This window comes from Cervus elaphus, chromosome 28 (assembly GCF_910594005.1).
Source record: "Cervus elaphus chromosome 28, mCerEla1.1, whole genome shotgun sequence".
NCBI classification, from domain to species: domain Eukaryota; kingdom Metazoa; phylum Chordata; class Mammalia; order Artiodactyla; family Cervidae; genus Cervus; species Cervus elaphus.
In genome coordinates this window covers 62,174,172-62,246,260 of record NC_057842.1, presented here as the reverse complement: position 1 = coordinate 62,246,260, position 72,089 = coordinate 62,174,172, and the positions used below count along the sequence as shown (strand labels likewise).

The window sequence follows — 72,089 nt, the reverse complement described above, 5'->3', positions numbered from 1 at the left end:
TCTACCATGCTGCCTGACAGTCCCTGAGTAGTGTACAGTTGTTTGATTATGGAAGTTGTCATGACTGTTCATGCCATTTAATCTGAGCAAATAGAAACATCCTGAATATGCTTCTTATATAACATCTAAGATAATTCTCTAACATCCAGCTCTCTAGGCATCCCACACGATACTGTTTCTGAAGTTTTCCAACTAAAGAAACAGATCCTGGTGAGGAAAGTTTCAGTGGCCAGAGATGACTGGGAGAAAAGGAGCAGGCCAAGAAAAATTTCAAACTAACGAAAATACAGTCGGTTTTCAATTACCTGGGCAGATGGCAATTTGCCATAATGCAGATAACCAAGAATTCACTTAGTGGCACAGTCCAGTCTATGCCAAATGAAGTTTAAATTATAATTTAGCCAAACCCACACTTGGAGCACTTTTCATGTAACTGAAGTGACTGTCACAACTACTCAAACAAAGAATGATTTGTATTGAAAATAGCTTGCATTTTAAAGGCTGACTCTTATTTTACAGGTCAATAAACTACATGCAATTTCAATCAAGTCCACAATGGGGGAATAATATAGGACTGATGGCTAGAAGCCATATGTAGTGGGACTTGATTTTTATTTCTACATTTAGAGCTATTGAAAATTAAAGCAACTTGATCAATTACTTCACAATGCTCACTTGATAATGTTTTATATAACATATTATTTAACATCTGAAATAATGAATGTTGTCTCTGAAGTTGGTAGCTTCCAAAGTGAATCCCTGAATTTATTCCTGTAATATGCATGACTGGGGAACACTGAATTAAATCGTTTTGACAGACAGGTTGTGTTTACTGCCAAGTCTCTGTAAGAACAGATACTTAGTACTGCACTATGTCAGCAGGAACTACAAAAATGGAGCAGCAAACCAGAAGAGGATAAGGGCATCCCGTATCTCACTCTGCTTCATGCAGCCACAGAGTTTTACCGTTAGAGGAAGACTCAAAGATTGTGAAATGCAACTTCCATCTTTCTGACCCACGGGAAGCCAGCCAGGCTCAGCAACGGTGAAATGACTTGCTCAGGGTCACACGGCTGGAAGCCGGGCTGTAGCTGGAACCTGGACCTCTTCTCCAGCTCCTCAGAAGCACATTCATTGCTGGGGTAACATGAGGAGCTTTGTGCAACAGCACTTGAAGATAATGGGCCCTTTTGGAATAAATGTCTACATCTTGGCATAATAAGCACTGCCTGTGTAGGTATAGCTTTGTTACAAAGAGAGCAGACACATAACTGGCTTTTTTTTTTTTAATCTTCTAGCTCTTGATTCTAAACCATCTGAATGTTTCTAAACATGCTGTAATATAAAGAATTGAAACTCATTTCTCCCACTTTGTGCAGGGGGTGTGTGTACTTAGGTGGCATTTATGTGGACAGATTGGCAATGGTGATGGGAAGCTGAAGGTAAAGAGGACAATGGAAAAGAAAGACATTTAATTGTCTTTTAGGTGAACTCTAAAATATAATAGGCAGATATCAAAGTGTGCATTTTTGGGGACAGTTGGGATCCCCTGGTGCATTTGGCACTGCATTTTTCTAGATCAGCAGAGCCACAGCTTCTGAACTTGACTTTGTTGTGGTTTTTTTTTTTTTTTTTAGCACCTGGCATAGTCCTCTGTTTGGAAAACATTCACATGACACCCTGTTGGTTGACTGACATTCTTCACACCACAGAACTGACCAGTCATGAGGAGTGGCTCAAATCTTTATTCTGCAGTTGAGCAGATAAACAAGAGTGAGAGTATAGCTTTAGACTCACAAATTGCATAGCATATCTGAGATACTTTCTGCAGTTCTCATATTGATCTAGGAGGAATGTTTTTAAAACATTACTATGGCAACAATTCCTATTCGGTAGGGGAAAGCAATGCATTATCTATGCAAAGGAAGAAGTGAGAAGGGTATTTCAGACGTCCCCCCTTTCCACCCTACCGAGGGCCCCTGACCTCTCAGCATTATTTTTGCTGAGAACAGTGTCTGGAAAATACAATTTGTTGAGAGTTACTCATGGACTCTGGAAGATATTATCAATTCAAGCACTGTGTCATAGAAAACAGCATCTCACTGATATAACATTTTCCACAAAATGAATATGTTCATCCTAGTTGAAAACAATCAGGTTATCATGTGAGAACATAATGAAAAAAAAGAAAAGAGAGATAATGTTTTTGGCCAGAATCTGAAACCTGCTGCATGGGATGCCTCACCAAGACGCAGCTGTACGTGTTCATGCACTTGTTCATGCGGCTTCACTGGAAAACTATTTACTGAGCATAGTTTACGAGAAAGAAGAGTGTTAGATGTCAATTTCATTAGCAAGAGTTACAAGAGTCTACTGATGCTTTTTGAATATTTACAACCAGATTTTGCTTTTATCACCAAACAAGTCAAGCCTCTGCCAAGAATGATCTAACTCTATAACATTTCTTTCTTTTTTCCACAGAATCTAGAAGCAGTAGGTATCCCACTGTTTATTATCTTTCTTTCAGAAGTGAGAAAACTAAGGCTACTAGGCAGTCTATAGAGTATAAATTACAGTATAAATTGAGTGTTTCTAAAATTTGCTTGATAGTGATGGCCAAACCTGACTGAACACTGAATATGTGTAGGTATGTATGCATATGTGCACATTTATGTGCATATCTACCAATAGGTATGCATATGCATCCATAGGCATGCATATGTGCATATTTATATGTGTATGCATCCTGGGCTTCCAGGTGGCACAGCGTAAAGAATCTGCCTGTCAATTCAGTAGATGCAAGAGATTCTAGTTTGATCCCTAGGTTGGGAAGATCCCCTGGAGGAGGAAATGGCAACCCACTCTATCCAATATTCTTGCCTGGAAAATTCCGTGGACAGAGGAGCTTGGTGGGCCCTACTCCATGGGGTCACAAAGAGACTTGACAGGGCAGCTGGGTACACACACACACACACACACACACACACATATAAGTACATAAATTACTGGGATTCACTAAATAAGCAAATTACTCAAGTGCTATATGGTTTGTTACTGAAGTATGGTCCTTGGACCAGCAGCACAGGCATCACCTGGGAGCTAGAAATGAAGACCCTCAGGCCCCGCCCTGTATCTACCAAATCAAAGTCTGCCTTGTAACAACATCCCCGGGTGATTGATATGCAATTAAATTTTGAGAAGCACTGCTGTAACAGACTGTAACCAGCAAAGTGAGTTATGAGTTGACACAGTTGTATCAAAGGAAAAAAAATGTTTCGATTTTCTGTGATTTTTAAAAAAGTGATTATCTAGGGGATGAAATGGGGTGGGCTAGAGAAGGGCAAGTTCAGACTGTTAAATTATCTGGATAAGTACCTAAATTCTCAAATTTTTCTGCCAGTGTAGAGACTGCCATGATGACTATTCAAGAGTGATCATTCAGGTCTCTTATTTAAATTCCTACTGAATTAAAAGAAGCAGAGCACTGCTCATCATTGAAGGATATTTATTATATAAACAATGGTAGGAATTGAAAAATTTAAAAAGGAAATGCTAAATCTTACCATGTGTCTTTTTAATTTCAGTGCCTTGCCAGAATCTGTATATTCGCATGTGATGTTTACATAATTGTATTTGTACACTGATTCCTTTATTCCAAGTCTGTCCAAGGAGCAAGCATGGAGAAACTTGTGGTGGTTAAAAGGAAAGAATGTAATATTTGAGGCTTTTGAATTCATTTTTTTTAGTGTTATGTTGAGCTAATTGTAATCATGGTTATTAACAGCAATTTAAACAATAATGAAACTTCCTAATCATGATTTGTAATGGCTGCATCATATCCCATTGAGCTGATGAACAAAGATTATTCAATCATTCTCCTATTATATGGATATTCAGATAGTTTTTGGTTTTCATGTTTTGTTATTATAAATAACAATAATAAAGATCTTTGTACAATAATTTAATTCATTAAATTCATTTCCATAGCATAAATTACCAATAATAAATTATTGGATTCAAGTATATGTAATATTATAGGGTTTTGAAAACTTACAGCTATGCTGTTTTGGGAGAGGTCTATATCAATTTATTTTGAAACCTGCATTGTTAGAGCATTCCAATTTCACCACATCATGGCAGCAATAGAAATAATTATTTCCAACTTGCTAATTAATCAGTATACAGCTCATGATTTTTCACAAAGAATATAATTAAAACTACCATTAAAATTCACTTTTTCTCTCTTGATTTCTTACAGCAAAATTTCCCAACAGGTGTTCTGTAGCCTAAGCCATAAATGGGCTGCAGATGTGTTGATTCATTGTGTTCTGTGATGTGAGTAGGGCTGCTGCTGCTGCTAAGTCACTTCAGTCGTGTCCGACTCTGTGTGACCCCAGGGACAGTAGCCCACCAGGATCCCCCGTCCCTGGGATTTTCCAGGCAAGAACACTGGAGTGGGTTGCCATTGCCTTCTCCAGCGCATGAAAGTGAAAAGTGAAAGCGAAGTCGCTTAGTCGTGTCCGATCTCAGGGACCCCATGGACTGCAGCCTACCAGGCTCCTCCGTCCATGGGATTTTCCAGGCAAGAGTCCTGGAGTGGGCTGCCATTGCCTTCTCCAGTGAGTAGGGCTGGAGGTAGCTAAAGCCTAGATAGTTACTCCCCACCATGAATAGGTTGAAAAAAGCTTGGGCAGTATAGCCTTATGCTCACCATTTTCCCTGCTTCAGCTCTCTTTCTTGCTCCTTTTTTAAATTAAAACAATTAATATGTTTTATTTTTTGAGCTGTTTTAGGTTTACAGAAAAACCGAGCAGAAAGGAGAGGGTTCCTGTACAGTAAATGGAAACCTCCGCTCTTGCTCTTTCCCCTGCCCCAGTTTCCCCATTACTAACAACTTGCATTAGTGTGGTACATTTGTTAACACAATTGATGAGCCAGTGTTGAAACATTATTATGAGCCAAAGTCCATAGTTTACACTAGGATTCACTCTTTGTATTGTATATTCTGTGGGTTTTGACAAATAATGACAACATCTACTATTACAATACCATATAGAACACATTCCCTGCCCTAAAAATCATCTGTCCTCCACCTATTCATCTTTCCCTACCCTTAACCTCCAGCACCGTTCACTTTTTAACTATCTACATAGTTTTTCCTTTTCCAGAATGCTATGTAGTTGGAATCATACAGTATGTAGCCTTTTCAGATTGGCTTCTTTCACTGAGCCATATGCATTTAAGGATGCTCAATGTCTTTTCATGATTTGATAGCTCATTTCTTTAAAATTGCTGAATAACATTTTGTTGTATAGACATACCACAGTTTACCCATTCATCTCTTTGTTGCGTCTACGTATCAGCAGTTATGAATAAAGCTGCTATAGACATGTGTGCATGTTTTTCTGTAGTCTTAGGTTTGCAACTCATTCTAAGTAAACATCAAGGAGCTCAAGTGTTCCTTGTTTCATAAGCTGGTAAAACTATTTTTAGTTTTAGAAATACTTCCAAACCATCTTCTTTGCAATTCCCCTAGCAATGAGTGAGAGCTCATGTCATGAGAGTTATCAAATCCTCACCAGCATTTGATGTTCTGAATTTTAGGTATGTAGTGATGTATCATTGTTTATTTTAATTCACAATTCTCTAATGATATTTGGTGTTGAGCAGCTTTTCATATGCTTACTTGCGACCTATTCAAATCGTTTGCCCACTTTAAAAAAGGCTGTCTTATTGTTGAGTTATAAGAATTCTTTGTATGTTTTGGATACCAGTCCTTTAACAGATACGTGTTTGCAAATATTTTCTCCCAGATTGTGGCTAGGCTTTTCATTCTCTTAATGTCTTTCACAAAGCATATGTTTTTAATGAAGTCAACTTATCTATTTTTTCTTTCATGAATGAAGCTTTCGAATGGTGTGGTATTTAAGAAATGACTGCCAACCCCAAGGTCCCCTAGATTTTCTATGTTATCTTCTAGTAGTTTTATAGTTTGATTTTACATTTAAATCTAAGTCCAATTTGAATTGATTTTTTGCATGTGATCATCTGTTACTATGAAAGTGAAAGTCATGTCTGACTCTTTGTGACCACATGGACTATACAATCCATGGAATTCTCCAGGCCAGGATACTGGAGTTGGTAGCCTTTCCCTTTTCCAGGGGATCTTCCCAACACAGTTCAGTTCAGTTGCTTAGTCGTGTCCGACTCTTTGCGACCCCACGAATCGCAGCACGCCAGGCCTCCCTATCCGTCACCAACTCCCGGAGTTTACTCAAATTCATGCCCATCGAGTCTGTGATGCCATCCAGGCATCTCATCTTCTGTTATCCCCTTCTCTTCCTGCCCCCAATCCCTCTCAGCATCAGGGTCTTTTCCAATGAGTCAGCTCTTCACATCAGGTGGCCAAAGTATTGGAGTTTCAGCTTCAGAATCAGTCCTTCCAGTGAACACCCAGGACTAATCTCCTTTAGGATGGACTGGTTGGATCTCCTTGCAGTCCAAAGGACTCTCAAGAGTATTCTCCAATACCACAGTTCAAAAGCATCAATTCTTCATGCTCAGCCTTCTTTATAGTCCAACTCTCACATCCATACATGACTACTGGAAAAACCATAGCCTTGACTAGATGGACCTTTGTTGGCAAAGTAATGTTTCTGCTTTTTAATATGATCTCTAGGTTGGTCATAACTTTCCTTCCAAGGAGTAAGCGTCTTTTAATTTCATGGCTGCAGTCACCATCTGCAGTGATTTTGGAGCCCAGAAAAATAAAGTCTCTCACTGTCTCCCCATCTATTTCCCATGAAGTGATGGGACCAGATGCCATGATCTTAGTTTTCTGAATGTTGAGCTTTAAGACAACTTTTTCACTCTCCTCTTTAACTTTCATCAAGAGGCTCTTTAGTTCTTCTTCACTTTCTGCCATAAGGGTGGTGTCATCTGCGTATCTGAGGTTATGGATATTTCTCCCAGTAATCTTGATTCCAGCTTGTGCTTCATCCAGTCCAGCATTTCTCATGATATACTCTAAATATAAATTAAATAAGCACAGTGACAATATACAGTCTTGATGTACTCCTTTCCTGATTTGGAACCAGTCTGCTGTTCCATGTCCAGTTCTAACTGTTGCTTCCTGACCTGCATACAGGTTTCTCAGGAGGCAGGTCAGGTGGTCTGGTATTCCCATCTCTTTAAGAATCTTCCATAGTTTGTTGTGATCCACACAGTCATAATCTTTGGCATAGCCAATAAAGCAGAAGTAGATGTTTTTCTGGAATTCTCTTGCTTTTTCGATGATCCAGCAGATGTTGGCAATTTGATCTCTGGATCCTCTGCCTTTTCTAAATTCAGCTTGAATATCTGGAAGTGCATGGTTCACGTACTGTTGAAGCCTAGCTTATAGAATTTTGAGCATTACTTTGCTAGTGTGTGAGAGGAGCGCAATTGTGTGGTAGTTTGGGCATTCTTTGGCATTGCATTTCTTTGGAATTGGAATGAAAACTGACCTCTTCCAGTCCTGTGGCCATTGCTGAGTTTTCCAAATTTGCTGGCATATTGAGTGCAGCACTTTCACAGCATGATCTTTCAGGATTTGAAATAGCTCAACTGGAATTCCATCACCTCCACTAGCTTTGTTCATGTGATGCTTCATAAGGCCCACTTGACTTTGCATTCCAGGATGTCTGGCTCTAGGTTAGTGATCACACCATCATGATTATCTGGGTCATGAAGATCTTTTTTGTGTAGTTCTTCTGTGAATTCTTGCCACCTCTTTTTAATATCTTGTGCTTCTATTAGGTCCATACCATTTCTGTCCCTTAATAAAGATTATTACCAAGTGTTAATGGTACATACCAAAATAAACCATATCCTGGGCCACAGAACAAACCTCAAGAAATTTAAAAGAAGTGAAATCATACACAGTGTGTTCTCTGACCACAATGGAATCAAATTAGGACTCAATAACAGGGAGATTACAGGAAAATGTTCAAACACAAGGAAACTGAGCATTATGCTATTAAATAACCCATGAGTCAAAGAGAAAAATCTTAAGGGAAGTAAAAAATAATTTAAATTAAATAAAAATACAATATATCAAAATTTCTGGGACACACCTAAAGCTGAGATGAATATTTATAGCACTAAATGCTTACAACAGATAAGATGGAAATTCTCAAATAAATAACCTAAGCTTGAACCTCAAGAACCTAGAAAAAGAAGTCTTATCAAGACCTGGTTTGAGTTTCCTAGAGTAGTGGGCTGGGGAGGGAGGGGGGGACATTCAAGTGGGAGGGGACATAGGTAAACCTATGACAGACTGGTTCCAAATAGGAAAAGGAGTAGGTCAAGGCTGTATATTGTCACTGTGCTTATTTAACTTATATGCAGAGTACATCATGAGAAATGCTGGACTGGATGAAGCACAAGCTGGAATCAAGATTTCTGGGAGAAATATCAGTAACCTCAGATATGCAAATGACACCACCCTTATGGCAGAAAGTGAAGAAGAACTAAAGACCCTCTTGATGAAAGTGAAAGAGGAGAGTGAAAAAGTTGGCTTAAAGCTCAACATTCAGAAAACTAAGATCATGGCATCCAGTCCCATCACTTTATGGCAAATAGATGGGGAAACAGTGGAAACAGTGGCTGACTTTATTTTTGGGGGCTCCAAAATCACTGCAGATGGTGACTGCAGCCATGAAATTAAAAGATGCTTACTCCTTGTTATGACCAACCTAGACAGCATACTAAAAAACAGAGACATTACTTTGCCAACAAAGGTCCGTCTACTCAAGGCTATGGTTTTTCCAGTGGTCATGAATAGATGTGAGAGTTGGACGGTGAAGAAAGCTGAGTGCCAAAAAATTGATGCTTTTGAACTGTGGTGTTGGAGAAGACTCTTGAGAGTCCCTTGGACTGCAAGGAGATCCAACCAGTCCATCCTAAAGGAGATCAGTCCTGGGTGTTCATCAGAAGGACTGACATTGAAGCTGAAACTCCAATACTTTGGCCACCTGATATGAATAGTTGACTCTTTTGAAAAGACCCTGATGCTGGGAAAGATTGAGGGCAGGAGGAGAATGGGCTGATAGAGGATGAGATGGTTGGATGGCATCACCGACTCAATGGACATGGGTTTGGGTGGACTCCAGTAGTTGGTGATGGACAGGGAGGCCCGGCATGCTGCAATTCATGGGGTCACAAAGAGTCGGACACAATTGAGCAACTGAACTGAACTGAACTGATGACTGACTCATGTTGATGTTTGGTAGAAACCAATGCAATACTGTAAAGGAAATATCCTTCAATTAAAAAAAAAAAAAAAAGAACCTAGAAAAAGAAGTGAAAAATAAACCAAAAGCAAGCAGAAGAAAAGAAATAACACATGAATAAAACTCAATGAAATTAAAGATAGAAAATAGGGAAAATTAATGAAACAAAAAGCTCTTTCTTTGAAAAGATCAAGAAAATTGACAAACCTCTAGCAAGGCTGACAAAGAAACAAAGAGAAGACACAAATTATCAATATCAGGAATAAAACAAGGGGTGTCACTACAGACACTCCAGGCACCAAAAAGATAAGGGAGTATTACAAAGAACTCTACACCTATAAATCTGACAACTTAGACAAAATGGACCAATTCCTCAAAAAGCACAAACTGCTGAAGCCCCCCCAACATGGAACAGATCATTTGAACAGCCTTACAATTATTAAGAAAATTGCTTTTGTAATTAAAACATTCTCTCAAAAGAAATTAGAGGCCCCAATGGGTTCACTGGAGAATTCTTACACATGTTTAAAGAGTTAATAGAAATTCTACACAATCTCTTCCAGAAAATAGAAGGGGAATACTTTGCAATTCACTTGGTGAAATCAGTTTTACCTTGATATCCTCCCCAAAGCAAAAACTAGTACAGAAAAAGAAAACTAGAGACCAACATCCCCAAATAATTCAATTTTAAAATATTTAGCAAAATACTAGCAAATAGGAGTTAGCATTATATAAAAAAGAATTATACATTATGATCCAGTAGATTTATTCCAGGGATGCAAAGCTGGTTCAAAATTCAACGATCAATCAACGTAATCCATCATATAAACAAGCTAAAAAGAAGAAAAATCACATGATCATATCAATTGATGCAGAAAAAGTATTTAACAAAATTAACATCTGTTCATGATATAACTCATGAAAAAATAGGAATAAGGATGACTTCCTCAACTTGTCAAAGAACATCTGCAAAAACCAATAGCTAACTACGCACTTTCCTTCCAAAGCTGGAAAAAAGGCAAAGAGGTCTGTTCTCACCATTCTTATTTAAACTTTTGATGGGAGTTCTGGGCAGTGTAAGAAAACAATAAAAGGAAATAAAAGGCATTCATATTGGAATGGAAGAAATAAAACTGTCCTCTTATTTACATATGACATGATTGTGTGGAAAATTAAAAAGAAAAAAAGTTGCACAAAATCTAGAACCAATAAGTGAATTTAGAAAGTTCACTGGATACAAGATAAACATACAAAAGTCAATTGTATTTCTGCATACTTAATTTAAAATACAATACCATTTAAAATAACCCCAAAATAGAAAAATGCTAAGGTATAAATCTAACAAAATGTGTAAAACACACATGGTAAAAACTACCACATAAATAAATAATAATTGGAAAAAATTCATGACCATGATTAGCAGATTCACATAGTGAAAATGTCAGTTCTCAAACTGATAAACAGGTTTAACGTAATTCCTATCAAAATCATAAATATTTTTGTAGATATAGATAAATTATTTTAGAATTTACAAGAAAAGGTAAAGGAACTAGAAAAGCTAAAAAACATCTTTTTTTTGGAGAAGAAAAGGAGTGGTGGAGGACAGTCAACCCCACTTCAAGATGTATTATGTAGTTTCAGTATCGGGACTCTGTAGTGTTGACAGAGGGAGACATGTAGATCAGTGGAGCAGAACAAAGAACTCAGAAACAGACCTGCAAACATAGGCAATCAATCTTTGACAGAGGAGCCAATGCTGTTCAAAGGAGGAAGAACAGCTTTTTTAACATACTAACCTGGAATAACTGGATATCCAAAGGCAAACTCTGCCCCTTCCAAAACCAAACCAAACCAACAAACAAAAAATCTAAGTCTCAGTACTTAAACAAAAATTAACTCAAAATAAGTCATAGACTTAGACATAAACTGTAAAAAAAAAAAAAAAAAAAAAAACAGGAGAAAATCTTCAGGACAGGGCTAGGCCAAGAGTTCTTAGACTTGACAGCAACAGCCAGATCAATCAATGGAAAACTGTTTAACTGGTCTTCCTTAAAGTTAAAGCTTTCACCCTGTGTAAGACTCCATGAAGAGGTTGAAAAGACAAGCTACATTCTCAGAGAAAATATTTTCAAACCACATTTCCAACAGAGGACTAGTAGCTAGAACACATAATACACTTATCAAAATAGGTAAAAAAATTTTTTAAATTGACAATACCTAATGCTGGTGAGGATGCAGAAAAACTGGATCACTCACACATTGCCGGTAGGAATGTAAAATGGTATAGTTACTCATTTGCCCATGAAACAAACATCTTTGTGTCTCAAGATCATGTCTTCTCATTTATAACTTCCCTCATAATCTTGTGAGGTGCTATAATATTTTATGGTATTTTAAATTATGCAAAACATTATCACAGACTCCTTACTAATATCAATTTGAACTTTAGTACTAACCATTCTTAGCAGTTTTTGTCTATTTTTCAAAACTAGAAGCATTTTTGAAAGAAAAATACAAATAAAATTTTCATTTTTGTTTCAAGTAATCTACTTTTGGTACAAATAAGTGGGGCTGAAGATCTTCCTACTAGGTTTCCCAGTTACTTGCTTAGCTGTTAGTTTGCTGAGGCTGGATGTATTGTTGTTGTCAGTTGCTCAGTTGTGTCTGACTCTTTGAGACCCCATGGGCTGCAGCACACCAGGCTTCCCTGTCCTTCACTATCTCCTGGAGTTTGCTCAGACTCATGTCCATTGAGTAAATGATGCCTTTCAACCATCTCATCCTCTGTCGTCCCCTTCTCCTCCTGTCCCCAGTCCTTCTCAGCCTCAGGGTCTTTTCCAATGAGTCGGCTCCTCATATCAAGTAGCCATAGCCAAAGTATTGGAGCTTCAGCATCAGTCCTTCCAATGAATATTCAGGACTGATTTCTTTTAGCATTTATTGGTTCAATCTTCTTGCCGTCCAAAGGAATCTCAAGAGTCTTCTCCAGCACCACAGTTCGAAAGCATCAGTTCTTCAGCACTCAGCCTTCTTTACAGTCCAACTCTCACATCTGTATATCTGGTTGCATATATGTTCTAAAAGTCAGTTTATGTCTTAAGTTCACTCTGTAGTCGATGTAGTAGATTACTCTTCAGCCTACATGTCGCAGCAATTTAGAGATTAAATCTCAAGGTAGGAGATAACATCACATAGAAACATAACCCAAAGAGCTTTGTTTCAAATCCAGATAGAAATCCATCAAACTATCTATTCATCAATACTTCTTAATACCACATTGTAGCCACTAGATCAAACCAAATGTGGAATAATGAATTTAACAAGATTAACAAAATTTTTAACCCTGATTTGTTTTCAGTGCTTGAACTCTCCCACTACCCCCACTGACTGCTTGTTTATTGTTAATTTTAAATTATATGAAATCACTAAGCATTGAATGAGCACTCAGGAAATGTAGTATGAGGCTCTGCATTGCATATAATTTTCTGGATGATCTTGGATAAGTCATTTAATCTCTTCAGTTTTTAATCTCTTCACCTAAAAATGTGGAACTTGGACTGTTAGATTCTTTCTAAGCTTCTTTTCGACTGACTCAAAAAGTCATTAAATCTCTTAAAGAAGTCTTAATTAGAGCTTATTTCTTGAAATTAAATCATCAGTTGAAGGAACCTAACCGATTTCATTTCTTTCTGTGACAAAACTGGACACACTGATACTAAATATCATCAGGAGGGTAGTGGGGAAGTTACACCTCTAATGTTTCTGCTGATTCAAGTGGGAATGCCAAGGTATTCTTGCTTCCAGTCCAATTCAATCTTAGTAAAAGACACCACTCCTTGGGTTAAACCAACATGCAGATTACTGGATCACTGTCAGAGACTGACTTCTTCAGTTCAGTTCAGTCGCTCAGTCGTGTCTGACTCTTGGCGACCCCATGAACCACAGGGTGCCACGCCTCCCTGTCCATCACCAACTCCTGGAGTTTGCTCAAACTCATGCCCATCAAGTCGGTGATGCCATCCAGCCATCTCATCCTCTGTCATGCCCTTCTCCTCCTGCCCCCCAATCTCTCCCAGCATCAGGGTCTTTTCCAATGAGTCAACTCTTCGCATGAGGTGGCCAAAGTATTGGAGTTTCAGCTTCAGCATCAGTCCTGCCAATGAACACCCAGGACTGATCTCCTTTAGGATGGACTGGTTGGATCTCCTTGCAGTCCAAGGCACTCTCAAGAGTCTTCTCCAACACCACAGTTCAAAAGCATCAATTCTTTGGCGCTCAGCTTTCTTTACAGTCCAACTCTCACATCCATACATGACCACTGGAAAAACCATAGCCTTGACTAGACAGACCTTTGTTGATAAACTAACGTCTCTGCTTTTCCATACAGTGCTCTATTATTAGCCTGTTGCCCCTTTAAACATTTTCGTTACTGATCTGAAGGAAACATTTTCCAAACCAAACTTGGGATAAATATATTAAGATAACAAAATCAGCCCCTAAAGGAATCTCAACAATATTTTTTAAAAAGGCCAAAAGCACAAAGACAGACATTCACAAGGAACAAAGGTTAAGTCCTATATTTGGCTCAAAAACATCACCTCTCCAAATATAGAATGGAGATAACTAGTTTGACAATGGTTGCATCCTCCCCTCCCCTCCTTTCCCACGCCACCTGGCATTCTAGCTCAGCGAAGTCCCATGTGGAGCTGACAGCACTGCACAAAATCTTAAAACGTGAGTACATGCTTGAGGTGCATTAACAACAGTGTTCGGATCGGAGTGTGAAAGCGTAGCCCCTATATCCTCTACAAATCAAGCCTCGCCTGCAGATACGGATGAAATTTGGGGCAACCTACTTGACAAAGCTTAAGATGAGTCATTCTTGATACCCACTGAATAGGACACTGAGCATAAGGAATCCGAAGCCAAGTCACAGGGAGCATACTCAAGGGTTCTAGTGAGTCTGGTTTAGAGAGGAGACATCACACGGTGAGTAAGAAAACTCACCCAGGGCGCTGGGCCACGCTTGCCAGCTGAGGAAGAGTGAGGGCGTGGCCCCGCCCAATGCGCAGGCTCCTCCCGGGTCGCCGGAAGGGGTGGGGCGTGGCCCGAGCGCCATCGGAAGTGGCCCGCGGGGCGCCATGCTGGAGGCCTTGCGCGTGTTCTATGGGCTGCGCGAGATGGTGACGACCCGTGACGCCCCAATGGTTGCCGGGGCACGGTGCAGGCGTTCGGAGTCTGGCGGCTCCTCTCTTTTACGCACCTCTCGTCAGGAGCGGGCGGCTGCGACTGCGCCTTGGGCAGCCGTCCGGGCCTAGAACCATGAGATCCGGGGGCGCGGGCTGCTCTGCTAGGCTGCTGCTGACGGTCGGCTGGCTGCTCCTGGCGGGCCTCCAGTCAACGTGCGGGATCAACGTCACCGCGATCCAGGATCCCAGCTTAGCCCGCGAAGGCGAGGGCGAGCCAGAGGGCGACGAGGAGCCCGAGAACGACAGCGACACGGAGAGCGAGCCCGAGGCTGAGGCCGAGGATGATAGTGAGGGTGAGAGGCTCTTTGGCGGGGACCCAGAGGCACCTGTTGAAGGCGAAGCCTTCCCTGCTTTTTGAGGAAGATGAGAATTACCCAAGTTAACGTCTGTTAGCTCTCTCGAAAGCTTTCTGGAAAGCAACCCCGAATGTGTACATTATTGCAAACTTAATGGCCCTGCAAAAAAGGATGCGCTAATTCTCCACAACCTCAGCAAGATAAACAAGCATATGTATAGAAATTGCTACAGAAATACTGCTAAATATTGCTCTGGACAAGGGAATAGATGCTTAATTTTCTAAGGGTAGGAGTCACAAAATTACCTTCCACCCACTTGCAGTTATGATTTTTCTTTCCCGTTGTGTGTGTGTGTATTTGTTGCTCAGTCGTGTCCAACTCTTTGCGATCCCATGGACTGTAGCCCACCTGACTCCTCTGTCCATGGAATTCTCCAGGCAAGAATACTGGAGTAGGTTGTCATTTCCTTCTCCAGGGCATCTTCTTGCTCTAGGGATGGAACTGAGGTCTCCTGCATTATAGGCGGAGTCTTTGCCATCTGAGTCACCAGGGACTTTCCCTCTGTAGCTTTTTTTTTTTTTTTTTAGTGCAAATTGCCTGAAGTCTTCCTTTTCATTTTTGCCCTTTGGATTGGAACTCAAGGGAATTCCAAATTCCCCTCACTGTGACACATCTAGATAGACCAAGATACTGACAGAATAGCCCAGAAAACCTGTTAGTTTCGTGCAGCCTCTCTGCAGTGTGATGGTGTTTTAAGTTCAGCTTGTAATCACAAAGGAAGGGTGGCAGTAGAAGACACCTATCAAGGGATCAAACTAGAGGCTTTGTTAAGTGATATACATTTTAAGGAAAGAAGACTAGCTCATATTTGGTACATAAATTTGCCTTATTCTCCTGGATCATTAAGCAATAAAACTTGACAAGCTGGGATATTGATTAGTTAGCTCACATGCTGGTAGATAAAAGGTCAGTTGCAGGTTTGTAGTCATCTAAAGGAGAATGATTCTCTTCCCTCTATAAATGACCCAGTTGAGGTTCTTTTTAATATCCTTGGCAGTCTCCTGTCTCCTATACATATCAAGTAGGTGATGTATTTATCAGTCATTCTTTTATAGCCCGATGACAGTGACCCTCAGTGACATAAAGAAATTGACTATCTGAGGTTAATGGTGTAATTGAGGTTTGTGCTACCTTGATAGCATTATGTGTGAGAGAGCTTGGAGAGAGGTCTTCTACTTTGGAAATGTGAAAAGAGGACTAGGGTAGAAAAGACCGTTCTGAAGCATAGTTGCTTTTGTTTTGAAAGTAATTGAATTAACAATATTAAACTGGTTAAGGGATAGTTGTAAAATGCTAGAGTGTAGGCAGGTGATGGAGTTATAATGCCTTATATTCCAGTTCAAATGTAGGCAAGTTATTCTCTCAGTTTCTCTGTTTCATCCTCTGAACTTCAGGGAGCCCTTGTATCATTTAATATACAGTTCTATGTGCAGCTGTTTTTTTTTTTTTTTTTTCTGGGGAGAATGAGAATCCAGAACTTAATCCAAGATATCTGAGATCTAAACACTTCCAGAATCATTAATTAAAATTTGGCAAAGTCCCTTTTAACCCTCAGCAGACCAGTAAAAGCAGTCATCATCATTTATGTATATATATAAAGCTTAAGGTATTTACAAATAACTTGCAAATGTAAGAGTAAAGGGATAGTGAAAAAAACCTATTTCAGATTATAAGTTGTTTGTAATAATAATTTAAACCTGGAAAGCTCCAAATTTTTTTTCTATATTTCTTGGTTTTGAAGAAATACATACCCTAATTGGGGAAAGTACTCTGAATGCAGCTGAATGCTCATCAGCTGTTATGCATGAATCTGGAATGTATCCATTTTGTAAATACTGATTCCAGATTTCAAGTACTTCCCTAACAGATTCTAGTTTATCATTACTTTGGTTTCTTTCTGCACTGGCATTGTCAAAACACAGTACTTTTGAAATCTGTGAAGACACATGTTTTGTTTAAAAGAAGACTGCCTTCGTGTTTGTTCCATAGTTTCAAAGATATGGAGAGTATTCTTTCCCAGCATTTACTTAATAAGACTTGTAAATGAACAAATCATGATGGCAGGTGTGTATATAAAGGTGACCAAAGAAAATAGATTACATAGAAATGAATAAAATTCATTGCAGTAATCATTCTAATTGGCACTTATAAATCTAAAAAGAATACTCTCCATATCCTTTTTAACAAAATAATATGGTCTGGCTTATTTTCCCAAAATATTTTAGGATCAAGTTCTTCCTGTTGAAAGCCCAACTAGATGAGAATAGCATATATCCTTCAAAATACAATACTCATTCACTGGTTCTCGAGTGAAGGGAAAATTCATCTAGAATATTTATTTAAGGTACCATCTCTCATTTTGCTTATGGAGTCAACATCACTGTTAGCATCTAAAGTGTTGCTATTTCTCTGCGTTTATCTTCTAATTCATCCAATAACTGTGAAAGGTATTCCTCTGTCACTTTTCTTCTCTGCCATTATAGACAAACAAGAAAAAGTTAAAAATCTCAACTCTGTCCAATGAAAGCTGAAAATAGACTATGAGAAAGGTGCCTTTAGACTTCTTTTGTATCTTCCTGAGAGATTATACAATACATTGGACAAAATAGCAAGAAAACAAAAGATGATGTAATAGCTGTGATTTATTTCAGTTATGTCATCTTTCCCAGATAGCCCCACCATTCTTCCATTTTATTTAGTCTTTTCTTTTTAAATACAATTGGAAATAATTGATGAGCAATAATTAAATCTATCATTATGGATGATAAAATAACAAAATGTTTCAAAATATAGAAAAACAAAAAACAGACTATGAGAAAGTTGCCTCAAAAATTAAAATTGATTTTTGATGGTATATACCAACAGTTCAAAGAGTGCTGTCCAGAATTGAAGAGAACGTTTTAGGATCTGGCCGGAACAAAAAAGATCAGGATCATTATCTGCATCATTGCGGATGCCCAGCTTTTGTCTGCATGGTCAAAGACTCGGTAGATTTTTAGGAAAGCTTTATCACACTCTTGACTCCTGGTGAACTCTTCACACATTTTCACCTGTTCCATCAAATTAAGATAGCCTGTACAGTATTTTGGGAACAGTTGACTTTTCAGCTGTATGTGCAGAACTTTTTAATCCTCTGACATTTCCTTTTGTTAGATTTGCCCGTTATTCCACCCTGTCAGTTTTAAATCCAGATTTATTTTCAAAAATTTTTTTTGTCCTTCCTAGTTTTGCATGATCCCCAGATTCAGTCAGTGTGGTATCAGTATTTTCCAAATCATTCATAAAAATGTTGACCAGGACAGAGTTGTCTGACAGATCACTGATAACACGTGATACCAACCAGTCAATTAGCTTTAGCGGATCTTACCGTTGAACAGTTACACGTGAAGCTTAACTGACCATACTTTTTATTCACGGGTATATGATGGGAAATTTTGACAAATACCACACAAGTCAAGATACATAAAATTTCCCAGACCCACTGCTATAGGATTTCCACCAAAGAAGAAAGTCATTGAATGCCCTACTGGACATTCAATAAACAAAGGCAAAAGGAGCTTTAGAAACGATTAGACTGAATCTCATTTTTTTCTAAAGTTAGGAGAACTTAAGTATTAGCAGCTTTCCTAAAGTAGCATAGTAGAGCTGATTAATTATTCTTTTGGAAAGAGGTTATATTTAAGGGTAGTCTAGCACTCATTTGCATACTCTTGTTTTCTGTTTTTAAGATTTGGCTTTTAATTTGTATTTCCTAATGTACCAGCAGAACTTATCCAAGCATTTTGAGCAAAAATGTCAATTCAGAATTGATCATCGTGATAGTCCAGTTTCACAAAGTCAATATTAATTTACTTGTATATTCATCAAGTATAAATTTGTTTACTGTATATTCAAGGCACTGTATTTGGTGCCTGTAAGTATAGAAGTGTTTATGAAAAATTATAATAATCTAAATAGGAAAAAAAAATCCTAGACTTACATGAAATTAGTAATTACAAAATGAATGAATGAAGTGTGAGTGAGGGTATATCTTAGGCATGTTTAGAAGGCTAAATGATATACAGAATGCTTGCATATACATTATCACATTTAATTCTTACAATAATATAAGGAGATAGGTTCTCCTTTCCAAGTTTTACAGAGGGGTTAATTAGGCCTGACTCAGCTTAAGGAATTTGTTCAAACTCAGAATAGCTAATTAGTGGTAGAAGTAGCAATTCGGACTCCAATTTTGATGCATTGTCCCATGTAATAAATGTTGTTGCCTCACAACATCATGCCTTTTAAAAATTACCTTCTAGCACCTCATTTAATTTTTTTTTGAGATTGTAGTCCTAATCTGAATTGATTAGGATTAGTAGCAAGAATTGATTATATACAGCTAGTAGAATTCATGTCAAATTGCAGAACAATTTAAAAAAGAGAAATATGAGATTTCAAACCAATAATTTTAACTACTCAAATACTTATATATTCCTTGATCACCCTGCTAAATGAAATGTTGAAATAAATTCTTAGGAGTAACTTACCATCTTATCCTGAGAATGAGTAGAACCAATTTATAACATAATTTTAATGAATACTTAACATGAAGGCTTCTGTTTGGATAGAAATAATACACTCAAAATTTTTTGGAAAGTAGAGAATAGAAAAAATTGGGCCCTATAATTGGCAGGCTTTTTTTTTTTTCTGACCTTCTGTATAACTTTTAACTCAGCATATATTAAACTGATGAAAGGCATTATTTTTAAAATTATGTACAGGTTTAAATATAAATCTTTGTAACTTATTTCCTAATTTAATTCTTTAAAGATTTAGCTTTCTTTCAATTTAAACAGTAATATAAGATATACTAGTAATGGCATTGCTTTTCTGATTTAATATAATTTTTTAAATGTCTGCTTCCCATATCAGTGCTTATATCCTCCACTTCCAAGTAAGAGTTTTTCACTTAGAAAAGTTTCCCTATGATTGAATAATGTATTTTTGCATTTATTTTTAGTTTCAAATAGCACGATAGTCAAAGAAGTAGAATTTGGGATGTGCACCGTTACATGTGGTAAGTAACATAGAGCAGATAAATAATATTGTAGTGGGGGATGAGGGGACAAAGTGTACTATCATGCATCTCTCTCTGATTTCTGTTTGTAATTATGATTTACACACAAAACTCAAACTGACTGCTTTCTAAGGGAGGATATTTTCAGTTCATAACCTCTAAGTCTTATTTTAAGCCAGCTCTGTAATATATACATATTATTATTTCGTGGGGGGGCGGCACATAAACTGCTTTCACAAGAGTAAAACTTTATCTCAGAGGTTTGGAAGATTAAAGATCTTCTGATGCATCTCACAGATGTCTTCCACATACTGTGTTGGCAAATCTATCAAAAGATTTGCTTTTTTAAATAGTCTATTCTAAATTCTACAGTTTTCCATTTTATATGTCATGTCTTAGAAAAAAGAGGTATTGGCTTTGTGGGGAAAATAATATTCAAAGACTGTGATTTATTTTGATCTTTCCTTGGATAGAAATTGGACATAAAATCTCTTATATAAGTATTGAATTAAGACTACATGTGCTGTAATAAGACTGTGAGTGCTTAATTGTGTTGGACTCTTTTGTGACCCAGTGCACTATAGCCCACCAGGCTCCTCTGTCCATGGGACTTCTGAGGCAAGAATACTGCAGTGGGTTGCCATTTCCTTCTCCAGGGGATCTTCCCAAACCAGGGATCGAACCTGCATCTCCTACCTCTCCTGCATAGGCTGGTGAATTCTTTACCATTGCACCACCTCAGACTTAAACGTGTTCACCATAAGTGCCTGAAGGGCTTGTTAAAACATGGATTGTGAATCCTACTTCAAAATTTCTAACTCACTTAGGCCTTCAATGAGGTTTAAGAATTTATATTTCTAAAGTAAGTTCACAAATGAAGCTGATGCTGCTTTTTCAAAGACCATCTTTTGAGAACCACTATAGAGACATTACTTAACAAAGGTCTGTCTAGTCAAGGCTATGGTTTTTCCAGTGGTCATGTATGGAGGTGAGAGTTGGACTATGAAGAAAGCTGAGCACAGAAGAATTGATGCTTTTGAACTGTGGTGTTGGAAAAGACTCTTGAGAGTCCCTTGGACTGCAAGGAGATCCAACCAGTCCATCCTAAAGGAGATCAGTCCTGGGTGTTCATTGGAAGGACTGATGCTGAAGCTGAAACTCCAGTATTTTGGCCACCTCATGCGAAGAGTTGACTCACTGGAAAAGACCCTGATTCTGGGAGGGATTGGGGGCAGGAGGAGAAGGGGACGAGAGGATGAGATGGCTGGATGGCATCACCGACTTGATGGACATGTGTTTGAGTAAACTCCGGGAGTTTGTGATGGACAGGGAGGCCTGGCGTGCTGCAATTCATGGGGTCGCAAAGAGTTGGACACTACTGAGCGACTGAACTGAACTGAACTGATAGACTAATATGCTAAGAAGATGGTAGATAATTCACAGTGTAATTAAGTTTATTCTAAATAGAGTCTGCCTTGGAAAAAGATAGTGACAGAAGGGAAGAAAAAAAACCAGAGGGGAAGAAATCATAGTCCATGCAGATACAGATCAAAACAATATGTATGTTTTTTATTTTTTGGTCAAAAATTAGAGCTAAATTGTTTTTATTTGAGATAAAGTTTTCAAAATGATGCTAAAATAGACTTAACAAAATTTACGCTTTTAACCATTTTTTAAATGTGCATTTTAATGAGATTAAGCACATTCATATTGTCATGCGATCATTATTGCAATCCACTCCCAACTTTTTCGTCATCCCAAACTGAAACCTCTGTACCAGTTAAACACTAATTTCCCACTTACCCCAATCCCTTGCAGCAATTATTCTACTTCCTATCTCTTGAGATAGTTTTAAACCTGTTTTTACCTTAATTTCTTGGTCAGTCAGAGTCAGAGATGAGAGGAATCGATGTAATAATTTTGTATTTATTCATTTGCAATTTATATTTTTATTCTGCTTGTGAAATCCTCACAGAGAATGATTTTTATGACAATTCTAATAATTGGTATTGTCCTACTCTTTAAAGATGTGCTTCAGAAATTGTATATCTTTACTCAATAAATTTGGGCTTCCCTAGTGGCTCAGATGATAAAGGATCCGTCAGCACTGTGGGAGACCCAGGTTGGATCTCTGGGTTAGGAAGATCCCTTGGAGGAGGGCATGGCAACCCACTCAAGTATTCTTGCCTGGAGAATCCCATGGACAGAGGAGCCTGGCGGGCTGCAGTCCCTGGGATTGCAAAGAGTCGGACACAACTGAGTGACTAACACACATTCAACAAATTAGTTTTTGTTTTCTGCTTTTTAAGTTTTTGCCTACTGTGTGCCAGGTATTATTATAGGAGTTGGAATACAGCAGTAAACAAAGCAGTGGGAACTCTCTGCCTTTAAGGAATATATTTTCTAGCAGGGTCAAAGAGATACATAATGTAAAACATGTAATATGTCAGATGGTGGTAAGTTCTAAAAATAAACCATAAAAGGCAATATTTCACATCTATAATATTTTAACTATTAAAAATATTTTCAATCTGTAAAAATTATTTAAAGAAAAAATGCTTTAGTGAAAATTCTGTTGAACTCTCAAAACAATATTTTAGCATTCAAAAAGTTTCCTTTTCTTGAAACACACAAGCATATTTTTAAGTATTGACTTATGTGTCACATCTACACACATCATTGTAATGAAATTTGGCTAAATAAGTAAATACATAAAATACCTGCTTGGAAAATATTTCAAGATATAAGAATAAGACTATCCCCCTAGAGAAGTACTATTCATAAATTTAAGTGGAGCCATTCTACCGCCATTCTTAAGAATCTCATTTAATCAAAGAAGACCTTTCCCCGTCCCACCTTGCCTCTCCTTATTTTGTGTGGAGCACTCTCTTGCTTGCCTCTCAGTCTGGCCCACAGGCCGCTCTGCCAGCACAGCCTGAGAGCCTGTGAGGAGTGCAGGGCCTCAGCCTCCTGCAGGCACTGCCGCCTCGTGGTTTGCACGTCAGTGTCTCAGGTGTTGGGCATGCTCTCTGAAAATGGAAACATGCTCGCATGAGCCGTCTCTTATATCATAAACCAGGAGATTATAAGCCATCTCTTGTATTATAAGCCAGGCTCTATACAGTCAGCCAAAACAAGACTGGGAGCTAACTGTGGCTCAGATCATGAACTCTTATTGCAAAATTCAGGCTTAAATTGAAGAACGTAGGGAAAACCACTACACCATTCAGGTATGACCTAAATGAAATCCCTTACAATTATATATTAGAAGTGACAGATAGATTCAGGGGATTAGATCTGATAAAGTGCCTGTGGATGGAGGTTCATGACATTGTCCAGGAGACTGTGATCAAAGCCATCCCCAAGAAAAAAAACTCAAAAAGGCAAAATGGTTGTTTGAGGAGGCCTTAAAAATAGCTGAGAAAAGAAGAGAAGCGAAAGGCAAAGGAAAAAAGGAAAGATACACCCATCTGAATGCAGAGTTCCAAAGAACAGAAAGAAGAGATAAGAAAACCTTCCTCAGTGATCAGTGCAAAGAAATAGAGGAAAATAACAGAACAGGAAAGACTAGATATCTCTTCAAGAGAATTAAAGATACCAGGGGAACATTTCATGCAAAGATGGGCACAATCAAGGACAGAAACGATGTGGACCTAACAGAAGCAGAAGATATTAAGAAGAGGTAGAAAGAATACACAGAAGAACTATACAAAAAAGATCTTCATGCCACAGATAACCACAATGGTGTGATCACTCACCTAGAGCCAGACATCCTGGATTGCAAAGTCAAATGGACCTTAGGAAGCATCACTATAAACAAAGCTAGTGGAGGTGATGGAATTCCAACTGAGCTATTTCAAATCCTAAAAGCTGATGCTGTGAAAGTGCTGTACTCAATATGCCAGCAAATTTAGAAAACTCAGAAGTGGCCACAGGACTGGAAAAGGTCAGTTTTCATTCCAATTCCAAAGAAACGCAATGCCAAAGAATGTTCAAACTACTGCACCATTGCACTTCTCTCACACACTATTAAAGAAATGCTCAAGATTCTCCAAGCTAGGCTTCAGCAGTACGTGAACCGAGAACTTCCAGATGTTCAAGCTGGATTTAGAAAAGGCAGAGGAACCAGAGATCAAATTGCCAACGTCAGTTGGATCATAGAAAAAGCAAGAGAATTCCAGAAAAACATCTACTTCTGCTTTATTAACTATGCCAAAGCCTTTGACTGTGTTGGAAAATTCTTAAAAGAGATTGGAATACCAGACCACCTTACCTTTCTCCTGAGAAACCTGTGTGCAGGTCAAAAGCAACAGTTAGACCCAGACATGAAACAAAGGGATGGCTCCAAATTGGGAAAGCAGTATGTCAAGGCTGTATATTGTCACCCTGCTTATTTAACTTATATGCAGAATCTATCATGCAAAATGCTGGGCTGGATGAAGCATAAGCTGGAATCAGGATTGCAGGGAGAAGTATCAGTAACTTCAGATATGCAGATGACACCACGGTTATGGCTGAAAGCAAGGAACTAAAGACTTGCTTCTTAGTGAAAGAGGAGAATGAAAAAGCTGGCTTAAAACTCAACATTCGAAAAACTAAGATCATGGCATAGGGTCCCGTCACTTCATGGCAAATATACGGGGAAACAATGGAAAGAGTGACAGGCTTTATTTTCTTGGACTCCAAAATTACTACACATGACTGCAGCCATGAAATTAAAAGACACTTGCTCCTTGGAAGAAAAGCTATGACCAACCTAGAGAGTGAAAGTGAAAGTTGCTCAGTCATGTCTGACTCTGCAGTCGCATGGACTGTGCAGTTGATGGAATTATCCAGGCCAGAAGTGGGTAACCTTTCCCTTCTTGAGGGGATCTTTCCAACCCGTGGATCAAACCCATGTCTCCCGCCTTGCAGGCTGATTCTTTACCAGCTGAGCCACAAGGGAACCCCAACTATGACCAACCTAGATAGTATATTAAAAAGCAGAGACATGACTTTGCTGACAAACGTCCATCTAGTCAAAGCTATGGTTTTTCCAGTAATTTTGTATAGATGTGAAAGTTGGACCATAAAGAAAGCTGAGTGCTGAAGAACTGATGCTTTTGAGCTGTGCTGGTGAAGACTCTTGAGAGCCCCTTGAACTGCAAGGAGATAAAACCTGTCAGTCCTAAAGGAGATCAGTCCTGAATATTCATTGGAAGGACTGATGCTGAGGCTGAAGCTCCAATACTTTGGCCACCTGATGCGAAGCGCTGACTCATTTGAAAAGACACTGACGCTGGGAAAGATTGAAGGCAGGAGGAGAAGGGGATGACAGAGGATGAGATGGTTGGAAGGCATCACCGACTCAATGGAGATGAGTTTGAGCAAGCTCCTGGAGTTGGTGATGGGCAGCGAAGCCTGGTGTGCTGCAGTTCATGGGGTCGCAAAGAGTTGGAAATGACTGAGTGACTGAGCTGAACTGAAGCCATCTCTAGACTTCAGCTTACCCTTGTCTTGAGAATGGGTTGTATGATTAACATCTTACAGGGACTGAAAGAAGGAACTTGGTAGGAAGAATATCAAGATGGACTACTCCTTAGCCTGTGACAGCACAGTCTTATCACAGGACGTGTTCGGCATGTCACTGAACCAGCTTTTAAACCAGCTTTTATCATCTCTCTCACTTCTCATGTTGGTAGGGCCAACTCAGTGGAGATCTGAGATGGGTCAGTAAAGACTTGATTTCTTATGAAATGTATGGCAATTCTAACAAGAGTTATCACTTTGGAAATGGAGGTTTGGTCATTAAGTCTATCTTGATAAATTTAATACAGAGATTTTTACCAGTCTAGATGTTAAAAGCATCATTTATGTTACAGTGTAATTTTTGTAATTTCCTCTGCAAGCTCCAACTCCCTCCATTCCAAAGTTCCCTGGTCAAATAAATTTGGAAGATCCTGTGTGTTACCGCTTTCCTACTGTTTCAGTAGTAGACTTTACTAGTTGTAATAAGCACGTTTTATACATCTCTGAAAAGGAAAAATACTGTCATTCTTGACATGCCGTCAATTCTAAAATGCATTCTGATCTCAAAAATGTTAGAATGTAAAACTTTTGCATCTTTGATCAATGAAAGTTTACACATAATAGCACATTCATTTACTAGCATATTAAAAGGTCCTCTAAAATTCTGAGGAGATTAATTTCATTTTAATTTAATGTATAGTTTCCAAATGTAAATAATCATGGAATCTTTTTTCTTGTGTTATCAACCAGAGGAGCTAGTGTTTCATGTGACTCATTTTGGAAAATGCTGTTTTATGAAATAATTCAAAATGCCTGTGCTTGCGCTCAGCCACTTCATTGTATCCTACTCTTTTTGACCTCATCGGCTGTAGCCCCCGGGCTCCTCTCCAGGCAAGAATACCAGAGTGGATACCACTCCCTTCTCCAGGGGATCTTTCTGACTCAGGGATCGAACCAGGTCTCCTGCATTGCAGGTTGATTCTTTACCTGCTGAGCCATCACTTAAATGTTTTTACCCTGAATTTAGGAATTTAATTTCTGAAGTTAGGAGAAAAGTTTCAGAATGACCTACGTGGAAAAATAAAATAACCCTGGAATTCTTTTTTTTTTTTAACATTTGCCAATTTCTTTTATCAAAGGTATCGGTATTAGAGAAGTTATATTGACAAACGGATGCCCTGGTGGTGAATCCAAGTGTATCGTACGAGTGGAAGAATGTCGTGGACCAGTAGATTGTGGCTGTGAGTTGGACTTTATACTGGAGGGAGACAGAGGGGGCAGTGTTTACCCTGGGGAGAGATCCTTAACCTCAGTTTGCTTTGAGTGGAGGGAGATGATCAAAATGATATACTAAAAGGAAATTATAAGAAAACTTAAAATCCCACTTCTCCAGACAGTTATAGGTCTTTCTACTTTTCTTTACACTTTTTCAGTCCTGTCTAAATTTAACATACATCCTCTCTAGTACACTGGAACCTTTGCACTCCGGTTTTGGTTGCAGCTCTCCTTCAAAGAAATGCTTTTAACCTTTTGGTTGTTACAGTCTATCAGTAGATTGGTAAACTCTACATTGGGAACTTTGAGAGCCTTTTGATATCAAATTTCACTAGTCTGAGGTTTCATTATCTCTAAGCCAGAAAGAGGTGGACAGGGGAGGGGTTGTCCCTAACCAGAAAATTGGCAGCCACTAGTAAGTATATCTCAAAGTTTAGTAAATCACTAAGTAGTTTGCCCTTACTGTCTCTTCTCTGTAGTTTATTTTGCCAAAGGAACAGACAGGTGTGATGTTTACTTGCCTCTTCGGTGACTTTATCGTTGTATCCATGAGGACTCTCTGCTCCTCTACAGGGAGACTTCCAGTAATGTGTCTACTAACTTTCAGCATGTAATTTCTTTTAAAGTTGGAGGTGACCTTTAAAAGTAGTATTGTGTATAAAGCAGTTCACAAGGCCCATTGGTTTATATGTATGTAATTTTTTTTCAGGGGGTAGACCAATTTCAGAAAGCCTTGAACGTGTAAGGCTTGCATGTGTTCATACATCTCCTGAAAACCGTTTCAAATATATTTGGAGACTTCTAAGGCCAGACCAGGTGAGTAATGAATGTATGTAATTTGGTGCTTTCCAGTGTGTGATAAGATTTGTTTCCCAGTGCTTGATGACTCGCAGAGCACTTTCTCTTCAAAAGCAGTTTGCAAAAATGAAGTAAACATCATGCAACTTTATTATTATTGGGATTTAAATTTATTTTCATTTCTTAGTAGGTCTAAAACTTTATATATGTCTTAGGGCCAGCTATTATCAGAACTTAGAAGCATCTATTTTATATAAAGTGTTCTATTTTGGAAGCAAGGTTTTCATTTGTATGTATAATACTTGTATAATGATGACAGTAGCTAACATTAGTTGAGGGCTTATTAAATACCAGATATACACCAACTGCTAGAGTTTCTTTTACTCATATAACAATCTATGAGGTAATTCCCATCATTATACCCATTTTGCAGATAAGTACAATTGTTGCTCAGTATCCTCAGGGAATTGATTCCAGGACCCCTTCAGACACCAGAATCAGAGATGCTCAATTTTCTTATATAACATGGTGTAGTATTTGCATATAACAGATACTTCCTTCCATATACTTTAAATCTAAATGCTATATAAGTATTTGTAAATGCAATATAAATGCCAAGTAAAGAGTTCAGTTCACTTCAGTTCAGTCGCTCAGCCGTGTCTGACTCTTTGTGACCCCATGAATCGCAGCACGCCAGGCCTCCCTGTCAAACTCCCGGAGTTTACTCAGACTCATGCCCATCGAGTCGGTGATGCCATCCAGCCATCTCATCCTCTGTTGTCCCTTTCTCCTCCTGCCCCCAATCCCTCCCAGCATCAGGGTCTTTTCCAATGAGTCAACTCTTTGCATGAGGTGGCCAAAGTTTCAGCTTCAGCATCAGTCCTCCCAATGAACACCCAGGACTGATCTCCTTTAGTATGGACTGTTTGGATCTTCTTGCAGTCCAAGGCACTCTCAAGAGTCTTTTCCAACACCACAGTTCAAAAGCATCAATTTTTCGGTGTCAGCTTTCTTCACAGTCCAACTCTCACATCCATACATGACCACTGGAAAAACCATAGCCTTGACCAGACGGACCTTTGTTGGCAAAGTAATGTCTCTGCTTTTTAATATGCTCTCTAGGTTGGTCATAACTTTCCTTCCAAGGAGTAAGCGTCTTTTAATTTCATGGCTGCAGTCACCATCTGCAGTGATTTTGGAGCCCCAAAAAATAAAGTCTGACACTGTTTCCACTGTCTCCCCATCTATTTCCCATGAAGTGATGGGACCAGATGCCATGATCTTAGTGCAACCAATTCAAGTTTTGCTTTTTGGAACTTTCTGGAAATTATTTTTTTTCTGAGTATTTTTAATCTGTGTTTTGTTGAATCTGCTGATGTGGAGCCCAAAGATACAGAGGACCAGCTGTAGCTGAGATGCAGAGAGTAACTTGTTCTGATTTACACAGTCAGGAAGTTGGTACCTGTTCTGTCTGACTTTAAAATACATGTGCATAATGAATTACTGTCCTAGACTGAGGAAAGTGGCTCTTATTTTGTTATAAGAAATAAATTATTTTCTGATCTTAGGTTTTCATGAAGAATATTGATATCATTTTTTTCTCTTAAAATAGCAAGCCATTATACTTGCAAATGATTCAGCAATCCTGGAAGTTCAGAGGGATACTCACCCCAAGGCTTTTGAGTGTGAAACGTTGGATAATAATGAAATAGTAGCATCTATTAGATTCACAATCTATACGACGACTGGTAAGTACCCAGCAACATTTTGACTTGCTTATATCTCAGACTTCAGAGAGCATCAGAATAATGTGGTGGTCTTGTGGAGACACAGATCACTAGCCCAGAGCCCATAGTTTCTTCATCTGTAGATCTTGAGTGAGGCTGGCACAAGAATTTCCATTTCTGACAAGTTCCTAGTTGCTGTTGGTCCAGAGATCACATTTTGGGAGCACTAGTTTTATACCATTAAGACTTTTCTACAAGGTAGTGTGAGTTTCCCTGGTGGCTCAGATGATAAGGACTGCCTGCAATGCAGGAGACCCGGCTTTGATCCCTGGGTCGGGAAGATCCCCTGGAGAAGGAAATGGCTACCCACTCCAGTATCCTTGCCTGGAGAATTCCTTGGACAGAGGAGCCTGGCTGGCTACAGTCCATGGGATTGCAAAGAGTTGGACACGAGTGAATGACTACCATGTCACTGCCCTTCATTATTTTTATTTTCACAAAGTAGAGTCAGATGTACCTCACTTTGGGAAACTGGTGTATTCCTGAAGAATTCCCAAAGGGCAGTCCTTTAATTTGAATTACATTCTTACTTTTACTTCTTTCGCAGAGGTGAGAATGAATACATAGAATTCTCATGGATGTGTAACAAAAATGTGGGCATGATAACCCACTCCCGTACTCTTGCCTGGAGAATCCCATGGACAGAGGAGCCTGGTGGGCTGCAGTCCATAGGATCGCAGTCGGACACGACTGAATCGACTTAGCACAGCACACAGAATAAATTAAGAAATATTATGTGAAAATGTATCTTTTAAAAAATTATTCATTTGAAGAAATTTTTTATAAAACAGTAGTGCAATCCTCAATAATTGTCACAAAAGGCAAATCTTAACCTGAACATAATTTTACATGTTAGAAACTGTGCTTTCTTTGCAAAAAGGGTCCATGTGCATGTCTTTTCAATTTAAACTATGATGTCTTCTATATCCAAATAATTATTTCCTTTTGTTGAGTTGCTCTTAACCATTTTTATTGTTGTCATCTCTGTTGTTGGGGGTGTGGGAGATTTGGTCACAAGTTCTTTTGAGGCTGCAGTCAAGGCTCAGGAGACTTGCCCCAGAAAAATACCCACATATACAAATATGGCAAAAGTTACCTGTAATTTTACAAGATTTTGTGGATTTCTTGAGGCTATTTCTTGAGTCCCAAGTAAAGAACTTAAGCTGCAGTCTAGAGATACCATGCAGTGTGACGCCCTTTATTTAACTGGAAACAAGCTGAGGTGTTTTTAAGGTGATTTAAAAAAATAAACTGTAAACTTTCTTTGATGTATTTATTGCTCAGTGTCCTTAAAAAAAAAATGTTTACAGTGAAAGCTAACAACCATAGTCCTATATTGGGATATACTAGGTGTTATTAAAAGAACAATGTCAATAAAAGGCAAAAAAGAACTGAACATCATCAACTAAAAAAGATCTCCGTGAGTCACAGTTCAGGCTGTTAAAGGTTTCGAGAGCCTTTCTCAGCTCATGTCCCCAGCTTGGTCCTCGTTAGGACTGCTTAGTAGTGGTTAGCTCTTCCTGTGAGTCAAAGGCAGCAGGTGTAAGCCAAGGACTGGGGCACAGTCCCCAAGACCAGCGAGTGAGACAAGCTGACTTTTCTGTCGTGTGGCTGTCCAGACCTGGTGGGGTGGCTCTGCAGTCTCAGCACATGCACTGGTTAGATGACAAAATGTTTTCAGAAAGTGTTGGTATCTATCAGTTGCTTTTAAAAAAGACAATTGGGTATACTGCTGTGACAGACCCTTTTGGCTGTTTGAGGTATCTATCAGTTGCTTTTAAAAAAGACAATTGGGTATACTGCTGTGACAGACCCTTTTGGCTGTTTGAGACATCAAGCAAATGTTTTGGCTCTAAATGTCCTCACAGTATGGTACTGGCTTGAAACAAACACATGATTGAAATATTTTCAGAGTAGATACGGTTTAATGAATGAAAAAGCCCCATCCATTCCCTCATATGACAGATTTTTCACTTCCACAATAATTATCTTTTATAGTTAGGCATTATTTTGATTGAATCATGTCCCCCTAAAAAGGTATTTTCAAGTCCAAACTCCTGGAACTTAAGAGTGTGATGGTGTCTGGAAACAGGGTTGTTGCAGATGTAATTAATTCAGTTAAGACACGATCTTACATACTAGAGAAGAGTGGGCTTTTAATCCAGTTTGACTGGTGTCCTCCTGAGAAGAGGGAAATCTGGACACAGAAGGTGAGAGAGGAGAATGCATGGAGACTCAGAGACACGTGGGGAGAAGACGCCATGTGAAGACGGACACAGAGACTGGACTTACGCTGTCACAAACTGAGGGGCATCTGGGGCTCCCAGAGCCTGGAGAGTAAGGGAGGGATCCTTCCCAGAGCTGCTGGCGAGAGCATGGCCTCACCAGCGCCTGGTGTTCAAACGCTTACCCTCCAAGACTCTGAGGTAGCAGATATTTCTGTTGTTTTTAAGTCCCCTAGTTAGTGGTACTTTGTTATGGTGGCCCTCAAAAACTAATACAGACATAAGCTTAGTTTTTCTAAAATGTAAGAGCATCAACATTTCTGTCTGTTTTTCATTAAAAAATTTTAAACAGAAATGGAAACTATTTTTTATTAGACATTAAAGTACTCTAAGGGACACTTGCAAGAAGAGTACCATTAAAATGAAGCAGAATCTTGATACCTCTCATTTTCCACCCCTCTTGACTAGTATTTCAGGGTAGTGGATAAATGGAAAGAAATTTTGCATTTCTTCCCCTCAAGTTTTAATCCTAAAAGTTTTCATTTTTTTTGTTTGAGCTTAAAAATTCCACTGCTTCTATAAGTAAAATTATCAAAAGTTAAAAACTTTTTAAATTTAACAATGTTAGAATATAAATATGATATAAATTGGCTTCCCTGGTGGCTCAGTTGGTAAATAGTCTGCCTGCAACACAGGAGACCTGGGTTCGATCCCTGCGTCGGGAAGACCCCCCCAGAGAAGAGAATGGCAACCCACTCCAGTGTTCTTGCCTGGAGAACTCTATGGACAGAGGAGCCTGGTGGGCTACAGTCCATGGGGTCACAAAGAGTCGGATACGACTGAGTGACTAACTTTAACTTTTTTAAATTGTTTGTCATACTTGGAAGTATTTAGTGAGATTATTTATTTATTTTTTTTTTTAGTGAGATTATTAAATTGAGTTTATAGCTCTTGAACTACTAAGAAAAATGGAAAATTATTCTTTACAGTGTTTAAAGAATAGAAAGAAAATGAAGATGAATAAGCAGTTGAGACTGCCTGACTAGGAGACCAGGTCTGTGTTGTGTGTGTGCGGTCAGTCACGTCCAGCTCTTCATGACTCCATGGTCTGTAGCCCACTCGGCTTCTCTGTCCATGGGATTTTCCAGGCAAGAATACCGGAGTGGGTTGCCATTTCCTTTTCCAGGGGGTATTTTTGACCCAGGGATCAAACTTGCGAATCTTGCATCTCCTACATAGGCAGGCAGATTCTTTACCACTAGTACCACCTGGGAAGCCCCTATTAGAGTGGTACTTATCAAAATTAAAATATTAAAATACATAAAACATAGCTTTCACAAGTCATTAAATCTCCCTGGATGTTGGTTTACTTGTCTGTATAAAAGTTGTATCAAATGATCTTTCTGGACCTTCCTGCACATGAATCTTTTATGAGTCTATGATTTAGGGACCAGGAAGAGCCATAAGAAAGGTATATAATTCAAAAGTAAGTAATATTTGCTATAAATTGCATTTTTATCAGCTTACAATGTAGCAGTGTTATAATACATATGGTAGGCTTGTTTTGTCTCCTTAATAAAGAAGAGCAGACAGATATGGGAGAGAATGCTGATTTAACAGTGGTGTTTGGATATTGAGACATATACAAAAATTAGAGATGTATTACAGTCCTAAATGTATTAATAAAAGCTAAAATCATCAAGCTTAAAAAAGAAAACATAAAAGAATATCTGTATGATTCAGGAGTAGGCAAGGCTTCCCCTTTAAATATGACAAAAACCAGTCACCATAAAAGGAAATATTGATAAATTAGACTTAATAAAATTTAAAACTTCATATTCCAAAAATGGTATTGGGAAAATTTGACAGCCACATGCAAAAGAATGAAAGAAGGTCACTATCTTACACCGTACACAGAAATAAACTCAAAATGGATTAAAGAGGTGAATGTAAGACCTAAAATCATAAAAGTCCTAGGAAAAAAACATAGGCAGTAACCTTATTGATATAGGTCTTAGCCATGTTTTTGTAGATTTAACTGCAGAGACAGGGGAAACAAGCAAAAAGAAACAATGGGACTACTTCAAACTAAAATGCTTCTGCACAGCGAAGGAAACCGTCTTCAGAACAGAAAGACAGCTTACAGAATGGAGGAGACATTTGTACATGGCATCGCTGATGAGGGGTTGATAGGCCAGGATGTATGAGGAACCCACAGTGATCAACTTAAAAAAAAGCCTGATAAAAATCAGGCAGAGGATCTGAATAGACATTTTTTCCAAAGAAGACATACAGATGGTCAGCAGATGCATAAAAATATGCTCAACATCACTAGTTGGGGAAATGCAAATCAAACCACAGATACTACCTTATACCTATTAGAATGGTTGTTATCAAAAAGACAAAAAATAATAAATGTTGGAGAGGATGTGGAGAAAAGGGAACCCTTGTACACTGTTGGTGCAGCCACTATGAAAAGCAGTAAGGAGAGTCTTCAAAAAATTAAGAATAATACTACCATAGGACACAGCTTTTCTGCTTCTGTATATTTATCCAAAGAATATAACACTAATTCAAAAAGACATATGCACCTCTGTGTTCTCTGAAGCATTATTTATGATAGCCAAGATATAGAAGCCACCTAACTGTCCATTGATGGACAAATGGATAAAGAAGATGTTTTATATATATATGTACACACATATGTGTGTGTGTGTGTGTATACACACACATACACAAAACAGAATACTGCTTAGCCAGAAAATGAATGAAATCCTGACATGTGCAACAACATGGATGGACCTTAAAGGTGTTATTGCTAAGTGAAGTCAAGTCAGATGGAGAAAGACAGATACAAAGATTATTTCACTCATATGTTGAATTAAAAAAAATTAAGACAGAAACACACTCATGGATACAGAGAACCAGGTTGTTGGTTGCCAGAGGGGAAGGGGGTTTAGGGTAGGCGAAATGGATGATGGGGGAGAGGCCGCTTTATGGGGGTGGATGGTAACTGGACTTGTGGTGGGAGTCACTGTATACAGATACCAAATCATAATACTGTACGCCTGCAACTTACACTGAAACACTTAAAACTCCAGCTCTTTAAAAGGAATTGCTAGAAAAATGAAGAGATAAAATGCAGGAAAACAATTTAATAAACCATGTGTACCAAGTATGATCAGTTTGGGAAAAGATCCTGTAATTTCTTCGAAAACCAAGCATACCTCTGCCCTATGACCCAGCAGTTCCACTGATAGGTATTTATCCAAGAGAAGTGGAAGTGTGTGTTCACAGAATGACTTGTATAAGAATGTTCATAGCAGTTTATTTATAATAACCCCAAACTGGAACAGTGTGGGTGTCCATCAGGAGACTGAATATTTGAGGCATACTACCCAGTAATAAAAAAGAAGAAACTATTGATACATGGAACAATTATGCCTGAATCTCTAAAACATTATACTGAGTTAAAAGCCTGACACAAAAGAAAGTATAACAAGTGTTTCCATTCCTGTGAAATTCTAGATCAATTCAGATAGGCAGAACCAATCTGTGTGAAAAAGAAAATCAGGACAGTGGCTGTGCCTGAAGGTTTGGGCAGGGATTAGCTGGGAGGGGCTAAGGAAACTTTCTGGAGTGGAGTAATATTGTGTGTTTTTAGGGATTTGAATTACATATGTGTGTTTGCATTTGCCATAACTAAATAAATAACATATTTAAGATGGTTGTTCAATTCAGGGTCCATACGTTTAACTTCAAAGAAAAAATATAAACAAATATTGAACTCTAGTTAATGATACGCTCTTGAATTCTTAAGAAGTGCACAGACATTAGCAAATTATCTTGAAATGCGTCCAGAAAATGAGGTGGATCAGTGGATTGATAGAAGCATGAATAGAAGGATAGCTAAAATGGTGGTGGTGGTGTCTAGGTGGTGGAAATGCAGGATGTTTATTGTCAGATTCTTTGAACCTTTCTGCATGTTTGTAAAGAACATTTCTAACGTGCAGAGAAAGTTCATTAACACTTTCCACTAATTCTTCCTGTATATTTCTAGAGTTTTTTTCCCCAAAGTTCCCATTTAGATATTCATTTCCTTTTTTTTTTCCAGTAGTAATAATCATCACTATGTGTTTTTTTCTCTAGAATTACAGATGAAAAGAGCAAGCCAACCAGACACCGATGCAGTCCTAGTTTTTGTGCTGACAATAGGAGTTATTATCTGCATATTTGTGATCTTTGTACTGATCTTCATAATTATAAACTGGTAGGTGAAGAACTGCAACTAAACCATCACCCTTGATAAAAAATCGGCTTGTCTGCCCCTCCCTGTCCAATGAGTCTAAGGCCCTGTCCATTATGCTTCTCATGCAGGTTTCAAGACTGTCCAACTCTCTTCATCCCTCCTGAGACAATCCTGGTTCAAGCTACCTGATCTCATGACTTGATTCCCAGCCATGAGAGAACTTTTAAATGCAGTTTTCTATAGTAGTTGTTAAAGCAAAAATTTTATATAGTAGTTGTTAAAGCAAAAAGTTTATTGGATTAACATTTGTGTTGTCTAGTTGAAAATCAGTTCAGTCGCTCAGTCGTATCCGACTCTTTGCGACCCCATGAATCGCAGCATGCTGTTGCCTCCCTGTCCATCACCAACTCCCGGAGTCCACCCAGACCCATGTCCCTGGAGTCGGTGATGCCATCCAACCATCTCATCCTCTGCCGTCCCCTTCTCCTCCTGCCCCCAGTCCCTCCCAGCATCAGGGTCTTTTCAAATGAGTCAGCTCTTCACATCAGGTGGCCAAAGTATTGGAGTTTCAGCTTCAGCATCAGTCCTTCCAATGAACACCCAGGACTGATCTCCTTTAGGATGGACTGGTTGGATCTCCTTGCAGTCCAAGGGACTCTCGGGAGTCTTCTCCAACACCACAGTTCAAAAGCATCAATTCTTCGGCGCTCAGCTTTCTTTATAGTCCAACTCTCAACATCCATACATGACCACTGGAAAAACCATAGCCTTGACTAGATGGACCTTTGTTGGCAAAGTAATGTTTCTGCGTTTTAATATGCTGTCTAGGTTGGTCATAACTTTCTTTCCAAGGAGTAAGCATGTTTTAATTTCATTGCTGCCATCACCATCTGCAGTGATTTTAGAGCCCAGAAAAATAAAATCAGCCACTGTTTCCCCATCTATTTCCCATGAAGTGATGGGACCAGATGCCATCATCTTAGTTTTCTGAATGTTGAGCTTTAAGCCAACTTTTTCACTCTCCTCTTTCACTTTCATCAAGAGGCCCTTTAGTTACTCTTCACTTTCTGCCATAAGGGTGGTATCATCTGCATATCTGAGGTTATTGATATTTCTCCCAGCAATCTTGATTCCAGCTTGTGCTTCCTCCAGCCCAGCGTTTCTCGTGATGTACTCTGCATATAAGTTAAATAAGCAGGGTGACAATATACAGCCTTGACGTACTCCTTTTCCTATTTGGAACCAGTGTGTTGTTCCATGACCAGTTCTAAGTGTTGCTTCCTGACCTGCATACTAGTTGAAAATAATCACAACTTTAAACCGTGGTTGTTATAAACAAGTGGTTCATCGTAACACCTAACACCTACATGAGTGTCCCCCCCTGGGCCTCAGAGGGCTCGTCTGCTCCCACAATACAGGTGATGCACTGCAAAATGAAAACGAGCCCTGACCCAGGAGGCACTTCTGTGGGCCCCCTGGTGGCTTAGCAGTAAGAAGCCATCCGCCAACGCAGGGGACCTGGGTTCAATGCCTGGGTGGGGAAGTTCCCTCAGAGAAGGAGATGACATGCCATTCCGGTCTTCTTACCAGGGTTATCCCATGGACAGAGGAGCCTGGCAGGCTACAGTCCACGGGGTTGTGGAGTCAGACACGACTTAGCAACTGAACAACAAGGAGGCGCTTGTTGTTAGAAAACTAAAGTTTCAGTTTTCATTTCAAAAAATATTTAAAAATTTTTTTCTTCCAGGACGGCAGTCAAAGATTTCTGGGGGGCAAAGGCCTCGACAACTGAGATACAGTCTGAACTGAGTTCAATGAGATACAAAGATTCAACTTCTCTTGACCAGTCACCAACAGATATACCTGGACATGAAGATGATGCTTTAAGTGAATGGAATGAATGATGCATGCATGATGTGTAACAAACCAAAGGAGACTAGAGCGTATCAGATTCATTATTATAAAAATATATAGTTAAATACTTTAACAGTACTGTAAGTGGTTTGTTATAGTCTGAAGGTAATACAATATGGGAAGGGGATTTTTTAATCAGTGCATCTTGGTGGTGCAGTTATCAAAATTTTTAAAATTTGTTCTCAACGTTTACCATTTCATATAATCACTTTATCTAGAGGTACATATCTTTTAAATACATTTTTAATCACTTTGATCACTTCTAAGGTGATTTGCCTGTTCTGTCCTCAACAAGAGAAAAATCCATAGAGAAGATACGTTGCATATTAGACCTTCTCCTCACTGGAAGCACTGGATTGAACTTGCTTAAAGCAAACCAAATTTTCGCATCCCTGAAGGGCAGGAGACATGCAAAGCATCACTTTTAAGACATAAAATAATAATAATAGTGAAAACAACTGACACTTAGTAGCTGCTATGTGCCAAGCATTGCTCAAAAGCATTTTACGTGCATTAAGCCATTTAACTATGATTCCATATAGAAAGTATATAGCGAAGAACTGGGAAGGAACTTGGGGATGGCTGAGTAAATGACAAGAATTTAACACGCCCTGTGATTTATAGAAAGAGTGAATTCAGGAGTTTTGCATGGCTACTGATAAGTGCCTTCACTGTGCTTGGCGTGCGGGTGGGAACATCTCAGAACTCACCTCAGCGCCATGGCTGCCTTCTTGTTAATCACTGCTGTGTCGTTAACTAATACAGCTGTGATCAGGTATCAGCCAAGATACTAAGACATTAGATAATTTGATTTGGTAGACTTTATCAGAAATTAATTTTCAGAGGCTATGATAGTAAGTACAAAATACACTTAATTTTTTGTCTAGATGAATTGTATGCCAGCTTTATTGGAATTACGGGATTTCTTAACTCTGCACATCTGTGAAGAAGACATTGTGAGTGGACATTTATGGTATACCTCCCTCTGGTAGCTTAAATATAGGCTGTGTGGTGGAATTTTCCATGCTTTCTATTATAACGCATTTGTATTTGAGAGAAGCAGTGAAGAATTGGCTGGGAAATGATTTTGTTATATGTTGTAGGAATTCCACTAGAGACTAAGTGAAAAGAAATTGTTTTCATAAAGTCTTCCAAAAGAATTGTTTTTTGTGTGTGGTGTGTGAGAGACATTCCTCTTTCCCCCAGATAAGTATGAAAAAAAATAAGCCTTCCTATTTCTTATTCCTAAGTATGGTCATGTAACTTTAGCATAGATGCTAAACATTCTTCAGTAGTGATTACGTTCGGTTCTTATTTTCAAAACCATGAGCAGCCGTCGTCTCCAGCTGTACCTCAGTGACTGAGTGTTCAGTCAGGTTAGGGGTGTAGTTGTCAGTGGTATTCGGTGCACATTTTTGACTATCTGTTCTCCAGCCATGTGTGAGGGCAGTACCTCCTCAGACCCTTGAGACTGCATGGGGTCACGTGACCAGTTCTGGTCCACGAGTTATGAGCCCAAATTCCAAATGTGATTCTCAGCCTAGATCATTTCACTGTGGAAACATCCAGAGCTCACTTTTCTCTGCTGGAACAACCAGAATGCTTACAAGGTGGCTTCTCTGACACCTTGGATCCCAGAGTGAAGCCATGCAGTGCAGGATCTCCAGTCAATGAACAGTAAATGTGTAGTGTGAAAGAAAGAAATCAAGTTATTTTTAAGCCACTAAGGGTTAGAGGCTGTTTGATATAGCAGCCTTAGTAAGACTATCCTGAGGGACACGTGTTTTCTGAAAAATAGGTTTTCATGGTTGAATGAGTTGAAGACTTTCGTGCAAGACTTCCCATCGACATGCCCTATGTACACTGTGACTATCCAAAGCAAAGATGTGGGTGTAACACCACCATAGATAGGACCCGGCACTTTCCTCTTCAGGTAGCCCAGGCCAGAGGCATCTTCTAGTCCTCATCTACTCCTAAGTTCCAGGCATCTCTTACTTCTGGTCACCAAAATAACACAGACACACACACATACACACAAAGTCTTGAAGTTTGCATCTGGGTCCAGGAGGTAAGGAAAAGCCAAGCAATTCCACACCAAAAGGAGGACTTCCTCGGACCCCAAAGCATTGGTCTGCATATGCAGCAGCTGGATTTTGTGCAGCATTCAAATGACACCCCACTCACCAGGAGACTCCTTCGTTTGTCCTGTCAGTTAACTGGCATTCATTGGGCCACTCCTGTGGGCCAGATACGGTACCAGGCACTAGCAATACAGACTGCGCCCCACAAAAGGTAAGATCCTTCTCTGAGTTGGTCAATTACCCAGGACAGCCACTAAAACTAACTACAGACTAACTAAAACTGAGATGAATGTATTGAAAGAAACCTGCAAATTTCCGTGAAGCTGTAGTAAGATAAATGACATTTGAAGGAGACGTAAAGCCTCCATAGGAGTTGCCCTGTTTAATGCGGAAGGGAGCCTAGGCAGAGGGAACAGTGTTTGTGAAGCCTCTGAGGCAGAAAATAACATGCCACGGCTTGAAGAAGGGTTAACCGAGCTGACGTGTATAGAAAGAGAAAACGAGTAGTGGGAGATGAGACTGGAGACATATGCAGGAACAGGTGATTGTGTGTATACAATACATAGGAAAAAATGTAGCTCAGTGGCCTAAGTATACATATCAAGGGAATCCATGTTGAAATTGGCACTATTGATTTTTTTTTTTCTGCTTTATCACATTTGCTCATGCCTTCCTGGAATTCATTTGTTATTGGCCTTCTGACAATGACTTTGATGCTTTCCTAGATAGGGTCGTTTCATCATTAATCTGCATTCTTTTGAGTCCTACTGAAATGCAAGATCTCATTAATCAGGCCTTAATTCTTGTCCGTAATAGTTCCTAATTCACTCTCATATTATGCAGCTAAGAGCTACCAAAGATTGAGTTCACAGCAATGACAAGGACTGTTGGGCATACTTTGGGGCCAGCAGCAAGTGATAACGTGATTGATAGACAGAGTAGGTTGCAGTTTTCTACAGTCTTGAATATGTCATGGAATTACTCATCCTGTTTAAATGCATTTCAATTTTATTCAGTTAACATAGGCGTAATGTTTCAACTCAAAATGGGTTTTTTCCCAGAGTGACTCTAATATAATCTATATAGTCTCTGTTTCTGTCTTCTTGATCTCTTGAAAATTGATGTGCTTTTTTTGTTGTTGTTGTTGTTCCACTTTATATTTTACATCTTCTCCAGTCATTTTTGGTTATATTCTGGAAGACAATTTTTTTGGAATTCATAACCCATCACTGTTGTGATCCACCATCTGTCTCAAAAAAACATAGAACCCATTTACATGGTTATTTAGACTTGGAGTTTTGTGCAGTTTTATTATCTGTGATCAAGTCATTTGTGTGATGGAAAACAGTTTGCCTTTGACAGCTTTCTGATTCTTGTTGAAAAAGGAACTAGGATGTTGAATATCAAGGTTTTTTCTTTACCATTTAAAGGAAATAAATTGCAAAAGGGAACACATCTTTCTTTGATATTCAACTTCTACATTTTGTGAAAATACCCTGTGTGTGCATTTGAATAAATGGTAGGTATTCAAGTTTTTTTTCTTGTTAGGAAGAAAATTTAGGACTAAGCAACAATTATTTCAATCGTGTTCTTAGAGATATGTGTACTAGTTTATTATTTTTTTGTACCTGTCCATGTATTTATAAATATAGATCTTATTTGAAATAATAAGAGTCCCTAGGCTCTGTAGTGAGTATTTTCACCAAAAACAAAGTACATTACTATCTCTGCTAAGTGAAACTTGCATGAGTAAAAGTCCAAAGGTAGTAATACAAACGTTCGCTTTATATGATGACAGTAGATATGTCCTTGAGGAGTGTTTCCATCTCTTAGAGGAATTACGCTGAGCTACCAACAATGCCCACTGGGCTTCTTTTTCACTTGGATACTTTGTGGTTTTTTGGCATGCATTATTTGTTGAGGACAATAGGCACATCACAGCTTCCTTTCTGTATATTAATCTTCTCCCTTTTCTGGCAGATAGGGTTTTAGGTATTCCTGAGATAAAACTCAAGGTGATTTTGGACCAACTGGTTTGGCATTGTGAGATTTGTATTATTTATGCAGTACCCCCAGGTAACACCAATAAACTGCTTTACAAGGAAAAGAAATCATCTGACAGTAATGAAATCATGTTCTTCCAGAACAAACAATATACGACGCTGGAGGTAGTGGGGACAGAAAGCGGCGCAGTACAAGCAATAGTCTTTTGTATACTCCAGGGAAAAGCAGCGCGCAGCGCACAGTTATTAGAGCAAGCAGCTTCGGAAAGGGAGCGGATGTGCTGGCTGGCCTTGCAGCGGAACAGGCGCTGCATCGACGTGCAGAGTGGGGCGCTCTGCGTGGGAGGGTGACGGAGGTGTTGGCCTGAAGTTCCCAGCGCCTGAATCTGCTGCCTCAAGATGCCAGAGGAGCCGGCAGGGCCAGAGGAAGGAGTCGGGGTGGGGCGCGGGCCGTGCAGAGCTGTGGGGAGGCTGGACGGTGAAGAGACGCCAGGGAAGAGTGGGAGAAACAGAGTCTGAGCAGCAGGAAAGGAAGACGGACTTGGCAGTCACCGTTGGCAGAGACCGGAGTAGGGAACTGACGAGAAAGAGGCCAATGAGAAGGAGTTTGTGTAAATCAAGGCAGGATGTGATGCGTGTCTTGGCAGCAGAGAAGAATTACAAAGAACAGACTTTAGGGGAAAAAAAGATTTTAAGTAAAGCTAGATATGAGGATATACAGGAAAAGAGAACGTGAATCCAGAATCCAAGTTTAATTTCTTTCTGTCGTCACCTTCCCTGTCAGCTATTCTGTGTCAGTCAGCCCCCTCCCTCTTTTTTCATCAAAAATCTCCTTCGACTTCAGCAACCCTGCTTTCCCTCTGCCTCCCTGTCATCCTCTTTCTTACGGCGTAATCCCTTAGTCTTCCTCATCTCTCGTTTGGATTCCTCTAGTTATATATCTCCAACCTGAACAGATCCCCAAAGCTTTAATTCTGTATTTCTGCTGGTATGTTTGGATACTTCTTCATGGATGCACTGCTATTATCTTCAGAAACTAAAGCTTTCTTTATATGCATATTTTTGAAGTACCTCCTGGGTGATATTGCTGTCTTCCAGTCCTGCAGCCTCAAAACCTCACCTCTACCTATCCAAATAGCAAGTGTCTCCTTAGAATCAGTTCTTCCTTTTCGTCCAAGTTCAGATCCATCTTTCCATGGCTCCCCTAGGTGAATATCTCTCCCAGCTGCCTCTGGCCATTCAGTGCCCTTCAGACAGATTTTCTGATAAAATATTGATCCATTTTTCCATGTGAAGAATTTCACTTTACTTATTCAAGTGCTTCCACATCTGACCCAAAACTAAACTCTGTCTTTTATTCTTCCTGTATGTGCATATTTAGCTTCAACAAGATCAATCCATCAACCCCTCTCCAAGCATGTCAATATCCACATCTTTGTTCTTATTTTTCTGCTTCAAGGGGAAATTCTTATTTTCTTTCTTCCTCCCACCTCTCATTTTCACTTTCCTTTAATCTAAATCTGAGCCACCCTTCAAACCATTCCATCATGAAGCTTCCCTTTTACTCAGTACAGGTTAAGCCACCATTATAAAGGGACTAAAGCATTTAACAACTCAAATAAGAGACTCATTTTCCTCTCCTATGTAATAATCTAGAGGCTGGCAGGCAGGATGACTTGGTGAGTCTTGTGTACAAGGTGATTCAGAGATCGTCCATCCTGTTGCTTTATTCATTCACATGGTGAGAGCTTCAGTAGGAGCAAAGGCACAGTTTCAGACCACAGTTGAGGCAAAAGAGGGAAGTGGGGATAAAGCAGCTTCTTTTGAAGAGGGTGACTTGAAAGTTGCACACACCTTTACCACTCAAATCTTAATGGATGCCCTTAGTCACATGACTGCACTTAGCTGCAAGGGAGGCTGGGAGTCTGATCCCAGCTGAAGTTCAGAATTGCATTTCTAATGGAAGAAGGCCAAATACTGTGGGAGGTGCCAAGAGTGTTGGGGGGATGGGAGGAGGAATTACCATGCTGTGCTGCAACCTCCACCCCACAAGGAGCTCTGCTGCCTCTCATCCTCTGTACTGATCTGCTTACATTGAATTTATGCTCTTTATTTCTTCTTTTACATTTTTCTTAGCAGTCCACCTAAAGTATAAGCTTTTGATGATTCCAACTGCATGATATAATCTTTGTGGCTGTGTACCTAGCCCAGTACTTGGTACACAGTGAGTATGTAAAAATGATCATTCTCAAAAATTAGAGTGACGATGAGGCTTTCAGATCTCAACATGATTGGGATTTATGATGCTAGCTGAGAGAGGAGAATTTATTCTGAATGGTGCATTAAGACTTTTTGGTAGGAAGAGCATTACAAACTCCAGAAGAACTGAAAGACTGAGTGTACTGCTGCTCTCTAGAATGGAATATTCTCATATAATGAGGCTTAAAATGGGAAATGGTCTTACTCAAAATTCTTTGTGTGCTTCTCAATTTCCCTGGGGAAAACTTTCCTACACGCTCAGCAAGAGCAAACATAATGCATGCTTTTGGCTGCCACGTCCAAAGGCTCCATGGGATGGTCTGTTTAATGGCTGTCTTTACAAAATAGAGATGGCTCCTTCTCTCTTTTCTACCCAACCAGTGGCAGAACCAGGGAAAGGCTGGTATAGCTTGGAGGTGGGGGACCCAGTGGAACTTTTAGGTTCTCGTAAACTTCAGTCTCATCAGTTCTGCGCTATGAATAGTAGAAGACTTCTGAAATATGCAAATATAGCTCCCCTTATCTGCCCCCCCATACTAGTATGCTGCCCCTAATTTCTGCTTTCACAGAAACTCTAGAGCTGTTACACTCAGATAAGCAAGGTATTAGAGGCTTTCCAAATGCAATGGATGGGAGGATAATGGGACAGCAAACATCTGATTGTATTCAAGTTTTACCTAGAAGTGATTCAGCATCATTTGGCTAACCTTGCTCCTTTCATGTGAATAGAGTGCTAATCAACAGACCCGAGGAGTTTATACCCAGACTCATGGTCTCATCCAGTCCTCTCAAGTTCTGGGTGAGGTCGGTATTAGTTTCCTGTTAAAGATGAGAAAGCTAAGGCTTAGAGGAGGTTAAAGAACTTACCTAATACTATGTGAGTGTTAAGGGATATATGTTTAACTCTGGGTTTGCTGATCTCAAGCCCAGCTCCTTTCCTACTACTTTATGGAATGCTACATTAAAGATGGCAATAAGATAAGCAGACAATCTGAACATGAATCGGGGTGATGTTTAAAAAAAAAAGACAAAATTTAATAGGCAAACCCATGAAAACCAATGAGATCATGCAGCCAATGGTACCTTTAGGTTAGAAATTGGATGAGACCTCACAGAAGCCATGCTGTAGTATTTTAACAGATATGGAGTAAAGACTCTCCATCACTTCAAAAGGCTAAAGGTTGTGATTCCAGATGATAAATTGTTAGAGACGAACTTCAGACAGATACGTTGACTCTCTTAGCTGTCATAAAAGCTGAGACAAGGAGGGTAAAGTGGCCAAGGGAACAGGACGAAGGCAGGAGGATTTCAGAAAAAAGAGGAAAGGAATTACTTGTGAATAGTCAGGAGGCTGTCATCTTGTTGGCCAGGGACTAGGTCAGGATGCAAAATCTTGCCGTGAAAGGACAGAGTATGTGGGTAAGGAGTCACATAACTCAAAAGAAGTGACCCTCTCAACAAGGGAAATAGATCTTAGCAGAATGGAAAGAGAACCGCAGATGGCCAAGAAGCCATTGACATCAATTACAAGCACACCACACTGAATGAAACTGGCAAAACTGAATTCCAACCTCATTCCATAAAGAAGTAAAAGAAACAGGTACAGAGATGACGTGGAATAATGTAAAGTGCATGCATGTGCGCTCAGTTGTGACTGGCTTAGCAAGCCCATGGCTGCAGCCTGCCAGGCTCCTCTGTCCATGAGATTTTCCAGGCAAGAATACTGGAGTGGGTTGCCATGCCCTCTTCCAGGACATCTTCCCAACCCAGGGATCAAACCCCTGTCTCCTGGGCATTGGCAGAAGGATTCTTTACCCCTGAACCACCTGCGAAGCCCTAATAATGTAAAGGCTTCTGGCAAATGGAGGGGTCAGAAGAGGCTGGGTAACGAAAGAAGCTTTTGAGTAAGAATTTTAAACACTGGACCATGGCCCTGAGTGGTGCTGCCTTCACTGAGAAGACACGACTGGCTCCCGGTTCTCTGGCAGCAGGCCTGGGAGCCCACCAGAGCCTTCCGCTGTGTGATTAAAGATGGCTGAGAGTGTGCTTCCATTTTTTTTCACTAGGGAAGAAAAAAGCGCCTTCATGTTATTAAATTATTTATTAACGTATTGATATAATTCCATTCTATGTCAGGAATACTGTATTATTCTGGTCCAAAGGAACTTTCACAAAAATTTTTCTTTCCAGAAAGGAAAATGCTAGGGAAAACACAGCCATCAACGTTTATTTTTGTTTTTTAGAAAATTTGATAGGATCGGCCAGTCAGGATGGCTGCTATCCAAAAGTCTACAAGCAATAAATGCTGGAGAGGGTGCGGAGAAAAGGGAACCCGCTTACACTGTTGGTGGGAATGCAAACTAGTACAGCCGCTATGGAGAACAGTGTGGAGATTTCTTAAAAAACTGGAAATAGAACTGCCATGTGACCCAGCAATACCACTCCTGGGCATACACACTGAGGAAACCAGATCTGAAAGAGACACGTGCACCCCAATGTTCATCACAGCACTGTTTATAATAGCCAGGACATGGAAGCAACCTAGATGCCCATCAGCAAATGAATGGATAAAGAAGCTGTGGTACATATACACCATGGAATATTACTCAGCCGTTAAAAAGAATTCATTTGAACCAGTTCTAATGAGATGGATGAAACTGGAGCCCATTATACAGAGTGAAGTAAGCCAGAAAGATAAAGAACATTACAGCATACTAACACATATATATGGAATTTAGAAAGATGGTAACGACAACCCTATATGCAAAACAGAAAAAGAGACACAGAAGTACAGAACAGACTTTTGAACTCTGTGGGAGAAGGTGAGGGTGGGATGTTGCGAAAGAACAGCATGTATATTATCTATGGTGAAACAGGTCACCAGCCCAGGTGGGATGCATGAGACAAGTGCTCGGGCCTGGTGCACTGGGAAGACCCAGAGGAATCGGGTGGAGAGGGAGGTGGGAGGGGGGATCGGGATGGGGAATACGTGTAACTCTATTGCTGATTCATGTCAATGTATGACAAAACCCACTGAAAAAAATAAATTAATTAATTAAAAAAAAATTTGATAGGATCAGCTGCCTTTTGTCTTAACAATGGAGATGATAACCTTTATGGTAATGGCAACGATATATTTCCTGTGCCTCATTTTACAGGGTGCTTGCTATGCCTGAGATTGAATATTCTTTGACAGGAATGGGGATAAAAGTCTGAAACTTCTACTAGAGATAGAAATAGGAGTTCAACTTTAAGAGAAAATTGTCCTTTTTTTGTATTAGAAAAATAACTATTTTAGCTCTATGAGCAAAATAGTGAGCAAAAAAAAAATTTTTTTTTTTGAGTAGTAAAAGTCAGGGGGCTGAGTTGCATATCCCAGTGATAAGTCTCTCCCTTTAGGAGAGGAATTATATCCCAGCAGACACTGCTCTGAGCCTGGGAGTGAGAGGAAGCCTCCGGATTGGGTGAAAAAGGGTCAGGTTGGCACTGGCAGTTGGAGAGAGACACCGACAAAGATTCCCAGAGGGTCCTAATATAACACACACCCTGGAGGAGTGTGTGCGCGCTCAGCTGTGTCCGGCTCTGCAACCCCTCGGGGCGTAGCCCACCAGGCTCCTCCGTCTGTGGAATTTCCCAGGCAAGGATACTGGAGTGGGTTGCCATGTCCTACTCCAGGAGATCTTCCTGACCCAGGGATCGAACCAAAGTCTCTTATGTCTCCTGCATTGGCAGGCAGTTTCTTGACCACTAGTACCACCTGGGAAGCTATCAGCATCAAGATTGGGCTTAAATGTGATTGTCTGGTTGAAATCATGCTTTGGAGAATTGAGGGATAGATCTGTGGTAAGGTATAGCCAGGACAGGTGTGTAGAACTTGCAAGCATTCCTTGTAGGTTCTAGGAATGATCAGTGAGGGGAGCCTTGTAAAGGGCTGGACTTCTGTGGTCAAGTAGGTTGGGAATGGAGCTATGGCTGTCCAGGCCCCAGAAAGGAATGCCATCATGAGCACTCAGAGGGATAGGAGACAGCGGCATTAAACATTTGACCAAAAAAAAAAAAAAAAGCCCCCAAAAACGTTCCCCTCTGTAAAAATTTTACACATAAAAATCGACTCTATTCATCAATTAAACAAATTCAAATATTTGTTCCCATTGTTTGGGTCACCCAGTGCCTGGAGCAGCTCATTTCCCATTCTTTTTCTTTATTCTGCATTGTTCAAACCAAAAGGCTCATTCAGGCATTGTCTGGAGTCAATCATCTCCTTTTCTGCAGACTAGAGCACCTTCTCCTGGAAATGATGGGTTTCTCTGAGGTCAAAACAGACACCAGCAAGGCTGGGGTCTCCCAAACCAGGTTCCCCATTTATGGTACAGGGTACATGCATGCTCAGTCGTGTCCGACTATTTGAGACCGCATGGACTGTAGCCCATCAGGCTCCTCTATCTGTGGGGTTCTCCAGGCAAGAATACTGGAGAGTGTTGCCATGCTCTCCTCCAGGGGAGCTTCCTGACCCAGGGATTGAACTCACCTCTCCCGTGTCTCTCACCTGGGAAGCCCTTCCCCTTTTATTGTAACTCCTAAACCCCGTTCTCTCCTTTGCCATTTTGTCAGCATCCTAGAGGACAATCAGATATATCGACCTGGGAAGGTAGTGTGGGAAAGAGATATCTAACGCAGGGGAGATAGTACGAGAAATTGTGGCAGTTTTAACCACTAGTCCGTCACTTAGCAGTCATGACCCTTCATGGGCGTGTGGGTAAACTTTTATAAAAGATAAAGCTTTCTTGGTGACCTAATTCTCGGGAAATTTTACTGACCTGATGGCATCTTTCATGCAATGCTCTAGTTCAAGGGCAACTCAAAAAAGAAAAATCTTCTAAAAGAATTGTCAGCCAAAAATGTCACCGTATTTTGTCTTGATATCCCAGTTTCTCAGTCCATTACCAAAAGGGTCCGGCAGAGGAAGGCTGTCTGAGTTACGGTGGTCAGGATCTTCTTTCTTTGTGATCATCTGTGGATGGGTTCCTCACTGTGCTTTGGAGAAATTTATTTCCTAAATTTTACCCACCAGTGGGACAACAAATCTAGAAAAGAAGAAATTTATTCTAAAGCAATTATTTGGGATCAGCTGAAAGAACAAGATAATGAAAGGAAAGTCATTATGGAAATATCAGGTAATCCAATAAATTTGAGATTAAAAAAAATTTATCTTGGGGGAGGAGGCGGTCTCAAAGTTTTTGACAAAAATTTACTTCCTATGCTATTATTTCCACTGCTGCTGCTGTTGCTTTTAGCATTTCCTGTTCTGTTTTGATAATAGAAAATAACAGGCTTCTGAAACCTTATTAACATTTATCAACAGAAATGACATGGGATTTGAGGTTAGAGAGACATGGAAAGGTATTGTGTTTCTGCCACTTATTTTTTTGTGTGACCTTGGGGAAGTTATGTACACTCTCCAAGCTTATAATTATCTATAATTAGACCTACCTCACTGGGTTTTAAGAGAAGTAAAAGAGACTCAAGTATAGATCACTTAATATGCTGTCTGGCACATATTAGACACAATAAATGGTAGCTGTCATTATTACCACTATTACAATTTTTGCAACTAGGGCAGCACAAATCCCACAGTCACAAAGTTAAAACAGCAGACATACGGCATAATAAAATCTTAAGTCAGATTTGTAAGTTAGTGATTTTATTTGCAAGTTTCTAAGGAATACCAGAATTTCCAAGACACCATACAATATTCATATTCACAACACAACTTTCTACTACAGACAGTAGAGTGGGAGGTGGCAGCCCCCTACCCCCAGGAGCTGGCCTGATATTCACAACTAGGCAATGGCATTCTGCAGCTCAGTATAAACAACTTCATAGAAAACCATCTTCAGACAAAAACACAAACATTGTCCAAACCACAAAAATGACCAAACATCCCCCTATTTTGCAAAATATGAGTGATTGTCAGCACTTTACCCATCACGATGTTAGCTTTGCTTCATTATTTCTCACTTTTAACAAATTATTAGGTACCCAGTTCTCAAATTACTCCTACTTCCTGCTTCCTGACCACATTCAATCCAAAGAAAATCCCCATCTCCTCTTAACCTCCTTCAATTCTTGAATATACTTAATCTCCCTTTGAAGTTTGCAGATACTGATCTGCTATTTATGACACATCATTACTGAAGATAAGCCTCTGCGGTCAAGTGGATTATTTCTTAATTGTTTAAAGGATTTTTACAGATCAGATGGTAATTTAAGCATTTATTTATTTTTGACCATGCTGCACAGCATTCAGGATCTTTATTCCCCAACCTGGGATCGAAACCATGTCCCCTGCAGTGAAATCAAGGAGTCTTAATCACTAGACCACCAGGTAAGTTCCCTCAACTGGATTATTTCTGCTTTTGGAAACTTATTTTTCTACTTGGGATAAATTTAACATTCATTTTATTGTTGTTCTTTTTTGTAATTTTAAAAATGTATTTATTTTTGATTGGGGGATAATTTATTTAATTGGAAGATAATTGCTTTACAATGTTGTGTTGGTTTCTGACCTATATCAACATGAATCAGCCCTAGGAATACACATGTTGTTCTTCATGAAGATCAGTCATCTTATCAGCATACAACTTAGTATTGATTATTCTGTATTATCTTTTCTGGTTTTTCTTTCAACCTGTAGATTCAATTCTGTCAATTTCTCCAGAAGAATTTTCTTCTGTTTGCTTGAGTGCTTTTGCCTGTGTTGTATGTCCGGTTTCATGTGTATATTGGATCTCCTCCGCCGGGCACTTTGGCCCTTATGTCTCTTGATCTCTGTCAATCATATTACCTGCTTTTTTTGTAGTCAATCCCCAGCTTCCAAATCTTGCTCTTGTGATTACAAAATCCACGGATGAGGCTTTTCCAAAGCGACACATTTTTAGTTCATAAGTATTTTGCCAGTGACCTGAGAAAGTCCGTGTTATCTCTCAAGCTCCTTATTTATTTTGATCCTGATTTTATAATATTTTGCACATATTTCATAGTATGGGATATGGGATTGTTGCCCCCATATTCATACCCTTTTTGTTATTTTGGAAAAGTTTCTAAAGAAGGAAATGTCATCTTTAGCTAAAAGCTTCAGAATTGTCTTGACAGTTGTTATATATAGTCCTGGTACAATGATGACGTGGTTGACAATGACAGTTTTCTCCTTGATGCCTGTTTCATGCCCCCACTTTGTATAGAAGTCATGTGACTCAGGGGATGATGTCAGTTTCAGAGTGTGATGGCATAATTCCTGAGTAAGAGATTGTTTAAAGATTGGGCATGTGACAGTGAGATGATGCTTGCAAAGCTTCTGGAAAATATTTTTTCTATCTTAAGAAAGAACACGGGAAAAGACAGATTTTTGTTCCTCTATTACTACTCTGCCTTCTCTTACTGTTGGCAAGGTGGTAATAGGGCAGTTCCCATCACTTCATGGCAAATAGATGTGGAGCAATGGAAACAATGACAGACTATTTTCTTGGGCCCCAAAATCACTGCAGACAGTGACTGAAGCCATGAAATTAAAAGATGCTTGCTCCTTGGAGGAAAAGTTATGGCAAACCTAGACAGCGTATTAAAAAGCAGACACGTCACTTTGCCAACAAAGGTTGGTCTAGTCAAAGCTATGGTTTTTCCAGTAGTCATGTATGGATGTGAGAGTTGGACCATAAATAAGTCTGAGAGCTGAAGAAGTGATACTTTTGAACTGTGGTGTTAGAGAAGACTCTTGAGAGTCCCTTGGACTGCAAGGAGATCAACCCTAATCAATCCTAAAGGAAATCAACCTTGAATATTCATTGGAAGGACTGATGCTGAAGCTGAAGCTCCAATAATTTGGTCACTTAATAGGAAGAACTGACTCATTTGAAAAGACCCTGATGTTGGGGAAGATTGAGAGCAGGAGGAGAAAAGGGTGACAGAGGATGAGATGGTTGGATGGCATCACTGACTCAATGGACATGAGTTTGAGCAAGCTCTGGGAGATGGTGAAGGACAGGGAAACCTGGTGTACTGCAGTCCATGGGGTCACAAAGAGTCAGACACGACTGAGGGACTGAACAACAACAAATTACCCTGCACAGATTTAAGGCCCGGAAGTGATGCAGCCACTTTGATTTCATCTTAAGGATGGGGCATTTAACAACATACAGAATATTCAGAGACAGAACCCTAAGGCCAAAGAAGTTGGATCCACTAAATTATACTATTTTTCAAGTTACCTTATCTGTGAACTTCTGTATTCCAGGCAATGCCAACATATTTCCTCATTATTTAAACATGTTGAGTATTTTGGCACTTCCAGATTGAAACCATCCTACCTACAAATGTGGCAATGGGGTTCTTGTTCTACCGCAGTTGGGCAAGCAGTGTGTGACTGGTGTTTCAACAGCAGAGGAAGTTCACTGAAAAATGTGCCAAAATAGTTCAGGTACCAACAAGGCAACCAATGCCAAGCTCACCTTGGACACCTTGGACTATGGGATGTGCACTGAAATGCCCCAGTGAAATTTTTGTATTTCCTTCCATTGTAACAATTATAGGCAAAATAATCATGATCAAAGCCCTTGTTGGCTCTGTCTCTGTGATTTTTAATAATGGCTGTGATTTTCTGTGTAAGAAAAGTAAAACTCCAGAGGCAAAGCTTACAGATTAAAGTACAAAGCAACCTATTGAATAGAGTTCTTGCTCTCTTGGAAATCTTCAAAGGAAGTGATGGTGTGAAGAGATATTTAGGAACCACGGAAGAGCTGGAAAGTGATAGAATGGAGCACCTATGACTGAAACGGGGTCTTCATCATAATCCATTCCTTTTCATGACTGCTAACCTTATGCTGGGGATAATTTCTCTTCATTCAATGAAGAGAATTTAAAATAAAGGTGATTTTTTTTCCATGATGAAAAGAAAAAAGCCCTCTTGTACTTCCACCCCTGAATTTTGGAATCAACTAGCTCTATTTTATGTTTAATTATTAATTATTTTGTTCAGTAGCCATCTATTGAGCACTATATGCTTGTTACATTGCCAGACATTAAGGCGTTCAGAGAAAGTAGAGACAAGAATACATATGGATGACTAAGGAGATTTCTCTGTCTTTGAGAAGCACCCCTTCTCTAAAGAAACCTTCACGGAGAAAAAAAACTCTTTAGAAAGTAGTAAAAGCCATAAAATAATCAAGAATCCACTGGTGAAAATAATCACTAATCTACTGCCAACTAAATTGTGTTAATATGTTAATGGTTCACAGTTCCCATCCTAAGTAAATCTTTTTTAATTTTTTTGTGAAATGAGCCTCTTGGTTGCCATGTTTTAGTTCTTAGCAATGCTGAATAGTGCAGAAGAATTTCGAAGAAAACCGTCTCAAGTGATAAGATGCAGAGAGCCACTTCCTCAGCCCAGGTATGCTGAAGGACAGACAAAGACATTTGCATTCATTTTAGCAAATAGAAATAACAGTGAGTATGAGTTACTCTTTATAATGACAGATATTTTCAACTAGACTGAGTTTTCCTATTGCAAAGCTTTTCTCAATCCTTTAGATAAACTTGGAGATTACAGTCATTACTTCAGGTTATTCAAATGCTAGTCATTAAATTAGGGCTACAATGTATTCAAACATCAGGGAATCAAAGGTGTTCACTCTGCTTCAAAAGATGCCTGACTTACATTCAGGAAATAGCTCATCATATCTAGTTCATATTTATGCATGCAGTTTGGGACTCTCTTTGACAGGTTAGAATATATCTTCAAACTCTATTATCCTGAGCACAAGTGACTCTTAGAATGGAATTTACAGGGCAAGGATTATTATATGTCTAGCTTTTGGATTATGATTATTTTTTTTGGATTATTTTTATCTTAGAAATGAACACAGTTCTCCCTCTCATGATTAGCAATGTACATAAAGCAGTAATGTTCTGAGAGGAATTAGCATATCTCTTGGTAACATCTTATAATGGTAACTGCCATCCAGGGCAATGGATTCATCAATAAGTGATTTGTGGGAATTTTACCCTGGAGAAATAGTCAGAACTGTCACTCAGAAGTCACAATGCCAAGCCTTTTTAGATGATGATTGTATGCTGTTACAGAATTTTCAAACCCAGCCCCAGATTTTTCCATTGAAAATGAAAAACTTCAAAAGAAAAGTAGGATTAAAGCTCAGGATAACCCAAGAATATTTTCGTGGGAGTGATGAATTTGCCTTCTTTGTGGCTAGACTTCGCAGGTGGCACTAGTGGTAAAGAACCTGCCTGCCAATGCAGGAGACATAAGAGATGCAGCTTGGATCCCTGGGCCGGGACGATCCCCTGGAGAAGGGCGTGGCAACTCACTCCGGTATTCTTGCCTGGAGAATCCCATGGACGGGGAGCCCGGCGGGCTACAGTCCTTGGGGTCGCGGAGAGTCCAACACGACTGAGCTGACAGCGCGCATGCGTACTCCTGACGAGGCTCACAGGCTTGCTCCATTCTTTGCCTCCATGAAATCGGATGCAAGTTCTATTTTGAAGCCTTAATAACTATCTGCTGTTTCATCTACTATGTGATTTTCAAATGCTTAATAATTTCTATGCAAATCCAGAACAACATAGGAGATCTAGATCCAGATCCAGATGAATGTAGACCCTTTCCCACTGATGGAGACAAAGAACTGTGCCTCCATCCTGTTAGTGAGTCTCATGGAGTCATTAACTCAAGGTGGTCTAACTACGCTCCGCATGGAACACAATCGCCTGACTTTCAAACCAAGTGCTCCCCAACTTCGTATCCTTGGTCCCCAAACTTTTAAGAGGCACATGACTTTTAGACAAATTGCTTCCTCTTCAACACCTTGAGTCAGACTGTCCCTGGGTGTCTGCATGGTCCGCTGAGGAATGACTCCCTTTAACTACCTGTGGCCGCAGGAAACCTTGTTTCATTAAGCTGTCCCCTCCCCCTCCCATCAGCCTTTTCATAGACCCAGGGAAACCTGGAGTTTGTTTGAAAGGCTGCGGGATACAAACCAAAGAGCCTCTGCCTCCCACCAGCCACCCTGAACCTGCATACAGAAATTCACCCACATCTTCTGCTCTCCATGGGCAGCATTGCAGGTCTGACTTATGAGTTGAGCAAAAGCTTAGGAGCAATAAAGGAATCACATATTGAGCTGGAAGACCCAGACACCACTGGCCCATGGTCCATGCAAACATCCAACATCCCCCAAAGGCAGGTGACCCAAGATACGTGCCCTGGTGCTATACCGCCCTGTATCTTTAGGTTCCCTGTGTGTTCCAACACTACTAGGCTTCTGTTGCTTCATGGGACATACAAACGATTTTCAGAACTTTATAGACTCTATGCCTTTGCTTTCAGAAAATCCCCATTCTTTTGTTTCTACCTGGTAACATCACCCTCAATGCCGATGTTGCATTCTCCTTGGCAAAAGTTCCTCTGTTTCCACCCCTGAGAAAACAACTGCTCTTTTCTCTGTGGCCCCTGTAGGACTTTTGCCAAAGGTTACTACAGAAATGGCTTTGTGAGAACCTATTCTTTGCTGTCTCTAAAACTCTGGTGGTGAACATTATCCACTGAAACATACTCTGCCTCTTAGACAACGCCCACATAAAAAGTTTCTTTCAGTTTGATAGAAAGCTAAGTGTTATCTCATGATTAGTTGGTATTCTTCCTTCCAGATATTTCTTCCTTTGTCTTGACTGCCAGGAAATTTCAAGGTAGGTATTATATTCCTTTTCAGTGATGGTAGGGGTTTTAAAAATCTGCCCAGTTGCTTATAATCCCGTGGGTTCTCTATTCTCATTTCCATTTTGTTAATTTTTTCTACTTGTCACTTTTTGTGTGAACAAATTCATTATTTTTAGAGATAAGTAGGGCATAAATAAAGACAAGCTTGAAGTGTTATAATAGAATAATTCTTAGAGAAGGTATTCATGTGAGAGAGTGTACGAATTAGGTTCAAGTGGGTAGCCTCCCCAGGACTGGATTTAATCCACTGACAGAGCTTTGAGTGCCCAGGGAAGAGGGCAACTATCTCTCACATTGTTTTCTTATGAAACTACTCTCTTAATTGCCTTTTTTATTTTTTATGAAAACTAAATACCAGATAATTTAAACAATGGTATTGAGAATATAAGCAAATTGAATGGAAAAGGATGTGGATCAATGACTTTGGACATCAGAGAGGAGAAAAGATTTAACTTGGAGCACTGTGCTGGAGTCAAGTGATTTGAGAGAGGGGTTCCACACTGAAGCATCTCCTGGATCAATACTTACTCCAAACAGAGGGGGGCTTACACTGCAAAATTCTTCCTGCCTTAAATTTGGCAGCAGGTGTCAAGTCAGGTGGAGATCTCAGGGGTAGGCAGGGTGGAAGGGGAGGAGGAGGAGCAAGATCAAGAGCCTTGGAGAGCTGGGACAAATCAGGCCCCAGGAAGCAAGACTGGGGCTGGACGTATAGATTCCATGCTTCTGTTTACCTTGTCAAATTTTCCAAAGTCCACCACCTGCTAGTGGTCCAGTCTAGTCGTACTGAATCTGTCTCTACATCACCAGTTTTTGGCAAGATCTCACTCTGAGTCCAAAGGGAACTGAGAGCAGGTGGGCCCCAGGGACCAAGTATTTCCCACCATCCTCACAAAGTCCCAGGTAAACTGGCCACAGCTCTCAGACCACCCCGTTCTGGCCATGGCCACCTGGTCCCTTCCATCCACCAACAAATCCTCTATCAGGAGAACTTGGTGAGGGGAGAGTAGACATGAAAATCTAGGGGACTCTTTTCTCTTCCACGGCTGCTGAGACAAAGGAAAGCGGAAAATGGAAAAAGGAGTGGCAAGCCTTGTTCTTTGCTGTTGTTCAGTCACTCAGCCATGTCTGACTCTCTGTGACTCCATGGACAGCAGCGGGCCAGGCTTCCCCATCCTTCACCATCTCCCAGAGTTTGCTTAAACTCATGTCCATTGAGTTGGGGATGCCATCCAACCACTCATCCTCTGTTGTCCCCTTCTCCTCCTGCCTTCAATCTTTCCCAGCATCGGGGTCTTTTCTAATGAGTCTGCTCTTTACATCAGGTGGCCAAAGTATTGCAGCTTCAGCTTTAGCATCAGTCCTTCCAATGAATATTCAAGGTTGATTTCCTTTAGTATTGACTAGTTTGATCTCCTTGCTGTCCAAGGGACTCTCCAGAGTCTTATCCAGCATCACAGTTTGAAAGCATCTGTTCTTTGGCGCTCAGCTTTCTTTACAGTCCAACCCTTACATTCATACATACTGGAAAAACCATAGCTTTGACTAGGCAGATCTTTGTCGACAAAGTGATGTCTGTGCTTTTTGTTAGGAATGCTTTTAGATGAGGCATAAGGTCTTCAAATGACAATAATCTTCTGAGAATGCCAAATACTTCTCAGAAAATTAGGCAAAACTATTTTATTTTTCTTCATAACTTTCCTAGCCAAGACAATGTCAAAAAAGGCAACTTTAAAGTATGGGAGTTCCCAGTCAAAAATGTCATGTTCTCTATGTTAAACTTTCATTCCCCTTTCACTACCTATGACAAGAATTGCCAGCTTCCTCATCCCTCAATTTATGTTTCAAGTTCTTGTCTCCAAAGGGGGACTCCAACATTCAGCATCTGCTCATTTCTAATTCTAGAGGGGAGATCCTGCCAGAGAACATCTGTTTCAGTCCCAGCTTCTTATGGAGCAGGTGATGATGGTTCCGTGAAGCATTGTATTTCTGACTTGTCTACCTTTTCTCTGGGCTTCCCCGGCGCTCAGCGGTTAAGAATCCACCTGCCAATGCAGAAGACACAGGTTCAATCCCTGGGTCGGGAAGATCCCCTGAAAAGGAAATGGCAACCCACTCCAGTATTCTTGCTTGGAGAATCCCATGGACAGAGGAGCCTGGTGGGCTACAGTCCATGAGGCCACAAGAGTCAGACATGACTTAGCGACTAAACAAGAATTCCTTTTTTTCTGCCCATCCATCAGTCTGTCCTTACCACCAGCTGCATACTCTCTGTGTCTCTGACCCTTTCCCTGATAGGTGCTGGACTTCTTTCTCATCAAAGGACAAGCGAGCCATGCTCATTTGCCAGAGGGCACTTGGAAATCTCTTCTTTTCTTTCCCCCTTCTTTCCTGTCCTTAATATCTATTAATATTTCAGTGAATTGTTTACAAGATCAGACCAGGTAGAAAACCCTTATGAAGCATCTATTATCTCAACAACGAGGTATAGAGTTCAAGGGTCAACTTTCATTATTAACCACACCTTAGTTTCCTTTTAAAAACAAGTTTCCCAAAATATCTGAAATTAGAAATATTTCCAAATGAAAAATCTATGTGTTTAATTCCTTAAATTAGCTTTCATATTTACTTCAGAGAAAAGAAAACAGTAGCATCTTGACAGTGTAACCTAATTGGATACCCAGAAGACAACCCTTTGTCCTCTTGCCTATTAGACTCTGCCAAAGCAAGAAAATTTAAGATGAAAGGCTACATAAGAGCAGATTTAAGTCCTAATTACATAAAAGGCAGATTGGAGGTCACCTTCAAATCTTTAAGTCAGATACTTACTGCCAACTGTTTGTTCCCTACTCTTGTTTTTCTTCTCCCGCCTGGATTGTATCTTGACATTTTTGCCCAATATAAATGCAAATAGTAGCAATGAGGCATCGACAAAGTAATGCTCAAAAATGTCACTGTGGCTTGGTCTGAAAAGCCGAATCCACATACTGGAGGGGGGAGAAACCCCAAATTTTTATCTATTCTTTGAATCATTGTACATTTCAGTGGAGACTTCAGAATGTCTTCAGTCTTTCTCCATTAGTCTATTTGTTCTTCCCTGAGACTATCTAGGAAGTGTTACAATAGATTTCAGGGCTAAAAAGCATACTGACCTCTGTGAGGTCCACTTTGGATATTAAATAAAACTAAAGTGTAAAGAGACCTGCAAGGAAGGAAAGAAATAAACATCTAATCCTTAAGTATGTATTTGCAGTTGTCTCTGACAATATGATGGATAATTAGATAAGCTTCGTTTCCTTCCTAATATTGAAAAACATATCCCCCCAACCACTAGTGTGGTTTTGTTCTTTCTCATATAAAGTTTTCTATATATGAGAAACTACAATTATAAAACTATGATTCAATACACAGAAAGACACTTAGAGCAACTAAGAATCTACTGTCCTCGAGTTGTTGCATTAAGCATGACAAGTCATTTTGTAAACACTCTTGTTTCATAAACATGACATTCATTGACTGCATATTCAATTTTATTAAAGTCCTTCTACTGATAGTTATAAAGCAATGCTATTAGCCCACATTTGGGTCACTGGCAGGAAACATTCACGTCATATTGTGGAAGACAGAAGGATATCAGGAATTTGGGAAATATGGATTGTAGATCTGATTTTGCTTATATTTACAGCAGATTTGAAATGTTTTAATTTGTTAAATAAATCTTTCAGTTGTTCCTTTAAAATTTTTAATTAAAGAATTTTAAATTTAAGTATAGTTAATTTACAGTGCTGTGTTAGTTCAAGTTGTAAAACAAGGTGATTCAGTGGAACATTCTTCTATAATCATCTGGGGTTGGTAACTAGACTGGCAAGCATCTGAGGATGTTCGATCCCATGGAAAAATCAGGCATAGCCTGGTCATGTACATATTTGCCACTGAATATGAAATGGGAAGAGGGAGTTGGACATGTAGGAAGAAAGAGGAAAACTTGCCTACTGTAGGGGGGGGTGTCCATATTCACTACTACAGTTCTATACATTATTCCTACTAATGTCTTGTTAGTAGGAATGTACCTTTTGTAGTGAACAAAAGGTATATAATACAGACTTGATATGAGAATGAGGTTACATATTTTGCAGAGAATAAGTAACCAGCAAAGAAATTTCCATCTTTCTTCACATCTAGAGTGTTCATCAGTTAGTTTTCTCAGAAAATGTTAAGAATATTGCATTAAATAAATGTTTGGATTAAAAGATATATCAGAAATGTTCAAAAGTAAAAAGAAGGTACTTTTGAATTTGAAAATTTATAAGAAATATATAAGAATATAGGAAACATAAAATCTATTTGAATAGATAAGATATAAACAAAGAATCAATTAGAAAAACAAAATCTATTACACCAAAAAACCAGTTAAACAGGTTATATCATTGAAACATTGTGACTAATGAAGAAAATGAAAAGAATTTGAGCAGCATTTGAAAAAGCAAGAGATAGAAAATACCTACATTTGAAAAGATAAATCAAGAAAATCCAATTCACTGAAGTGTCTTTATCTGCTTACACATTCCTTCACTTTGAAATTTAGAGCCCTTTTGACGTAACTCTAGAGAAAACATTCTCCTTAATTTCCCACTTATATCAGGAGAAAGGCTTATTTCCTCAAAGTCACATGGTGAGTCTAATAACACATTCCATAGTATAATTTCAGTCTCCAAACAATCGTTAAGGCCTTGAAAATAAGATTTCAAGGGAATATATTGAATAATAAAAACTCATTATTCTGTCTTTCTCTCTCTTTATGAAAATGGATTAATTTTCAGGGCTTTCTGATGGTTTAGATTAGGTATACGTCTACATATGTTCCCTTGGGATTAAGCCATCTGGGAAACTCACATATGTTCTTAGGATACTGTATCTCAGCTGTAGTTTAAAGTATTTCTGCTTTTCCATAACCTACATTTTAAAGTTATAATTGCTAAACTATGTAACATATTGCCTAATGGTTTTGAAAATACACTTGGCAAGGCAACAAGGTGGCTGGGTGAGGTTGGGAACAATAAAATTGTCAGATTAACTCTATTTAAATTTAAAAAGAAAAAACAAACTAAAGTCACTGAGATTTCAGTGCTTAGTATTAGCAGACAATTTGAATTCTTTCAGGTTCCATAGAGTTGCTAAGAGTTGGATACAACTGCTTGCATACACACACATAGGTTACTCTGATAGCATCAGAAGAACTCTCTGAACCTCTTGAGGCAGAGTCTGGTCTTTGGTATTTTGCTTTACAAATACCTGGATGCTAGGTGATTCTGAAGTGCAGCCAGGATGGAGAATAATTGACCTAGCTCAATACTCTTCCCTGTGCATGAATTTTTTCTTTAATACTGGTGATAAATGATCTATCATTCATTGAACTACTGGTTTTTGTTTGTTTGTTTTTTAGTTAGCTTTAATGATATGCAAAAAAGCAAAATGGCTGTCTGAGGAGGCCTCACAAATAGCTCTGAAAAGAAGAGAAGCAAAAAGCAAAGGAGAAAAGGAAAGATATTCCCATTTGAATGCAGAGTTCCAGAGAATAGCAAGGAGAGATAAGAAAGCCTTCCTCAGCGATAATGCAAAGAAATAGAGGAAAACAATAGTATGGAAAAGACTAGAGATCTCTTCAAGAGAATCAGAGATATCAAGGGAACATTTCATGCAAAGCTGGGCTCAAAAAAGGACAGAAATAGTATGAACCTGACAGAAGCAGAAGATATTAAGAAGAGGTGGCAAGAATACACAGAACTGTATAAAAAAGATCTTCACGACCCAGTTAATCATGATGGTGTGATCACTCACCTAAAGCCAGAAATCCTGGAATGTGAAGTAAAGTGGATCTTAGGAAGCATCACTAAGAACAAAGCTAGTGGAGGTGATGGAATTCCAGTTGAGCTATTTCAAATCCTGAAAGATGATGCTGTGAAAGTGCTGCACTCACTATGCCAGCAAATTTGGAAAACTCAGCAGTGGCCACAGGACTGGGAAAGGTCAGTTTTCATCCAATCCCAAGGAAAGGCAATGCCAAAGAATGTTCAGACTACCGCACAACTGCACTCATCTCACACGCTAGTAAAGAAATGCTCAAAATTCTCCAACAGGCTTCAGCAATACGTGAACCGAGAACTTCCAGATGTTCAAGCTGGTTTTAAGAAAGGCAGAGGAACCAGAGATCAAATTGCCAACATCCGCTGGATCATTGAAAAAGCAAGAGAGTTCCAGAAAAACATCTATTTCTGCTTTATTGACTATGCCAAAGCCTTTGACTGTGTGGATCACAATAAACTGTGGAAATTCTGAAGGAGATGGGAATACCAGACTGTTATAGCCACGCTTTCCGGGAAACAGACTCACTCAGAAGGACAATGCAGATAGTGGAGTGCAGTTTATTACACCGGCGGGCCCAAGGCAGAGTCTCCTTTTAGCCAAGGACCCCGTCCAGCATTTGTGAAAATCTTTTATACCCCATGCGTACGTGTCTAAACCCACCACCTACCCCATGTGTACGTGTCTAAACCCACCACCTACCCCATGTGTACGTGTCTAAACCCACCACCTACCCCATGTGTACGTGTCTAAACAGTCAATAGTCAATAAGCCCGCAGTTACATTCCAACCAGTTAATAATCGATAAGCCTGTGATTACATCCTGATAGATACGAAAAAAGTTTATGACCTGTCGGGAGACAGGGGTGATTACGGTATGCTTCCTCTTAGGCAATGAGTAGCCTGGATGTGATCTTCAAGATTCCCCTGTCTGGAGGGGGTCTATCCTTCCATTGTCGTCCCCACAGGCACTAAGCAGAGAGTTCAGAGTCCGCTGGAGAGGCAGCCGAGCACGGCCAGCACGGACAGGCCTGAGATGGAGTCCAGGCCCTATGAATTCCTTCTTCAAGACCACCTGACCTGCCTCTTTAGAAACCTGTATGCAGGTCAGGAAGCAAGAGTTAGATCTGGACATGGAACAACAGACTGGTTCCAAATAGGAAAAGGAGTACGTCAAGGCTGTATATTGTCACCCTGCTTATTTAACTTATATGCAGAGTACATCATGAGAAACGCTGGGCTGGAGGAAGCACAAGCTGGAATCAAGATTTCCGGGAGAAATATCAATAACCTCAGATATGCAGATGACACCACCCTTATGACTAAAAGTGAAGAGGAACTAAAAAGCCTCTTGATGAAAGTGAAAGAGGAGAGTGAAAAAGTTGGCTTAAAGCTCAACATTCAGAAAACTAAGATCATGACATCCGGTCCCATCACTTTATGGCAAATAGATGGGGAAACTGCAGAAATAGTGGTAGGCTATTTTTCTGGGCTCCAAAATCACTGCAGATGGTGACTGCAGCCATGAAATTAAAAGACGCTTACTCCTTGGAAGGAAAGTTATGATCAACCTAGATAGCATATTAAAAAGCAGAGACATTACTTTGTCAACAAAGGTCCATCTAGTCAAGGCTATGGTTTTTCCAGTGGTCATGTATGGATATTAGAGTTGAACTATAAAGAAACGTGAGTGCTGAAGAATTGATGCTTTTGAACCGTGGTGTTGGAGAAGACTCTTGAGAGTCCCTTGACTGCAAGGAGATCCAACCAGTCCATCCTAAAGGAGGTCAGTCCTGGGTGTTCATTGGAAGGACTGATGCTGAAGCTGAAACTCCAATACTTTGGCCACCTGATGCGAAGGGTTGAGTCATTGGAAAAGACCCTGATGCTGGGAGGGATTGGGGGCAGGAGGAGAAGGGGACGACAGAGGATGAGATGGCTGGATGGCATCACTGACTCAATGGACATGAGTTTGGGTGGACTCCAGGAGCTGGTGATGGACAGGGAGGCCTGGTGTGCTGCAGTCCGTGGGGTCACAAAGAGTCGGACATGACTGAGCGACTGAACTGAACTGAGTGATATGCAATTTATACTCAATAAAAGTTACCAACTTGAAGTACTCTGTTAAGTTTTGACAAATGAATGCAGGTATATCCATTACCAAAATCACAAAACTGGATACTTTTATAACCTCCAAATTTTCCTCATGTTCCTTTGCAGTATGTCCCTTGCAATCTCTCCTGGCTCTTAGAACTGCCCGTCTACCTTTCACAAAATTAACAGTGAAGCCACTTGAGCTGAAAGTTTCCTTTATAGAAAGGTTTTAATTATGAATTCAAATTGTTTAATAGCTATAGAGCTATTGAAGTTCCAAGCTCCCTCTATAAAAACTTTGGTAGTTTGTGTCTTTCAAGGAATTTATCCATTTAGTCAGAGATTTTGAATTTATGGACATAAGACTTTTTTAAAAAACATTTCCCTAGTATTCTTTGGATATGTATAATTTTTAGTGGGAGTCCCTTATTTATTCCTGGCGTAAGCAACTCATAGTTCTGTCTTGCTAATAATTCTGACTATAAAGTTAGCAATTTTATTTACCTCTTCAAAGATATATCTTTTGGTTTCACTGATTTTCTATTTTACTTTTCAGCTTTCAATTTCAAATAATTTTGTCTCATTTTATTATTTCCTTTCTTCTATTTTACTCTGGATTTAATTTGCTATTTTAATTCTAGATTAGGTAAAATTTTGTTTCATTTATTTTGGTCTTTCGTCTTTGCCAATATAAGTGTTTAAAGCTATACATTTCTTTCTAAGGATTCCTATAGTTATATCCCACAAATTTTGAGTTGCACTTTTCTTTTTATTTAGTTTAAAAGTATTTCTTAATTTTCCTTGTGATTTCTTCTTTTTAGAAATTATTTATTGAAAGCATTATTAGGTTATTTACAAGTGTGTCACTCAATGTCCTAATATTTGAAGGTGTTTTTAAGGTATTTTCTGTTATTGACTTCTAGTTTAATTCCAGTATGGTCAGAAAACACACCTACCAATCTTCTCTGATTTCAGTACTTTGAAGTTTATTGAGATTTGCTTTATGCCCCAGAATATTTTTTATCACAGTAAGTGTTCTATATATACTTGGAAAGAATATGTGTCCTTATGTTCTCAAGTATAATATTAATAGCAATCCTGTAGAAAATATTATCAATCAAATCCAACAACATATAATAAAGGAAAGTGGGCTTGATCCCAGGAATGCAAATTTGTTTTAAGATTAAAAAAATTGATAGAGATGTTGGCTGAAAGTATTGGTAAAGTCTTGTGTATTTTTAATTATTTATCTGTCATATCATTTACTGAGAGAGGAGTATTGAAAATTATTTGTAGATTTTTCTATTTTTCTTTTCCATTCTATTAGATTTAGGTGCATGTATTTTGAAATCTTGTTATTAGGTGCATACAGAGAATTGTTATGTTCTCTGATGAATTGAATCCCTCACCATTATAAAGTATCCTTATCTCTGTTATATTCCCTTTTAAAAAATATAATTTCTATAAAATCAATACAACCACTCCCACTTCCTTTGATTAGTGTTTGCATAGTATATCTTACTGTATCCTGTCACATTAATTCTATGTCTTTATAGTTTGTTGAATTTTTTTTATTATTGACAGCTTAAAATTGGGTCTATCTAATATTACAATATCTAGTATTTAATTGGAATATTTGAGTCATTTACATTTAATATAATTCTTCTATCAGTTCAGTTCAGTCATTCAGTCATGTCCGATTCTTTGCGACCCCATGGACTGCAGCACCCCAGGCTTCCCTGTCCATCACCAACTCCCAGAACTTGCTCAAACTCATGTCCACCCAGTCAGTGATGCCATCCAACCATCTCATCCTCTGTCGTCCCCTTCTCCTCCTGCCTTCAATCTTTCCCAGCACCAGGATCTTTTCTAAGAGTCATATCTTCTCTTCAGGTGGCCAAAGTATTGGAGCTTCAGCTCCAGCATCAGTCCTTCCAATGAATATTCAGGACTGATTTCTTTTAGGATGGACTGTTTGGATCTTCTTGCAGTCCAAGGGACTCTCAAGAGTCTTCTTCAACACCACAGTTCAAAAGCATCAGCTCTAAGATGCTCAGCTTTCTTTATGGTCCAACTCTCACATCCATACATGACTACTGGAAAAACAATTGCTTTGGCCAGACGGACCTTTGTTGGGAAAGTAGTGTCTCTGCTTTTTAAAAGGCTGTCTACGTTGGTCATAGGAGCAAGCGTCTTTTAATTTCATGGCTGCATTAACCATCTGCAGTGATTTTGGAGCCCCAAAAAATAAAGTCAGCCACTGTTTCCCCATCTATTTGCCCTGAAGTAATGGGACCAGATGCCATGATCTTTGTTTTTTGAATGTTGAGTTTTAAGTCAGCTTTTTCACTCTCCTTTTTCACCCTCATCAAGAGGCTCTTTAGTTCCAATTCACTTTCAGTCATAAGGGTGGTGTCGTCTGCATATCTGAGATTATTGGTATTTCTTCTGGCAATCTTGATTCCAGCTTGTGTTTCATCCAGTCCAGCGTTTCTCATGATATAAGTTAAAGAAGCAGGGTGACAATATACAGCCATGTCGTACTCCTTTCCCAATTTGGAACCAGTCTGTTGTTCCACGTCCAGTTCTAACTATTGCTTCTTGACCTGCATGCAGATTTCTCAGGAGGCAAGTAAAAGGTGTTCTGGTATTCCCATCTCTTTAAGAATTTTCCACTGTTTGCTGTGATCCACACAGTCAAAGGTTTGGTGTAGTCAATAAAGCAGAAGTAGATGCTTTTCTGGAACTCTCTTGCTTTTTCTATGATCCAACAGATATTGGCAATTTGATCTCTGGTTCCTCTGCCTTTTCTAAATCGAGCTTGAACATATGGAAGTTCTTGGTTCATGTACTGTTGATGGAGAAATTTGAGCATTACTTTGCTACCGTGTGCAATGAGGGCAGTTGTGCGGTAGTTTGAGCATTCTTGGGTATTGCCTTTCTTTGGGATTGGAATGAGAACTGACCTTTTCCAGTCCTGTGGCCACTGGTGAGTTTTCCAAATTTGCTGACATATTGAGTGCAGCACTTTGACAGCATCATCTTTCAGGATTTGAAATAGCTCAACTGGAATTCCATCACCTCCACTAGCTTTGTTTGTAGTGATGCTTCCTAAGGAGCACTTGACTTTGCATTCCAGATGTCTGGCTCTAGATGAGTGATCACACTTATCTGGATCATTAAGATCTTTTTTTTTTTGTATAGTTCTTTTTTGTATTCTTGCCACCTCTCCTTAATATCTTCTGCTTCTGTTAGGTTCATATCATTTCTGTCCTTTATTGTACCCATCTTTGCATGAAATGCTCCTGTGGCATCTCTAATTTTCTTGAAGAGATCTCTAGTCTTTCCTACTCTACTGTTTTCCTCTATTTCTTTGCACTGATCACTTAGGAAGGCTTTCTTATCTCTCCTTGCTATTCTTTGGAACTCTGCATTCAGATGGATATTATCTTTCCTTTTTCTTCTTTGGTTGAATTTAAATGTATCATCTTGGTTTTCTAAAATTGCTTCATTGTGGCTAAAAAACACATGATATTTAGCGCATTGCCATAATCATTTAATAAATGACTCACTTATTTATTTGGTTGTGCTGGGTCCTCGTTGCCGTGTGTGGCCTCTCTCTGATCGCTATGAGCAGGGGTGTCTCTTTGCTGCAGTAACTACGCTGCTTCTCACTCTGGCAGCTTCTCTCGTGGGGCCCAGGCTCTGGGTGCGCTGTTTCCAGTAGTTCAGGATGGGGGTTCAGTACTTGAAGCTCATGGGCTCCGTAGTCGTGGCACAGACGCTTGAGTTGCTTCATGACACACGGAATTTTCCTAGATCAGGGATTAAATGTGTGTCCCCTGCATTGGCATGCGGTCTCTTAACCTTGTGCCACCAGGAGGTCTTGATGGTAACCATCTTTAAATGTGCAGTTCAGTAGTCGTAAGTATATGCACTTTGTTGTACAACGGTATCTGGAGCTTTTTCATCTTACAACCCTGAGACACTATACCTACTAGACTATAATTCTTCCTCCCTCTTTCTCTTCCTTTTAGCCCTTGGCAACCACCTTTTGTTTTTATGTTTATCTATAGTTTTATCTATAGTTTAGATACTTCATATGAAAGGAATCATATCATATCTGTTCTATGGTATTTGTTTTTTATTTGCTTCATATGGTTTTAATTTCTTGTCTTTTTTGGATAAAGTGAACATTTTTTAAGAATTTCATTTTTATATCTTTTATTGCCTATCCTCTTTGTTTTATTTGATTTTTTAGTTGTTGCTTTATGGTTATAGTATACATTTTTTACTTACCATAATCTATATTCAAATGATATTATATCATGTCACATATAGTGTAAGAACCTTATAACTACAATTTCACTTTCCCTCCATCCTTTATGCTTTTGTTGTCATATATTTTACTTCCATATACCTTATAAACTCTATCACACATTATTATTCTTTTTACTTTAAGCACTCAATAATCTATTAAAAATGCATACATGAAAAACCCTCTTATATTTACTCTTATATCTACCATTTCTCTGTGTAGATACATCTTGTATTATTTTCCTTCTGCCCAAAGAACTTCCTTTATCACCTTTTGTAATTCTTATTTGGTTCCAATGAGTTCTCTCAGATTTTGTCTGTAAAACTCTTTTCTTTTTTTGCTTTTACTTTTGAAAACAAAATCCTCAGTTTACAGATACTTTTCTTCAGCACTTCAAAACCATTGCTCCTTCATCTCCTAGTTTAATTAGCTCCTGACAAGAAGGTTGTCATCTTTCTCAACTTTGTTCCCCTCTGCATAGTGTATCCTGTTTGAATTTAAGACACTCTCTTTAGCCCTGATGTTTAGCAATTTGGGAATGTTGTGGCTCAGTGGTTTTCTCTATATTCCTTCTGCTTAGGATTTATTGGCTCTTTGATCTTTGGGTTTTACTGGTTTTGAGACATTTGGAAAATTTTCAGCCATGTATTGTTTCTAATTTTTTCTTTCTTAGCTCCCATGCTCTCCTTTCTCCCTTTTTTGGTAACTCTGATTACACGTGTACTTGACTGCTTGATAACGTCTCACAGGTCATGTTTCTTCTTTCATTTTTTTTCTCTGTATTTTCTGCTTTGTGCTTCCAGGGTTAGGTTTTTAGCTTCACTGATCTTGTCTTGGGCAGTGCCTCATCCAGAGTTTTATCCTATCAAGTGTATTTTTTAAATTTTCAGGTATTTTTTCATCTCTATATTTTCCGTTTAAAAAAAATTCCGTTTTTCTTCTTATCAAATTCATTCTTTGGAGAAAAAGCTATAGAAAATTCTAAATCATGAGATTTAACAAAACCTATACAGTCTCAAAATAAATAAACACATTTGTTCACCCAATAGGTATAAATATTAGAAAATTCTTCCTACTATGAGTCAGAGTCACATGAAAACCCTTTGAAGAGTTGAAGACAATTTACATGGCTAATAGAAGCTGTCTTGCCTCCAGGCAAAAATATTATCCTTTTTTTATATGTCCCTTTCCCAAGACAGTTCTCTTTTTCTAAGCATTTCTGTAGGTTTCCCTCTGGGCTATTGGCAGTCAACTTAAACTGAAGCCTCAACGTTGAACACAATGCTACAGGTCTGTTCTTATTACATCCAAGCAGAGTAGGATTGTCTGTTTCCATATTCCAGACTCTGTGCTCCGTGACTTCAACCGTGTCCGACTCTTTGTGACCCCGTGGACTGTAGCCCACCAGGCTCCTCTGTCCATGGGATTCTTCAGGCAAGAATACTGGAGTGGGTTGCCATTTCCTTCAACAGGGGCTCTTCCTGATCCAGGGATTGAACTTGAGTCTCCTGCACTGCAGGTAGATTCTTTACCCACTGAGCCAACATCGCATGTAAATATAATTTAGGATTTTATTACTCCCCCCCCCATCTTGTTCTATCATTAATCACAGTGCACTTGAAGTAAACACCCAGTGCCTATGAGTGTCCCGGACACCTAACACGTGTTCAGTAAGTGCTGTTTGCTTATAAGTCTTGAAAGCTGAATCATTAAAGGCAGGGAAAATATTATTCAGAGCAGATAAATCCTTCTTTTTGGGTCTGTTTGCTCATCTTGGACGGCAATTCTTTCTTATCAACGTTAATTTCACCTTTTCCCACCTGATTTGCATTTCTTCCTGACAGAAGCAAAATAGGAGTTGAGACATTTTACTGTCTTTCTGTCATTCATCTATTTATATCATTCCATTTGTCCAAAATCAATGAAATAATGTTTTGCTTTGTCTTGTTGCTCCAAGTATAACTTTAAAAAGTCTTTTTGGTTGTCATGAATAATATCACAAGACTCAACTCATTCTAGTATTTTGCCTCCTTTATATTTGTGATAGATTAAAGATGGCTGCAGTTCTTTGTCATCCCACCAAGATATGGGTGGGAATTTCTTTCACAAGCCCCTGGAAACTGGACTAGACTTGTAACTGCTTAGATCATAGTGATGATGGAGATAGCATGGGTCCCTGAAAATTTTTTGGAGCAGATTCATATGCCCTCAAACCTTTGAACTTCTATCGGAAGTTTAGAATGAAAAAGTTCTATTTTGCTAAAACTGAAACTGAGTAGGACCTTGCAGGGTCCTGGGCGTGGAGTTTTTCCTGTGTCCCCCCTTCCCTGTCTGTTGGGAGTAGACTCCAACTTCCATGACCTTCACTGAGTTCCAAGGGGCTGGTTCCAGTGCTGCTAATCGGGGAAGGGAGAGGGTGCAGAGACAAGGGAGGCGCAGCCAAGCACCAATAGTGGGGCCTTGGGGCAGGACTCTCAGTTCAGCTCCATTCAGTTGCTCAGTCTTGCCGACTCTTTGTGACCCCATGGACTGCAGCAGGCCAGGCCACCCTGTCCATCACCAACTCCCAGAGCTTGCTCAAACTCATGTCCATCGAGTTGGTGATGCCATCCAACTGTCTCATCCTCTGTTGTCCCCTTCTCCTCCTGCCTTCAATCTTTCTCAGCATCAGGGTCTTTTCCAATGAGTCAGTTCTTTGCATCAGGTGGCCAAAATATTGCAGCTTCAGCATCAGTCCTTCTAATGAATATTCAAGACTGATTTACTTTAGGATGGACTGGTTTGATCTCCTTGCAGTTCATGGGATTCTCAAGAGTCTTCTCCAACACCACAGTTCAAAAGCATCAATTCTTTGGTGCTCAACTTTCTTTATGGTCCAACTGTCACATCTATACATGACTACTGGAAAAACAATACCCCGTTGTGGATGTGACTGGGGATGGAAGCGCACATTCTAGTGCACATTACAATATCTTTAAACTCTTCTACAGAATTAAAACACCTGCCAAAGGTGAGATGTTCCAGAAAGTCATCTGAGAAGCTCATCAGCAGACCACCTGAGGCCCTGCACACACCCTGACCCTTTTCAGCAACCCTGCCCTTGAACCATGGCTATAAAACTCCTCACCAAATCCCTCTAGGTTGGGATAAAAATTTTTTGAAGCATAAGCCACTATGTCCTCTTTTTTGGCAAATCAATAAAACTGTTGTTTTCTACTTCACCCAAAACTCTGCTTCTGAGATTTGATTCAGCACTGGTGCACAGAAGCCAAGTGTTTTGAGTCTCTATTATTCTGAGTCTCTATTACACGGAGCAGAACATAACCTCATGGATAAAACTTGTTTATTAATCAACATTAGCTCCAAAGTAGCAATTTCTAGGTAAGTTTTAAAATTTTGAAGGTTACTACTGTTTTTTAATTTTAACTTAACTCAGACAACAGCCTGCCAAGTATACCTCTGGAACACAGATCTTGAAATTTATTGTAAGTGTTCTCAAGGTTTCCTAGTTTTCTTATAAGAGAATTGTAACTTTTATGTCTTCATTTCTTTTAACCTTTCTCTGAAAACTATTCAAGCTTTTGTAAAGCACTAGAGAAACAGCACAAGAATTTATTGTTATATTTTCCTCTAATTACTTGTTATGCATTAGCCCTGTTTCTCTAATGTAATAAGTACTATGAAGAAGGAGAGCATAACTTATACTTTTTGTAGTACTCATAGTATTGAACACCCTGCAAAGTACATGATAAAACTGAATTATGTTCAACTATCTGATATAGTCATTGGAAGTATCATCATTAAGTTGACTTGTAAGTTTTCTTTTATATATGTGTCTCCTTATAGTGCTCAATGATTTTTTGCTTATGACCTATTTGTCATTTGTAAGAATCTTTCTCAAAGGGCATCATACATTTATTACCCATTTGAATATTTTTCTGTGATACTTATTATCATTTTTCCCCTCTAGAACTGTGAACATTGTAAATGGCTATACA

General features: G+C 39.4%; 1 protein-coding gene across 1 annotated transcript; it reads left to right on the top strand.

Annotated features, from left to right (window-relative positions):
• The first annotated feature begins 14,425 nt into the window (after positions 1–14,425).
• On the top strand, positions 14,426–37,765 carry SPACA1 (sperm acrosome associated 1). The gene is made up of 7 exons (XM_043890241.1): positions 14,426–14,814; positions 19,880–19,936; positions 26,584–26,685; positions 27,429–27,535; positions 29,130–29,265; positions 35,679–35,799; positions 37,526–37,765. The coding sequence occupies exons 1-7, from the start codon at positions 14,595–14,597 to the stop codon at positions 37,680–37,682; spliced, it is 900 nt and encodes a 299-aa protein (XP_043746176.1). The 5' UTR covers positions 14,426–14,594; the 3' UTR covers positions 37,683–37,765.
• Positions 37,766–72,089: the final 34,324 nt, after the last annotated feature.

What these genes read in the sequence shown, in the direction of transcription:
- SPACA1 (XM_043890241.1), top strand. Translation starts at nt 14,595, where the DNA reads ATGAGATCCGGGGGCGCGGGCTGCTCTGCTAGGCTGCTGCTGACGGTC. An exon ending in GATGTGCACCGTTACATGTG is followed by an intron (nt 19,937 to 26,583) that starts GTAAGTAACATA and finishes CTTTTATCAAAG; the next exon opens with GTATCGGTATTAGAGAAGTT. An exon ending in CACAATCTATACGACGACTG is followed by an intron (nt 29,266 to 35,678) that starts GTAAGTACCCAG and finishes TTTTTTCTCTAG; the next exon opens with AATTACAGATGAAAAGAGCA.